This window comes from Lates calcarifer, linkage group LG16_LG22 (assembly GCF_001640805.2).
Source record: "Lates calcarifer isolate ASB-BC8 linkage group LG16_LG22, TLL_Latcal_v3, whole genome shotgun sequence".
Classification (NCBI taxonomy): domain Eukaryota; kingdom Metazoa; phylum Chordata; class Actinopteri; family Centropomidae; genus Lates; species Lates calcarifer.
In genome coordinates, this window is record NC_066848.1 from 11,620,022 (window position 1) to 11,692,110 (window position 72,089).

At 40.6% G+C, this 72,089-nt stretch overlaps 2 protein-coding genes, 1 long non-coding RNA gene and 1 pseudogene across 6 annotated transcripts in view; 3 read left to right on the plus strand and 1 right to left on the minus strand.

The window, feature by feature from the left end:
- The first annotated feature begins 422 nt into the window (after positions 1 to 422).
- On the plus strand, positions 423 to 8,083 carry nkx1.2la (NK1 transcription factor related 2-like,a). 2 transcript variants are annotated; one of them, XM_018696824.2, is made up of 2 exons: positions 423 to 811; positions 6,588 to 8,083. In XM_018696824.2, the coding sequence occupies exons 1-2, from the start codon at positions 634 to 636 to the stop codon at positions 7,193 to 7,195; spliced, it is 786 nt and encodes a 261-aa protein (XP_018552340.1). In that variant the 5' UTR covers positions 423 to 633; the 3' UTR covers positions 7,196 to 8,083. The 2 variants fall into 2 exon arrangements, with proteins under 2 accessions (XP_018552340.1, XP_018552337.1); XM_018696821.2 differs by lacking the exon at positions 423 to 811 and adding an exon at positions 4,735 to 5,430.
- A 9,343-nt stretch (positions 8,084 to 17,426) lies between these two features.
- On the plus strand, positions 17,427 to 33,332 carry LOC108897338 (carbohydrate sulfotransferase 15-like; annotated as a pseudogene).
- Positions 33,333 to 46,276: 12,944 nt separating this feature from the next.
- Positions 46,277 to 52,149, minus strand: LOC108897272 (G-protein coupled receptor 26). 2 transcript variants are annotated; one of them, XM_051076902.1, is made up of 4 exons: positions 51,943 to 52,149; positions 50,519 to 51,571; positions 49,420 to 49,533; positions 46,277 to 48,343 (listed from the first exon to the last, which is right to left on the minus strand). In XM_051076902.1, the coding sequence occupies exons 2-4, from the start codon at positions 51,190 to 51,192 to the stop codon at positions 48,064 to 48,066; spliced, it is 1,068 nt and encodes a 355-aa protein (XP_050932859.1). In that variant the 5' UTR covers positions 51,193 to 51,571; positions 51,943 to 52,149; the 3' UTR covers positions 46,277 to 48,063. The 2 variants fall into 2 exon arrangements, with proteins under 2 accessions (XP_050932859.1, XP_018552329.1); XM_018696813.2 differs by lacking the exon at positions 51,943 to 52,149 and having other exon boundaries at positions 50,519 to 51,925.
- A 3,226-nt stretch (positions 52,150 to 55,375) lies between these two features.
- LOC108897353 (uncharacterized) overlaps positions 55,376 to 72,089 on the plus strand; it is a 65,914-nt gene continuing 49,200 nt past the window's right edge. For both annotated transcript variants that reach the window (XR_001963278.2, XR_001963277.2), the window contains exons 1-3: positions 55,376 to 55,446; positions 59,359 to 59,493; positions 68,398 to 68,477. This is a non-coding gene — a long non-coding RNA (uncharacterized LOC108897353). The remainder of the gene's footprint in view (positions 55,447 to 59,358; positions 59,494 to 68,397; positions 68,478 to 72,089) is intronic.

A 72,089-nucleotide genomic window follows, 5' to 3' on the forward strand; every position in this document is an offset into this window, starting at 1 on the left:
TATCTCATAACTGAGGATCATTTTCATTGGTTTCTGAATCCATGTACACCTGCAAAGCAATGTGAATGTATGAGGAAAGCAGTATATGTTGTGTGTCTCATTAATGAGACAGGATTCGGGACCAATTACTGTTTTCCTTCTGCACAAACTGCACAAAAATGACGAGGAAACAGAAAATGACTAAAGCTTTGCCTTCTGCTTCTCCTTTCGTTACTTGTTTGCATTAGTAGAGACTGGTTTTGTGGAAGAAAAAAAAAAAAAAAAAACAAAGGTTGTCAATATTAATAACGCGATAACGCTCGCGATAAATAATAGCGTGTTTTTTTATTTTTATTTATTTATTTATTTATTTTTTTAACGAACATTAACCATACTACCCACTTCCTCCCATAATCCCAACGCGAGCGTTTACCGCTCGGGGTGAAAGGTTAAAGGCTAACGGAGCTACCGCGACGAGTGAAGAGACATCTACCAGTGTGCTTAACGGAAAATATTCGTTTTAAAAAGTGTCCAGATGGAAGTTCAGATAAAACCAAAGTTGTGTGTACACGGTGCAGCGATGAACTGACTTTCCACCGAAGCACAACGAGTCTGAAGGACCGCACTGAGCAAACTTTGCTGTTATTAGCAAAGATGCTAGCACCGAGACTGGATGTACCCGCGCTCGTCAAACTACACTGGGAGAGTTGTGTCAACAAAACCACAACAACTAAACTAACTAATGCTGCTACAAAATGGACCGCCACAGACTGCAGACACATCAACATTGTTGAGGACCAAGGGCTTCGGGGTGTTATCCTTATCGCATCAGGTGAGCCATCATACTGCTATCTAATCAGTGTATCATTTACTTCCTATTCCAACTCCATGCATGTTTTATATCCACACAAAGTACAAGTAAATACTAGTATCTTAAATTAATCACGATTAATCACAGCTTATTATTGTGATAAACTCGGTGTGAATGTTTAATCAATTAGCTCTAACAAAAAACAACAGAACAAGCACAGATGGAATAAGATTTATTACACGTGCAGCTACAAGGAGGTTTTTCACACGAGAACTAATTTAAACAAGACTTAAAGACATGCAATAAGCTTTTATCTAAACACCTCCAGTCTGTAAAGTTTGCCAACATCAGCGCACTGTGCTGGACTGTAAGTGGAGATCATCAACACTGGTTTGAACTGACCTTTACCTTGTTGTGACAGGGGTGCAGTATGACTGACAGTGTCCCTCAGCATGATTTACCCCCACCCCACAACGCCCTCCATCTCCTCTGTGATGCAGTTGACCCCTTTACAAATCACCCCCAACTTTACACATCTGCTGCCTGTCAGCATCTGCCAGGCGCACTCACCCGTCCCGCCCGTAATGAAAAACTCTCATTACTCGCCTCCACCCAACAGGTATACAGGCCGTTAGGACAATTACTGGGCAATGCCACTGACCTTGTTGTCAGAGAGAGTCAAACAAACACAGAGGTCTAACTGAAAAGAGGGCTGGCAGCAAAACCCACAGGCATGCAGTGAAGAGACTTGGCAAAATGAGGGAAGCTCTGTGCCCGTTAAGGAAGATTGTACTGTATTGATCTATACTGGCACACATCAATGCCAACAGCCTCTGAGAGCAGGTAAAGTAGGAACATCAGTAGCAGCAGAATTCAATACTCTGAGATAACTGCCACTAAATGGTCAGATTAAAAGACAAACACAGAAGTGGTGTTACATGTTAGACAAACTGGATGTTTTGCATGCCGTAGCCCATTAGCCACAAGTTGTACTGACAATTCTCTAGATAATACCATAAATTCTGAGGTTGCTTTAATGTTAACACAGTATGAAAATATGATCAGTTGCAGGTATTGTCTCCATGAACCTCAAATTTAATGCAGTTAAATGCACACTTCATGGTCACGTCAAAAGCACTTGCATGTAGCAAGAAGGAAGAGTATTCATAATAATTCCTGATAGCGAGCGCAGCTGTACTCCCAGACACAGCGGTGCATTGTGCAAAATGCTAATGTATGTATGTAATGCAAACGTGCTCACAGTAACAATGCTAACATTCTGATGTTTAGCAGGCATATTGTTTACTATGTTCACCTTCTTTGTTTGGCTTGTGTCATTAGTTTTGCAGGTGTTTGATCATAAACAAAAGTACTGGACAAATTACAATCCAATCTAAATATGGCACTAAATGAAAAGTTAATGGATCACCAAAGTTATTACAGTTCACCCTGAAGGGGATATGAATATCGGCACCAAATTTCATGGTAATCCATCCAGTAGTTGTCAAGACATTTTGCTTAAAGTCACAAATTTTGTAAACAAATCTTGTAGATGATGAGATAGTTAACTGGAAACATGATTAGTAGTGCTGGTTTTGCTTGAGAAAAAGTCAGGGGATCACCAAAGATAGGATTGATCAGATAACCACCCAGTACATATCTGTCAGGGTCCTTTGTTGCGAAACATTCCCCATCTCCTCTCCTTTCATTTCCTGTCATCTGTCTGCTGTTGGCTCATTAATAAAGGCATAAAATCCCCCCAAAACAAAAAAAACCTTTGAAACTGTTAAACAATAATGGAATCTATAGTTATGGGTCCAAATATGCTAAACTCTTCAGTGATGTTCCTGTATCTCAGAAACCACAATAACTACAAAGTTTAGGAATCTGACACAGAAGATCTAACAGCCTCCCTTTAGTGGTCCACCAGACACTTTCTGGTCCTTTATTTGAATCCTACTTTACAGGAGAGACAGTGGAGGGCTTTAGGGAAAACAATAGACACTACAGTCTGTGAGTAGCACTGTAGCTCATAATGCCACTCCTGCCATTAGACAAATTATCTGACGTTTAGCAGACTGGGTGCAGCCTCCCTGTGAAGTGATGACTTTATTGACCCTGGAGGGGGGTCCTGGATGGAAGTGTGTCTCTTTGGCTCCCTGTGGTGTCCAACAGGGAACACTCCTCCTCTCTGAAATCTTTGCTCTGGCCCGTACAGACTCAGAGCTGAGCCAGCTGCTGTTCCCGCTGTCTGAAGTCTACCTGAGGGCCCCTTTGTCCTCAGGGCTCGTCCCTTTGTCCCGCCAACCCACACAAACAGATGTCCGGCCACTGGGCTTTCTCGTAGGAAGTTGTAAACCTCCAGTGTGCAGCGGGCCCCATTCATATGGAGGGCCTAGAGTAATGGCCGTGCAAGTGCCATACACATGCAAATGCTGACACGCTGACACCCCGTAGGGCCGGCTTTAACAAATGTTTGACTATGTAACTACTGCAGACCATGCCAGTCCACCAGACTATGACTGGCAATGAAACCTCCATGAGTAATCACCCTGAACTGTGTAAGTAACACAGGAAATTGTGTAGGGAGGAATTTGAGAACCCTTTAACAGTGTGTAAACATGATCAGATCCCCCATGTCACTCACACTGGACAGAACTAAAAACAGAGAAATGCTCTGCTTCTGTCTGTTTCAAGCACACACGATGTGGACCTCACAGGCTTAGATGGTAAAATATGTTAATGCACAAACAAGTAAAACAAATCCGTAACACCAAGCTACAGCTGGCAGAGGAAATCGTACATTTTACCAGCCATTTGAGCTTGATTCAAATTCTACAAAAATACAAACGAGTAAACGGAAATAAATGAGAGGAAAAGCATGAAAGCAATTGAGTAAAAGGAAGCCTCAAACAAGCCCTCCTGTGCTGCTGCAGTTACTGGTTTGGCCTTCCAGTATCCAAAATGACTGTCTGTAGCCATCAGGTTTTATCTGTATTGGACACCTGCTGAGAATATTGATCCTGTGCTGGTTTCACCATTTTAGCCATCACCCGGCATCAAGCTTTAAACAACCCTATGTCACTTTATATTGAATACTAATAGCAAAGACGAGGGAGCCGATTGACTGTGAATATAAATCTATCACCCGAGGTGAGAAAACAATCAGCTGTATTCATTGTATGGCTGCAATTTAGCTTTGAATGCTTTAAAGATGCACCTAGAATAGTGATTAATCAAGGATCCCTGAAGTCTGTCCAAAACACACATCCTCATTTAGTTTTCTCTAATAAGCCAGTAGATTTAGCATAGACTGTTATCATACTAGTGGAAGCAAATGGGGTATAAACCATTCTCTTAAAATCAAAAAAGCAACAAACCTTGCCATCCCAGGCATGATTCTCTGTCATTTAACTGTGTGAAAGGTGCTGCAGTGTACTGCAATGCAGTGTAAATGATGCTGGCAAAACTTGGTATATTATTATTTAAAAAATTAATAACAAAAAAAGGAAATTCATATCAGAATAAAAACTGCTGTTATGAATCAGCAAAACAAAAGGGATGGAGTAATATAATCATTGGTACTTCAGACCTTGTACTGTGTACTTTAATGTAAGCTGCCACAGCATCACATGAGTTAATGAAACACAGTATCTTCATAGTACCTGGAAATAATAATCATATGTGTAAATTAACACCTAAATATCACCTGGACACATTATGTAGATATTAAGGTATTTAATTTTCTTTTTCTGTCACTGCCCATCTACTAACATCTGTGCTTACTGATTACTGACAGGTAAATTAAAGAGTGACGTTTTAATGCGTTTATAATTTTTACATTTTAATATGAAAAAAGATATTATTTTTACTGATAGGCAGCGAGGTGCTGCAACAATCCCATAAATAGTCTGCAGTTTATAAGCAGAACGCGTTTGGTTTCGATTTAGAGAAAGTTTTTTTCTGTTTCTCAGGGGACACGAAAATCCCCTCCCTGACAGTGACGCCTCTAAAAGTGTCCAATTTAGGTAGACAGGACGATCTCTGATATGGATCAAGTGCCATCTGTGCCCAATTTACTTTCAGGTCGTGGATTATTGAATTTAATGATATGGGTGATTATCGACGAATGCTTTGAGCCCATTAGGTGGTCGTGTGAAAACACTAATAGTGTTTGTGTCACGTGTCTGGCTGTGGGGGGACAGACGCTTTAAAGAGCGCGCTCCGGTCATCTCATGCACGCTACAAGACTGACAGAGGCAGAGGAGGAGACGTCCACATTTCGAGGGATCATCACAGCCATTCCGGTTTGATGAAGAGTAGAAGACGAGAAGTAGGCAAAACTATGACAAGTTCCTCTCCGCGCGCGTAATTACGCACGTCAGTCATTTTTCCCTCTTTAAAGGTTCTTTCTGTGTGAAGGATGCTGGACCCCAAGGACTGTGGAATGACAATGACGTCAAGTCATAAGATTTCCTTTTCTATAATTGATATATTGGATCCCAACAAATTCAACAGTAAAAGGGTAAACGAACTTTCCACCGGCAAGGAGAAGTTTCCTGCACCAGATGCAGAGGGAACAAGTTTGGAGTCGGACAGCACCGCAGGCGGAGACTCAAGAGTTGAGCGCACGAAAGCAGGTAAAGAAGATTTCAGAATTACTATTCAGCCTATCAATCAAACATTTAAGTGTAATATATTTTTTGTTATTATTTAAAAACATCCAGACTCATTAATAAACTCCTAGGTATATTTATAAATATCGTCAGTTTTAAACACTGTGAAATAAGAGCGCATGAATAAATCTATACAATAAAAACTTTTTGCTGGGTTCAGACTTAACATCGGCAAATGAGACGCTATTTTCTATCAGATTTATTGTCATCTCTGTATGACCTTCCCTTAATTTCCAAGGCTGCGTTTCCTTTCAAAGAAGCCACAAAGGCTTGCTCCCAGAGCCCCAGCGTGTGATTGGCACTGGGACAGGCAGGCCAGATAATTGTTTAAATCGTCCCATTGAGGATGCCTCCGCGCGCTTTGATCGATATCCCATTACTGCATCCTGCATATCTCCCTCCAGCACCTTGCAGGTACAAACTTCACACCCCATCCATGTCTGATCCTAAATATCGTTCGATTAAAACTTCCCTTTAAATAGATGACATTTATCGATCCCCCCCGCAAATATGAAACTCCATTAGCACGTCACGGCTGAGGTGGCGGAGCTGGATTTAGACGGGATTTCTTTCCGCAACATGACATTTGAGGCCGCCGTGCGGTTTATAAATTATTTAAGGATTAGTGACCAAGTCTCTCTTCCCCACCCCACCCCACCCCACCACCTCCTCCCCCTCTGAGTCCTCTGCTCCGTTCCGCTCGAACGACCTCAGGATCCCAATCAAACTCTTCACAGATGTCAACCGTAGGCCTTCAGTGTGCCTTCAAGATGGACAAAGAGGAACATCATTGCACGATGAGGATAAATTTCTCAGATCGGGTGTGGGCCTTCAGCTTTTTAGTTTTGACACCACACTTCCGCCTTCAGGAGCTATCCTCAGCACCGCGGCCAGTTTAGGACATTTGCTATTATAGGCTTTTTGGCTAATTACTTCAAAACAAAACACATAAAAAAGAACAAATGTCTGTCTCTATTTTACTTTATGGAAATGTATCAAAAATACGAATCGCCATTGCCTTTAAGTTGCTGATAACTCTTCTATCAACCCATGTTTTTTTTGTTTTGTTTTTTTAACCTGGAAATGAAATATCAACAGTATTGCCCTTTTTTTATTAACAGGGGATGAGGCAGGTGATGGACACTCTGCAGCCTCCAGTAATCACACAGTTGTCGCTGACCCCCTGCTGCTATCCCCGTCAGCTGATACAGAGCCATATCTCACCGGGGAACAGGACGACGGAGAGTCGACCGTCGCCCTCCAGGTGCCCTCCCCGCACAAGCGTCGGCGTCCGGATCAAGCCTGCGCCAAACCCCGGCGCGCCAGAACGGCGTTCACATACGAGCAACTGGTGGCTCTGGAAAACAAATTCCGCGCGACTCGGTACCTGTCCGTATGCGAGAGACTAAACCTGGCCTTGTCCCTGAGCCTGACCGAAACCCAGGTGAAAATCTGGTTCCAGAACAGGAGGACCAAGTGGAAAAAGCAGAACCCGGGGGCGGACAGCACCCTCCAACCCGGCTCCAACTCCCTCGTCAGCGTCAGTCCGAACCCGGCCACCTGTGGGTCGAGCTCAGCCAGCTTCCACCAAACTTTCCCCAACTTCAGCTCTGGGAACGTGATTTTCCACACTGCCGGTGCTGTTCCGCTTTCCTCCACTGGAGGCCTCCTGCATCCCTTCATGTCCAGTGGATTCGTCCAGCCGACTTATTTTACTCCTCATCTATGAAGGAAACCAAGACTGACATATTGCAGCTGGTTATACTTTTGCAAAAAACATTTTTCCTGGGACAAAATAATACCAGCTGAACTCTTACTGCCCAGAATCATTGTAGCTGTTGCATTAATGCCATATCAAGGGAGGGGGGAAACAGGCACTTGTTTGTACAAGGTGTCTTGTTCCATTAAGACACATTTGAAGGAAACTGAAGTTCGAATATTCTATTGACTCTCTTTCAACGTCATAACAAAAGAACCAAATGCCCAATAAAAGCATTTACAGTGTTCCTTCTGTCAAACGTGCACCACAATGCACTGATTGTCTGTCACTGTCTTTGCTCAAACACAACACAAACATTGTGTATTTAACAGCTCATACAGCATCATTTTCTACATCTGTGTGTTTCTTCCTCTCAGAGGTTTGCACAGCTCATGTCTGTTGCCATTAATACAACATTATCAGTGTAACTTAATAATAATAAAAAAAACATCAGTGTGTGACCCCTGTATGACAAAGTAAAAACATTTCAAATTAGGATACAAGACCTTTTTATATCCCTCTTAACATTAATCTGTCTAAAAGTGACATCAGTGATAGGTTGGTTAATGAAGGTAGATCATGTCCTTGTTAAACGGCCCCTTGGAAATGACTCATGCTGCCATCTCCGGGGCAACAAGACTGAGCTTTTACCAGAAGTAAATCTAGGAAGCTTAGTAATTACTGTGTGACCAGAGACAGATGCCTCTATGGGAGCAAGTCTAATGTTTAAATTCAAACTTTAAAGCAGTGCTATGTTACATTTATATACCAGATGGTAATAGCTAGTTACTTTGTAAAGATTTTGCATACAAAACATACATAACAGGAGTTTATGTAATATGCAGCATTGATGTGATATATGGGTAGCACTTTCTGTTTAAGGGTTAAAGACTGTAACTTTATCAATGGTAAATAAATCAATTACTAATGCTTTATAAATCGGTTATAAATAATTAATAAGCACAACTACATTTAATAAAACTAGTAATAAAACTGAAGCATGACACTTCCAACCACAGACTTGATAGACTATTGAATCCTTACCAAATTATTTCATAAAATGTATAATTGCAGGTAACTGATCAGCTAATATTTTTAACTGCAGTCACGTGACTTATTAGAAAGGAAAAAATCAAAGATTAATTTATTAAAGACCTAAGTGTCCTGCTGGAGGATGATTTCTCACAACCTGGTAACCTCAAATTTGTTCTTGTCCATGGCTTATAACAGATATATTTATAAGTAAAAAGCCATTAATTGCAGCGCACAAACCCTTTATAAAGGGTTCCAATATACTGTATGTATATTAAATAATTTCAGCTAATAAGTAAATTTTGCTACTAATCTATATTTAAACTTCACATTTGACTGCAGTACTTCTGCTTAACATTTTACTCTTCTACTCTTCACTGTACACTGAGTCTACACTCACTTACACACTACAACCACACAGTGTCACCATTTCATTTCTTTCAGCGTAATCTGAGTTTGCAGAATATGGAGACACTACTGTCATAATCACACACTAACTCAGCTTCTGAATTATTTATTGAAATTTAAGTCATTTTATGATCATCAGTCTCGTCTGTTGTCTTTCAAGAAATGACCACCTATGTGTTTATATATGACTTTCTATGGTATTTGTTGTTATTTTAATTTACCATACTGGTCTTATGTGTTTTTAAAATCTTGATTATTCTCTTTGTAATCGTTCATTTCCTGTTGAAATGAAGTTATATTTGAGATATTCATTCATTCCTGCTTTAGTAACAGTGTGTGAGTGAGTGTGTGAGTGAGAAAGGGGAGGGAATGTATGCACGTACAGTATAGATTATTTACAGAAAGAGAAATTAGAAAAACTCTCAGACCTTTATTTAATTCACTGCACCACAGGTGTAATTGACTCTGGGGAATACGCTCTTCTATTACACTTCATTTAGATACTTTTCTGCCTGAGGTGTGCATGACTGATGTAATATATCACACACTGATCTGAAAGAAGCCAGCCAACAGAACAGGACAGACAAAAGAAAGACTTGGTACTACAGCTGTAGCCGGGGTGATGAGTGCAGTCTTTAGAGCAGAGGACTGGTATGGGAGAGCTTCGAACCCGCTGTCAAGCCGGTGTCATTGGTTGACATCTTTCGAGGGAGTGTTGTGCTTTCACCACTTTGATCTACAATACGCCAGTTGAATAAGGGGGCTTCTGTCTATATCTGCAGACAGCGAGTGAGCCGCTGGAGGAAGAGACAGGAGGAGAGCAGGCTGAGAATGGTTGGTCTAGGGCAATTTTCTCCTGACATCAGTTTGACGGTTAGAGGGCTGACAAACATCCTTCAATTAGATAGAATTTTCTCACTGCTGTCAAAACCTGGCCAATGTCAACCTGTCGCTAAGGTTGGTGTTAGTGCAGCTGCAATTTTAGAGTTTTCTGTATTCTTAGTCCCCCCCCAACCCCTTTTCACATATGCACACCTTTGCACATGCTCTCTCTCTCTCTCACACACATGCATTAATAAAAATTTGGTATCCTTCCATTTAGGCTTGTTTGTTCTGACTGGTGCAAATGAATGCCCCCTCCTTTTGGTCCAGTGGTATTTTTCATCCCAACAAGGCCTGGCATGCAGCCGAAGAATTTGACAGTTTTGATCAATACTCTGGGAAATCCGGCGTAAGGAACCCATCCCATATTTTGGCTTGAGGCAACTGTTATACGACAATGTGATGAATAATTTTGTAAGGTATCTGAGGGAGGTCATTTAGGTCTGGGCGAAGAGGGCTCGTGTTTAAAATTCATGCTGGAGAATGCTGTGGGACAAGGTCAGATGTTAATAGTAACAGCGCTATCATGCATGTGTGTGAGTGTGTGTGTGCAGTGTTATGGGGAGAAAATTCCATCTACAGCCCCTGTTGGCTGTACTTATCTTTTGCAAAGAAACGAGTAGGAGGCTTGAATAAATAAAATGGAGCTGAGGATTTCCTGATGTGTGTGTGTGTGTGTGTGTGTGTGTGTGTACTATCTTCAGCCGTTGTGGTCCACAGGGACCGACATCGTTTCCACTGAGGTTCACAGGTCAGATGGGAAGAACGGGTAATGGGGTAGGTGGGTGAAAAGAGATCTAGGAAGAGAGAAAGACAGAGGGTTCAAGGTAGAACATTGTGAGAGTGTGTTATAAGGATACAGTCACACTTAATCTACACGCTGAAAATGGCCAGTTTCTGATTCCCTCTAATAATTTATTAAATAAACACGCATTATATTTGTATCTCTCTTGAAAATTTCCCCCACTCATACATTAATCAGCACATAATCCTTAACTCAGCTACAAGAAAATAGGCTTCCATGCTGATTTAATCCAAGAAAGGTCAAGTGCCTGATTGGTTGCTTATTTGAATTTAATATCTAAACCTTCTTAAACCTGCATTAACATTTACACCTCTTCACCTTATGAAATTGATATGGTGAACTTGTGAGCAAACAGTTGACTATTTACACATCCGGCAGGTACGGAGCAGTGTTGTCATTCATTAGGAATCATGTTTGTGTGAACATGATGAATGTAAAGTCCATTGGTCACTCCTCTTTTAGCTCTGTTTTGGTCTGCACCAGCTCCTGTGGAAATACCTGGCTCTTTAGCCTAACTTTGTTTGCTGTTTGGTGCTGGGTGGATAGTGGGCAGAGGGGTCATCTGAGGTCTTTTCACTGAAAGCAGCTGCCTGTTGAAAATGACACTGATGAGAGCGGTGAGACTGAACCAAAATAGTAGGGGGCATCTTGTTATAATACTCTGTGGGTTTGTAACTGTGAGCTTCCTCTCACATATGAGTCATCATTGCTGCTACTGATGCTAAAAACAAATATGCTAATTATGTAGCATTCTGTACAACATGCATTTTAAATCATAAAACAGGCAGGTACAGCAGGTGTGGAAGTTCATTCTTGGCTTTGGAAACAAGGTCCAAAAGCCAAAAACTGAATTCATTACTCTGTGTCCACTTACTTGCTTTATCCAGAGCTTTCAACTGCACTTCACAGTCTTCCTCCGCAGACAGATTCTTCTCATTAAAACAATAATAAAAACATATAATTTGTCATCGTGACCTTAACCAGTGATCCAACTGAGTAAACTCCATCTGTTGGGGAAGACTGCAGCATTTTCTTTTTTTAATTTCTATCCCTTTCATTTCATATTTAACATCACCCCAAAGTAGGCTTTTTATTATCCAACAATGCTAATCAAAATATAAAAAGACCTAACAAGTATTACAGTTGTGATTTCCCAGAATTGAAGAAGCAATGCAACATTTTAACCACATATCTCTCAGTATCCAGAGCAGCTTTGTAGTGAGGATTCACCAAGTTGGTTTATTTATAAGACACAGTGGCAACAGTTCAGATATTTGCACCTACACACACCACGCTGCTGCTGCATATTCACAACTCTGCCCCCCCCACCAACATCATGCAGTTTCATTTCATTCACAGTGGTGTTCCGAGTGAAGTGTGTGAGCTGTATTCTCCTATTTTGTGAAATTTAATGGTTTTTAGAAAGCACTGATTCTTCTATATGCTGCAGAATAAAGTGCAGCATGCAGTGTAGTGGGTAAGTACATTTAAAAGACACCAGACCTGCTATGGTTTAAAGATTAAAACCTCACTCTGAGCTCGTTATCTCTAATATCTCAACTGTGTATTTTGTTTGGCGAATAAACTTCCTCATTCCAAATCATTGTGGAAGCACACTCCTGAAGACAGTCCCAGTTTTGTTTTGTTTTTTACTCCTAATGTTCACCTGTAGCCAATTCTTTGTTAGCTCTGGCTTTTGTAAATTTCATTACATCTTTACAACTTTAGGAATGAATGGGTGTAAAACAGGAGAATCAAGTGATTTTTGAGGCATATACTGTATGCATATCTCTTAATCTGTTGGGAACATCACTGCCTTGAGCTTTAGGTAACATGCAGGCCAAGAAAAAGAGAGCCACATGAAAGCAAAAAGCCAATCCTTGAGACTTTGCAGATATCCCGCTTTTTTCTTGAATCGTTAGAGTTTTGCTTGACATCTCTCTTAGATGCTTTGTATTTCAACAGCATCCTCCAGCGCAGCAGGGACCCCGGCCTAGGCAGGAGGAGATAAAACTGATTTCTTCAGTGCAGAGCGGCAGTCAGTCGGCAGAAGGAGCCGACTTGTAATGGTCTTTTAATCAGCTGCAGAAAGCGAAAGTCAGGTTGCGATTTGAAAGGGTGGGGGTGGCTGGTTTTGGAGGCGGGGGTCCTCTGAGGTTCAGGGCTTTGACTGTTTGGGTATTTAGACATAAGGAGGTACTGTACCGCTTCATCTCTGGGTCAGCTCAATGACAGGAAGTGGAAGCCATAAAAACTTTAACAGCCCCATTACCAGGAACAAGACTTGCTGAACGTCTTTGCTCAACTGTTTCAATCTGCATGCAGAAGATCTACATTGTGACTGTGACACCGGCTGTTTCCTTTGGTTAAACCCTGTTTAAATCCTCGAAGCTAAAACACAAATTACCCGAATGTCAGGCAGCTACTGTGCTTGAGGAGGAAGAGGATGCCAAATGCTTGACAATCCAAACGCTCCCTTCTGTTTGCCTGCAGTGTGTCATCTATTCAGCTGTCTTCTCCAGCTGTTGTCAGCCATTAGGAAAAAAAATGTAAAGAAATGAAATCTTCAAGTGTAAGTAAGTCTCCTCTTTTCAGTATTCCTAATTAAATCAGAGCTTCTGTTTGCTGAGTCTATTTTGACTGTTTTTTGTCTTTGTGTTTGCCTGAGGGAGTACAGTGTGTTCAGATTTCCAGAGAAAGTCAATATTTTGTCTCAGTCAGACTGGGTTTGCCCTCCCTCATTGATTTGTTCCTTTCATGATGAACAATGTGGTTTTGATAAAAACTATTTCTGTACAGAAGTGCCTCACAAAATGAAAAAGTTCCCAGTGAGAGGCAGAAAATGTAAAGAGGCAAAACAATTAAAGTAGCCCAATGGAGCTACAGCAAGAGCAATTATGATTTAGAGTCAGACTTCAGGCCTAATCTCAATTCAGGGGAAGTATTTGGATATCTTCCCACCTCTGGTTTTTCTCAAGACAGTCCGGAAATGGCATGCCAGTGTATGAGCGATGTCTTGGATAAATCTCTGGCAGGCGATGCCGATTAAGTTTCGCCCCCCCCCTCCTCACAAATCTTTTGATTTTATGTATTTCTAATCCTTGCGCGCAGGCCAACGTAGACACGTTGATGTGATTACAAGACCATTGGCACAGGAGCGAGGCAGTGGATAAAAACTACTTTTCCAAGGAAAAGGATTTACGGTTTGGGAAATGAGAGTAGTGTGATTTAATCTGGAGTAAGATGAGGGGGGATTCCAGATTCCTGAATCAGCTTGCGCTCTGGGCCTGAACTGACAGGAGTGTGTTTCCCATCGACACTCCTAGAAGAGGCTGCTCGTAACTATAAAATCACCCTCCCGTCTGATCAGCTTGGGCGAGTGACAGAGATGTCATAAGTTAAATCTCCTGGTGAATCCACAGTAAGTTGTAGTTCTGTGATAAATTCTGTATGGTTTTCAGCCATGATAAATGTTGAAAATCCAAGTAGAGTCTGAGTATTGATGTACCCTCTGGTCAAAAACAATGCAGCAACAGATAAGAGTCCTGCAGTAATTGGCCAAACTTCCTCTCACTGACAATCTCTGTTCAGTATTCTCTTCAGCTCTCCTCTCCCCGAACGCAGCAGCTTTACCAGATGTGTTGTTTCGCTGATCTGATGCATTCAAAGGTCAGCTGCACTAATAACACAGAAAAGGACAGAGTGCCGTTAATTACAGCCTGTCTCAAAGTCAAAGACCACAGTGCTAGAAGAGAGCTCGTCCTCCCTCGCATACACACACACACATATGCACACACACATAATCATTAGAGGACATTATCTCGCAACGGCTGCTGAGTGAACTAATGGCAGTCTAATGAACTCTTTTGCTGCTGTTAGATTTGGAGAAGAGATGCAACAGTCTGTCTGCCTCTCACGCACAGATTCTGCCGAGCACCATTTCTCAGTCAGAAGTTAAAGAGACATAAGCCTCTCTGTACTGATGAAATCCTGATGTCTCTGTGCTGGCTGGTAAACACTCCAAGAAGAGTTGACATCTATATATTTGACTCAGAAACGTAATGACGGAAAGGTAGAATTGGAGGCAGCGTGCAGATTTTCAGCTTCTTTTTTTTTTTTTTTTTTTTAATGAGCCTTGCTTTCCCTGAAGGATCTCCGATAACAGTATAAAAAAAGACTTTTTTACTTTGTGGAGTTTTTTCTAGGCCTTTGAAGGAAGTGTCAACTTTCCACAGATGACAGAGGAAGCTTGCGTTGTGCGCCTGTGTTGTGAGCTTGTGGTGTAATTTGGTAGATTCCATAGTGCTGAGGAATAGTTTTCTTTAAGGGAGGCTGTTTGAACAACAATTCAAACAGCCACAAAGAGAATGAAATGCCATGATACCTAATTTAAAGTTAGTGAGCAACATTATCATTCATTAGTCATCATGTTTGGGTTCACTTTTTTGAATGAAATGTCTAACATTCCTCCTCTTTTAGCTCCATTTTTGGTCTCTACCAACCCCTGAGGGAAATGTCTGGCTCTTTTGCTGCCAAATGTTCCACTATGTTCACCAGCTAATTGTCAGTGTTGTCTGCTGTTTAATGCTGAGCAGGTACTGTGGGTTTTTAGGGCTGCCTGCTGTAGCTGAAAACAAGATGAAACTCAACATAAATGGCAAACCATTCAGTAGTTTCACTCTAATAATCCCTGGAGTGATAACATCATTGCATAGTGTGTATGAACAATCAACATAAACCACACACATCTGATACATTCAAGCCGATCAAAGCTTGATTCAGGTTACTCTGCAAGGAAATCTATCTGTAAGACTCCATTCATACACGCAGCTTGTGCATCTCTGTGAGATGTGAATAAATTGCAATCAGTTAAACAGGAATTAACAGCAATTAGACTCGGAGTCTCATGCATATGGATATGCTCTAAACGGGAGGCAGTTTATTCAAATGAGACTTTATCTTCATAGAGCAGCGTCAGTTTCCCAGGGCAGGCTCTTTCACTTGTCAGAAATGAACCATCTCACCTCTTTAAAGTTGCAACCATTGGGAGCACCAAAGATGAACATCATGGCAGCCCCCGACATTTCATTTCGCTTCCCTCATTCCTTGTCTGTTTATTCCCCCACGAGAAGCAGACGTCATGACGAATGGCGGGGAAGCTGGCTCTCGACAACAGAATTAATTTCCTTCCTGTAAAGAGGAGAAAACGCGTCAGTAATGTGAGAGGCCTCTATCTTGTGTGACGCACAGCAAACTGAAAGGATTTAATTTCATCATGATAGTTTTTTTCTTAAAAAAAACTGTTTATAGTCATAAAAACTGGAGTTGGCAATGCACTTTACATTTTTTTGGACATTTTTTTTTTGTTTGTTTGTTTTTTTTTGTCTTTTTTGGTTTCACAGACGGTTTCACCAAAGTGTGACGGTGAAGACACACTGAAACATTTCCAGTGCTGCTGGCAATGGAGTTGAATAATATAAATACATTTTCAGGTATATAAATATATAAATGTCATCTTTATGTAGAATCAAACAATAATGTCTTGGTAACAATCACTGTGTTCCAGAGCTGAAACAATCAAAACTGGTGACATCAAGTCCTTCACCACCAGCAGCCTCAGGAGACCAGAATACATATGCTATGTTATGTTTTTAGTAAAGGACACAACAGCGATTACAGATGCTACACTAGCTTTACATGACACCTGTTCTACACAGACTCATAAGATCAATTTTGTGCCTCTTGTGAAGAAAGTGAATTCCTGGGAAATGTGATACACCACCCACTGTAGATGAGGCAAGTTGTGGTACAATGACTACAAAACTAGGAAAAACCAACAGCAACCACAACTATTCTAAGTAGTTAAATTGGATAAATATGTAGTTTTGCTTTTTTATGAACAAAGTGATGAATACCAATGTCCCACATTATTATGGACTTGCAGTTTATTTCAGCCAAGCTTTTGGTTTCATTATTAGGCCTAATGTGTCATTGTGAAACATCCACACTGACTCCCACTTGCACAGAATGAGTCATGACAACTAATGAAGAAAAAAAAAAATCTCCATTAATTTAAGAGAACATCATGACCACATTTTAAAGTCCAGTGATAATCACCTGTCGTGCACATGACAGCTGTTCTGGTAAAGATATTACACAACTGAGAAATGTACCTGATTGCACAATATTGCTCTCAATAACACCAGCATTTCTGTCACCAGAGCAATTTGTCCTTAAGAATAAAATGCAAATCAGGACTTAGAAAAAGTTAGAAAACCATACAATGAATGCACCATGGCTTCAAAGGCACCTATTCTTCAAATGGCTTAAGGCCATACAGTGTTCTGTTTCAATAGCGTTTGATCCTTGTTTCAAAACGGACGAGTGGTGAGCATCCAAACAGAGATTAAATAATAATATGGGGGATTATTTCAAGGTTAGAGTGCTGCTATGTATTCATAGAGTCTGGCCTGTCCATGAAAGTGAAGCCACTGTGATGCAGCCAATTTAAATAAAACGGACCGTTTACAGCAAATGGGGTGCGTGTTATGTATCCTTCTGATTTCTGTGGAGCTTTCATGGGGACGCTGATGGCATTGTGCATCAGAATTTGTTCTTAAACACTGGGGATGACGCAGTAGCTTTAATATCAACACCTGAAATAACACATAACACAGAGATACGTTTGGTGCCTCCGATTTTGATCCAGGGAATCCAGATGTTTACTATTGTTGATTCTTGAATTCAATCAAATGTATTAACGTGATTAGGGTAACTTTTAATGAACTGAAATAGTGACTTTACCCCCCCCCCACACACACACAGCGAGCAATATGAGACGGTGAATCTTTTGGGGTTGCTGGCAGAAGTAACCTGCATCTATTGATTTGCTTTTAAAGTGATATCCCATTCATCATAACGGCACGTCAAACCTGATCAATAAAAGGATTTCGTGGTTGAAATGTAGATAAGATTGTTTTTTTTGTTGTTTTTTTGTTTTTGCTGCTCCACACGCGCACCTCCCCTCCCTCCCTGTTTCCCTCCCTCTCTCTCTCTCTCTCCTCTCTCTCTCTCTCTCTCTCTCTCTCTCCTTCTCTGTTGCGCGCGCGTGGGGAGCTCACTCAGTCAGATGGAGACTCCGGAAAAGTCTCGCATTTCCGCGACAACACCCTGCCGCCGGTTGTCAAAATAAAAATGAACAATGTTCACGCCGAGGATACGTTTTTGTCTGGTGACCGTTTTCTCGCGCTCCACGCTCCACGCAGACACCTGTCAGGTCTCTTTGATCACCTTGGTGACCATGGCTCGTGAGCGGCTGCATGGGAGGAACTGAAACGACTCAACTCCAGAGTGAGTATCTTTGCTTAAACAGATTATAATTAATGATAATAAAAAAAAAAGGAATGATTTTGAGACTATTCCTCAGCCGAATGCTGTTTGTGTTCAATTATTTAAAAGTTCATCATCCTGATCTTAAACATCATTGCGTGTTTTGTTAAAAATCCCCCTTCTTATCAGTCTTTCATCATTAATCTCACAGGAAAAGTTGTGGTATGCTGTCACACTTTTGAGTGTGTATGAATAGACAGTTTGTGTGTGCAGTGACACCCAACAGCAGCCTTAACTAAATGCAGACATTAGATACAAACACTGCATGCAAATTCTTCAGTAATTCTTCAGTAATTGTCTATAAAAGCTATAAAGTCCCCCAAAGTGATACTGTGTGTTTAAGACTTTGCTTAAAAGTTAACATCCTCCTGGTTACATTTTTCTCCCTCACTGAACAGCTGCAGAATATCTCAGTGTCGTGTCTCTGGGGGGTTAAAGACTCCACCAGAGACTGAATCCCAAACATGACTGAGTTATGAGGCAGAGATAAACCCGCTGTAAACATTTGTATACACGCTCCCAACGTCTTAGGCTAATAATTATTATTCTGTTTATTGTAACATAACAAACCAGAGCATCCTCTGTCAACATCTGACTATTCCAGAGATTCCCCTGGCTAATTCCTTTCATTATGCCTAAATGGTTTCTCTCATGCATCCCAGCAAACAAGCCATGAAGTGAATTGTGTATTCTTTTTTCTTCTTCTTCTTCCAGCTCATTGCAGAGGTTTGGGTTTGAAGTCTGGGGTTGGATTTGTTGATGTGTGAGGTGTTTGTGCACTCGCTGTTTCAGTTTGACATTTAGTTCATTTTCCTCCACTCCTGCTGCAGGGAGAGGGGGCTGCTGCCGTTGTAGCCACTGCTGCTGAGTGCAGAGCGGAGGTCCTGACAGGCAGCTGACCTTTGGACAAAACCTGCCTCTGCAGATGCTCAGCGGAGCTTCTAAATGACTAAAGTTGTATTTTATTGTTAATTAGAAGGAGGCGGTGTGTAAGTTGTAGCAGCCTTCACTTAAGGGCTGCTGCACCCCAGCCCTGGAGTCTGTCTGGTGTGGTCTGCTGGGGTAGGAAAGGTTTTAGGTTGCCCCCCGAGTTTGCGGAACAAATGTCTGGAGCTGCTGAGATGTCAAAGCCATGCTTCTTTTGGCAAGGGCCGGTGTTCGAAAAAAGGCTTAGGTAATGCTGAAAGTATGAGAGGGGAGAGGGAGAGCGAGAAGGCTGTACCATATCAGATTGTTTAGACTGGACTCTGGGGGTCCACCACAAATGGAAGAAAAAGATTCTGTAACAGAGAGCATTAGGAATGTGGGAGGATTGCATGATACTAAAGTGTTTTGGCAACAGCTCCGAGCTTCTATTTCAAGAGTTGGTAGTTTTTAACCTGAGATGACAACGAGGCTCAGTAACGCAAGATTGGCTCTGCATTATTTCAGACTGCTTTAGAGAGGACGGTTCAGTGTAGTCAAACTTGCATCTAGTCTGCATCTGTCAGTCTCTTGTTGTTGTGCTCGAGCTGCCCTGCTGCTGAGTAATTTTCCTGATGGATGGATGTTTTTCACTATTCTTTGTTTTTCTTTTCCATCCAGCGATGTGTTGTATTTAATACAGTTGTATCAGAGAATGTTCCTCTTCACTGCAGTTGATTTTAAAATGTATTTTGTCATATTTTTTTGCACATATCACAGCAAAAGGGACTGTGTCTGTAATGTGCAGTGAAAACTCAATTAAATGTATCCATTGGAACACACTTAATAAACTTGGCCATACGTATACTGTATAATGATATGTAAATTTAAACTGTAGAGTGAGTACTCGGGCCATTTTGATTCATATTGCGTTAGAAACCAAGGTCATTCTGAAGTGATGACAATTTTATAACACTTAACCGAATATTTCAACTTTACTGTTTAAACACTGAAAGTTTTTCTTTTTTTGCTTTAAGATTTCACCCAGGAATATCAGAAAACAAACAGTAAAGGTTCCCAAAATGCAACAAGTCAAAAATAACACTTTAATTAGCTGCATAGCCCTGAATGAAATCCAAGACGAATATTTTCTCTAATACATTAAAGCATTATGTGGGACCAGGCAGTGCTCCAAGTGAAACGTAGGCACAGAAATCACAAGTGACTCATAAGATGTATTTATTATGTTTATGACACATCATCATCATAATTACAGTCTAATCATGAAGGTTTAACAAAAATCAGAAAAAATGTTTTCACAAGTATGAACTTATTGCTTTTACCTTTTAAACCTTTTACGTGCGTGCTGAGTGTTTGAACAGCCCTTGACTCACAAGAGTTAATAAAGAAAACAGAGTCTGATCAAGCTGCTACATGTCATGCGTTTGACGTTTTGTGTGAGCGAACAGGATCTACAGTAGTAGGTCTCAGCACACAATCGAAAGCAGAGGCAGTTGAACAGCGCTGACAGGTTCTGTCTTTAAGTTTTTTTCATCAGTGCAATCAGCAGCCACAGGCACTCTCGGTCCCAAATCAAGAAGATACATGTGTCAGGTTCAAGAAGAACATCAAGCTTTGGTTTTTGACCAAACAGCTGAACTGAGCTGTTCTTCCCATTGATTTGGCTAATCAATGGGAAGAACATGATCAAGCAGTGAAGTTAGCCTGCTCAGATGAACTGGCTGGCTTTACTGGGATTCATCAGCTTTTAATAACTATAAAGAATATGTATGTGCTGTTTTACTGCATGTTAAGAACATTTGGTCCTGGCACTTCCACTGTTGTCCTTATTACTAGTTTGTAATCCTAACAAAATTAAATAAAATATTTATGCAATATTTAGAATCATGTTATCTGAAGGGCCCAGAATACATTAAAGGATGATTCTGGTTCATTTCAACTTTGGGTTTGGGTCTGTTGATAAAAACTGTACTCTCCAAGTGAATTGCTGACATCTGGAAACAAAGCGAGAGATGAGGCAAGAAACACGAGCCGTCAGACGATCACACAGGCTTTAAACAAATCTCCAGATTAGATTCTCTTACTCAGGAAGAGAAAACAGGTGAAGACTACAATTATGATCCAAACCCTCTGTTGTAAAAACCCATCACAATTTACAAAGCCCACTAAAATAGACAGAAATAGATACATTTTGACTTTAATACTCTGGTACCCCAAAACCTGGAAACCTGTGGTGTCAGCAGCTTTCAACAAAATGATCATCCTGGAACATGATATCCATTATCCACTTCTCTTAATACATCTTTGCAGTTGACAGATTGGCATCCTGGTTCACCTTTGCCCCACTGTACTGTAGTTTTCCTGTTCAGTATATATAGTCAGTATAATATCAGCAAAACCAATAGAAGCAGTGTCCAAAACCCAAGTTGTAAAAACCAGAATTACCCTTTAAGTGACAGATTCTACACTGCCCACCCAGGCTGACCTCAGATCCACCTTGTGTCTTCAGCCTAGCCTATTTCTTATCCCTCACAGGCATTAAACAGTAGGTCAGATGTTTCACATGTTTTCTGCTTCTTATTAACGTCACATCGCTTTGAAAGTGCTGCTAAAGCAAACGACCTGTTGCTATAAGAAAAACACATGCATGCAAATATATACACTGATATGCATTCGCAGATACATGGTTTAACTGAGGAGACCACATCTGCACTCCAGATGTCAAGGTGGACTGTGGTGACCTGTCTGATCAAGACAGACACTGTTAAACAAGAGGTTTAACATTTCTGGGGCTTTTCTTAGCAAACGTCTGTTTTGTTTAGACTGTGCTGTTGCTTCAACGGCCTGCTTATTTCACTGATTAAGAAATCAGATTCCTGCAAAGGCAAATATCAGTCTCCAATACAAGAAAATCAAACCCTCATCTTTTCTCTTAGTGTGAAGGGAGAAAGAAAGGGAGGAATAGTCCGGCATGATGTGATGGATGAAGCCCACTTCCTGAGATATTTGTGTTCTCAAGGAAATTTTACATTTCCTGCCAAGATCTCGTCTATAATCTGACCGTGAAAAGGGTCAGCGAGAGACAAAACAAACTGATCTCTGATCTGTCAGTGGGGAACAATTGTTGTTTTCTGTCCTTCATATTACTTCAACTGTTGATTTCTTTTTCATCCACACACAGAAAGTTTTACTGTTACTGCAGTTTTTGGTCCCATCCATCTTTGTTTGACTTCCCCATCAACAGGGAGGCCGTCTTATTTCCTTTTGTGGCATTGGTTTTTCTTGTGCCTCCCATTTCCCAGTGCTGGGATTCAGCCAAGTCCCAGTCACAGACTGTACTGTACAAGGTCAGGATGTGTTTACATAGTTATAAACATGAAGACACGATTAAAACATGTTTCAGGAGAGGCAAGAATATGTGTGTGTGCTGAGTGCTGGCTCTTGGAACTGATTGTCTCCTCTCTTTAACTGATTTTGTGGTCACAGTGAATCATCTCAAGGCGTCTTTTTTACATTTCTACAAGCTCTATTTCATGTTAAGATGTCATAATGTTGATGCTTAACTGAGCTGTACATCTGCATATGGCATGCTGCATTTTGTCTCTGGAAGAGCTCTGCAGGGATGCTGATTTTCATTTGCTGTTTAGTTGGTATCTTCGCAGCAGAGGCTGATTGGCATCATTTTGTCCACCAAGGGCAGATAGAGGGAGATAAATGAGAGGGTACAAGACAGGGAAGCAGTCTCTAATGAGCATGCCTTTGTATGTATGTAGTGTAGGGTTTTACACCCATGTAATGGCAGATCCTGCTCCTAATTTAACACTCCAAACTTAATTTTAGTGAACAAATCAAACAGATGCATAAAAGTCTAGTCTTCTGTCTGAAGGAGCCAGCACTAAGACCTGTAGTTTGACAGTAGCAATTGATAATATTTATCAGCAGAACAAAAAGTTGAATTCCAAATTTGACACACAGCTGTGGATTCTGTGCAGCTGGGGCTAATTAAAAATAATGAGCTCCATGGTCTGTTTATGTAACAGCCACAAGCTACTGATATGATGGACCTTTGTCACAGCTGAACATATTGTTATTACAATCAGTAAACAGTGTTTGTCACTACAGCCCTTGCAAGGTTCAGTGGCCTCCAGGCAGACTGTAAAGACTTCATCTCAAAGGTAAATAATCTAATTTCCTCATTTGCAGTTGTTAAAAGTTGCCTATTCTACAAATTACAGTTGTGTCATAGCACCTTTCATATAGAGATGGTTTAGACTCTGTCCTTTATAATATTATTTACAGAGACTCAGTTTTCCTTATTAGCAAGCACTTAGCAACAGTAGCTAGGATAGGCGTCCTTTAACAGGTAGAACCTTTGAGCAGAACTGGTTTTCAAAACACTGAATACAACCTAAGGCATGATTTTGAATTCGGTTTTGTTAGCAAAGAGGAAAGGAATGGGATTTACAGGTCTATTAATTAGATCTTCCATTCTTGACCTCATGGGTGGTGTCAGAAAAAACACCATGATTCAAAGGAATCAAATGGTTTTACCTAATCAACCTTAACAGATTCAGTGAAGTTCATGGACGTCTGCACATTAAGTCATGGAATATCTTGGGCAAGGTTGACATTTTGACCTGCGGATGGAGCAACAGGAACACTTAGTGTCCAAAATGGAAAGTAGTTCATCCTGTGGGACCATAGAGGTGCTCTTTAAACTCAGTGGCGATCTGCCCATCAATTTCTGACATTTCCTTTCTACAAATGGGAGATCTGGACTGATAGTGCTATTAACAGAAAGGTCAGGAGCTCACCGCAAATATTATTCATTATTCCTCTTGGGTTCGTGGATATCCAAGCCAGAAGGAAATCAAGCCAGCAAGTGTTGTAATATCTCGATTTGGTACAAAGTGTAAGAATGGAATAAACAACTGTCTGACCAACATCATTACTCTTAGGAGTTTGAAATTACTATGGAGGTGAGTGTAGGGTTTGTTTGTATGCAATTGATACATGTCTTATGTTATCAAAGAAATGTTTTACAGACGACACACTGGTTTCTTGCAAGAATAATTCTTACATTTACAGAAAAACATGGACTTTCCATTTTTTTCATCTTATCCATATTGCCAGTAAAGTAGCTGCATAGGAGAAAAAAAGAACACAACAATATGTAGCTTATATCTACTGCACTGTGTGAGGTACAGGGTGAACTTACATCCATGGCTTTACACTTCAGAAAACATCCTTGAGTCTGCAAGACTTCAGTTAATCTGACAAACAACAATAATAACCCAACACACTGCTACCAATGACCTGAGTAATATCCCTTTCTGGCTGTGAGATCATTCTTGACATTTTGTCCACTTAGGACAGCGAAGGAATCCAATGCGATGACAAATGCTGTTTTTTTATTCTGAGTCAGCAAGATTGTGATGGTGGGTTTTCACCTCAGTCAATCCCACCTGCGGTTTGCTTCCCACCACTGATCGATTTTTAGACCAAAGAGGTCTAAAGGCTGTCTCCTCTGCCCATTCTCACACAGTTTTCCTCATCTCTGCTGCTTCACTCCACGCTTTACCCTTGACTCTCACTGTCCTCTTTATGCTCTGTCACATTTACAAATCTCTCTCTTCTCTCACACTTTGAAATTTTGATCCAGCCAGACATTAATCTTTAATGGGAATAAGGGATTAATAGTTACAGAGAACAGAGAAGATAACAATTACCTGGATGTGTAGAAATAAAAAGATGCATGAATAAAAGAATAGGTAGAAAGACAGGCATGAATTAAATGAGACCAGTGGACATCTTTTTTTAATTTGATACTTTTAAAAACACAGACAGAAAGGGCTTTACACATCATTAAAAATCATCCAAACAACATCAAAATGCAGAAATACCAGACATAAACAGGAAAGGCAGGGATCTGGATTAGTATCAGAAGCGGCTCCATTCACTAATAACTTTAACTATCAACTACTGTAATGTCAGAGTTGCATTTAGCAAGTGGTATCATTGGCATATTAAAAAGCCCAACTACCTACTAATATTTAATCAAACGAGGCCCATAACATCTCAAGAAGGATCAAAATTAAGTTCTTTGCCCAATCCCAGTGTCTGCCCATGCAAGCTTGTAGATACTGCCATGAATTCCTGATAAATCTGCAAGTGCTCAGCTGCCCCATTATTAAATCTGCAAGTGTGTGAAGGCTTTCTTGTAGACTTTATAGCCCTTTGTGCATACTTTTAGCAAGTCCACACTGATGCAGACTTTTTGTGAGTAACCCACAATTCATAGCATGCTCGGAGCAAAACAGGGATGATAGGAAGGTTTTGAGTATCAAAATTTATTCATATGCAGGTCTCAAGCAAGCACTGTTTATTTCAGCATCCTGCCATGACATGATCATGATTTTTGAAAATTTCTTAAAGGGGGCACTGCAGTGATTTAGTATTGTACTTCCACAAAGCTTAGGGACTACGGCTAAAATCAAAGCAGCAGAGACAGAGATATTCTGACTTACTCTCTCTCTGCTTCAAGCTACAAAAACTCTACATCCTACTCTCTTCCCACAATGCAACTTGATAGTGTCTTTCATCAGATTTTCCCTGCCAACTGTGTCCCCAGTTTATAACGCAGGCTCTCTCTAAAAATTTGTAGTATCCAAGCCAAGGTTGAGATAACTGTCAGGACATCACCATGACATCATGGGGTTTATTTTTTCAGACTCCCTCCAGAGCTGCAGAAGACATGATTCAGCTATTTTTACAGGCTGGGTAGTAATCCACACAATGACAAAACTGAACTTGATGTGTAAAATCAGCAGATGGTCCCTCTAATCTGATTTGATCTGACAACATTACAGGAATTCTGCATATAAACAGAGTGTGAAGAACGAAATTGCATTTGCCCTGATGTCACAAGGTGCTGTCCCCTCCTCTTATTATTTAGTTTCTCATTGTGACTCATGCAATTACACGTCAGTAATGTCAAAATGCACGTGCAGTATCTAGCTCACAGCATGGTCGTCTAAGATGACTGAGGTGCTGAGCTTTCTTTATACTCTGAATTTGCACCTTAGTCATGTAAGTGTGAATATTTTGAGGCACATAATGTTTTTGTGACTGTACTTAAACAGGCCCCTGTTGTGCAATAAGGAAGAAAACACTACAAAATTAGAGAATGCTCCATGAAATTAGCTGGAACTGGTGCAGGATTTCATTTCCTGGTCCCACATTGTTAAATCTTACAAACTCTGCAACAAAAGAAAAATAACTCTGTTACTGTCTCAGGAAATGTTTTAAAAACATTTTACACTTCGATATCTGGAATATACTTGCCCTGGACCTTCTTATTATTCATGTGGCGGAGAAAGAAAACAACATGAGTGCACTTGCCACACTGTGTGCCCACCTGCATCAATACCTAACTCGGTTCTCAGTGTGAAAAACCTTGATCTTGAAAATTATATTTTCAGGTTAACAAAATAAAGCTCTCAGCTGGCTCGCAGCTCACAGAGAATAATCGTGTATTTTTAGTTTTGAATTACAGAGTAACTATTATTCTGACCTTGAAAGTCTCTTAGCAGAGCTTGTCTTTGCATGTGCTATACAGCCCTCATCATAAAGCAAGGGTTCTCCATCCAACAGACCACACACACACTCTGCAGCTGACCTCAAACATTAGAATTGACTCCTGCTATAGAAAGAAGTATAGTTTTGAATTCACATACTGATGCCCCAGAGGCGGAATAAAGCTCCCCCTCCAAATACCCTAATATTAAAAATGTTCCTACCAGCTTTCTTGGAATTATGGGAGATGACTGAAATACTTCAAAGGAAACTACTCCACTGCACTTTTTAGTGAAAAGAAAACTGAAGTCATATTAAAAAAAAAACATGTGCCATGTTTTAACAACTGTTTCTGATTTATAGGAGGCCCTCCTAAAGACTGGGGAGCGTGTAAGAAATGAAGACAAATGATGACCTGCAGATTAAAAACTGTGATGAATGGACACATAAGGATACACAACCTCCTGTAGGTGAAGCTTGAACTTTTTTTTTTGGAAAGAATAATTTCCTGGCCCCTATTTCTACATGCCTGCTCTGCCTCTATGCCAGTATGTCACTATCAGACTGCAAATATGGGAGCAACACCCAAAGGGACCACAATTGCAGCCTCCACAGTTTTCCCACATCTGAGGACTATGGGAAAAGGCCTGTCAGGACGTTTTTTGACTTTAGGCACACAAACGTGCCTGAAAATCAGGACATCAAGTGGGTCTCCCTGCTGTCCCTCACCAACCTGCGGAGCATCTCCAAAGTCAGACTGGTCAGTTTCCTCCTGGGTTTGACACTGACGTTCCTTATCATGGCTTCTTACATCCTGCAGTGGGACAAGAAAGGACTTCTGTTCACCCCCGCGCCCTATCAGCTCAGACCTGTGGTCATCCCGACGAGCACGGCAGCAGCAGCAGCAGCAGCAGCAGCTGAGGTTTCCTCTGAGAAGAATACAAATAGACATGAAACTGCTGGTGAAGATCATCGGCTCCAAACTGGAGTACACACCCAGAAAGGTGCCTGATGAAAAGGACGTCACTGAAACGGACTCTCCATGTAAGTCTGTGGAAAAAAAACAAAACAAAAAAAAAAAACCCTGTCTGACTCATTTTTGCTGTGCATCAGTAGACCAGCTATGATAAAGGCTGTTTTTGTTATAGTTCCAGGCTACAATGATGCAATGTTTTCACCCAACATGACAAACATATACTGGCAAATGATGATTTAGCCTCACACTGGAAAATGTTAATAAGTGAGCACTATGATCGCTTTATTTTTTTGTAGAAAAATGTGAGCTGTAGGAGACTGACAAATAACAAACACTTTACAATCAGTGCAGTAAATGCCTTGTTTGGTGAAGCTCATAATGACCAGTGTTTGTTGAGTCCGTCAGAGGTGTTGATTCAGCTTAATGTTTTCAGAGCCAAAGTTTGTGGAGCTGTTGTGTAAATATCAGGTTACATGTCTCGCTAAGTGTTGCTGAGGGCCTGCTGACTGCTGTTACAATGTGCTAATGGACTGTAATTCTCCTATGTTAGTGTATGTTCTCATCATACTTTTTCACGTTACCCTCCATAATTTTGCTGTGTTTATGGAAAAGGGCATTAGCAACTCTGGCAGCTACACTGTAAATCACAATTGCAGAGGTAGCAACACAAGTGAGTCACTAAGCTGAATACCAATGAGTGGTGTGTGTCAGTGTTAGAATATCTAACTGAGTTTTCATAGCAACACAATATTGCACAAAGAGGCCAGGTAGGTGATGGTGATGCATCATTTGTAAAGCTGTAAAATCATCAATTCTGGATTTTTTGATCATTTTATATCATGAGAACCTATAACCACTGACACACAGTGTAAATTACATGAATCACCAGCTGCTGTTTTCTATGAAAGTGGAACCTACCATCTTTTATCATAGGCCTACAGTGCTTTATACACTATTTCAGTATTTGCCCTGCTGCCCTGTTTTGCTAATCTTATTGCCTCCCTCTTTGCAGCTGTTCTCTATAATTCCTCGCCATTTCCTGCCTAGCATCAAGAGCCCCTGCTGGTATGAAGAGCTCTCGGGCGAGCTCAGCATGGATCCATACAGGAAGAACCTCTTCACTCTGCGCTCAAAGAGCTTCAAGACGGTGTGTGACCGCCTGAGGACCAACTTTCACCAGCACTTATACAACAGGGATGGCAAACCAGTTGCGCCTGCGCTGCTTGCCGTACTTCTACATCATCGGCCAACCCAAGTGCGGCACGACGGACTTGTTTCACAGACTGCTGCTGCACCCAGAGGTCAAGTTCAACACCATGAAGGAGCCGCACTGGTGGACCAGGAAACGCTTTGGTGAGTCATCAGGAGGTGGCTGGTATTTTCTAATCATTTTTGATGACTCTGTCCAAAGTTTGCAGAGGCCAGCTGATGATTAAGTGGTCATTCTGGGTGATAATTAAATCCAGAGAAAGAAAAGGACAAACAGATGGCCAGAAAATACACAGTTTTAAAGCTGACCAGGACTCTCTCTCTTAGGACCATAGATTTGATGTATCTTACAGAAACAGTTCAACACTTTTGGAAATGTACTTATTCACTTTCTTGGAAAAGAGTTAAATCAACACCATATGAAGCAAAAATCCAGGGGGCGGTTAGATTTTGAGGGGGCTGGAATATGTCTTGACCACAGGAAGTGACTTCCCACAGTCTTGTGGTCATTATGAGGTTGTTAGTTAACCAGTGGAGAATGCAGGAAATCATCGATTCTGGCCAAGAAGTAGTCTTGCAGCAACAACCATGACAAACCCCCAGTAAAACCACAATTTGTTGTTTTCACTCTTCTGTTTTTGTACTTTGAAATGAGATGTAGTATAATGGGCTTAAGACAGACAGACAGACAGATGTTCTCATCTGAATCTTGGCAAGAAAGTGAATATGTTAATTCCAAAAACAATGAACAACCAATATTATTGTTAGTGGGTAAACCCATGACTTCTTAACTTATGAGCTGTTTGAAAATTCTGATAGTTGGTCAGCTCCTAATTTACTTCAACAGGCCTCTCTTGACATATAACAGATGAAACAGCTGCTGCCTGACCTCATCACACTGTTTTCAAGTGATGACTCCCAACAGTGATGCAATGTGTTCCAGGTCAACCATTTCTCTGCTATCTCCCATTTAAACATGTAAACACAGTTGACTCACATTTTCATGTCAGCCTGATTTTATTTCTTATGTCTTTTTTCTTCCCACTGGTTCTGATTTCATGATTATTAGGGTGTTCTCTCAGTGTATTTTCTTACCCCTCACAGAATTTCTCATTTGTAACAATAAAGTCTAATTCAGCAGTACAAAATAAATGTCCAAATGTGAAAATAAACTGGTAAAATAAGGTTAAGCTGAGCTACTACCACTGACTATAACTGAGGACTTTCTGCAGCTGCTTTGTGATGGAAGGCTCCATTAATTCTTATCCCGTGAGGGCTTTTATTGTGAGCTGTCTGCAGGAAGTACTGTGTATTCACAGTATTTAATAACAACAACATATGCAAATTGTTTGTTTATGCATTGTTATTTAGCTGTATGCAATTGGTGTATGTTTATATGTTGTTTATGTTTATGAGTGTAAGTGCTTTTAAAAATGTATTCAAATTATTAGATTTTTTTTTTTTTTTTAATCAGCCTAATTCAAAGTTTATACAATCCATTAAATTACTTTTATGGTGAAAAAGTCTATAAATGAGATTTAATGAATGTCATTTTGGTGTACCTCGGGGTGCAGGTTATATCCGTTTCAAAGATGGCTTCCAGGAAAGTTTTCCTGTGGAAGATTACCTGGATCTGTTTGACTTGGCAGCCCACAACATCCAAGCGGGAATCAGTGGAAATTCATCTGGAGGCCGCAGTGCACTGCAGCTCATAACAGGTGAACACATGTCAAAGTGTTTGTGTGTGTGTGGGTGGGTGTGGGTATGATTTGGTATTGTTAGTGTCCATTGTGCATCAGATGGAAGAATCTCTTGCCTTTCTAGTTTTCATTTACTATTTTCTGAGGACCTTTGAACGTCCAGACAATTGGACCCTGACCATGATTCAAATTGCAGGTCTCCTTTGTCTCTTTCTCCTTTATTGTCAGGCCTCTCTCATTTTGCCTCTGACCTCAGGAGAACTACTGTGCTCATGTGAAGAGCCCGAGGGAAATACCATTCACATTATTCTAGATATTTCGTTGGGTGCTCTTGTGCCTCTGTGATTATAAATGTGGTTGGTTGAAATCTTTGCTCACCTTGCCCAAGCTCTGAAAGACAATAGAGAATAATCACAAATAAACATGGAAATAAAGAAACTGCATTCACAGAGTAAAGCGGTATTGATCTTTTGAAGAGCAATGTTTAATATTAGGTTGGTTTTCTGAAGTGATTTTTTTTTCTTTGATGTTTTGCCGTCAAGAATGCTCTGCTTAATTGGCTTTGCTTGCTGAAGTGGAAAAAATCTCCTTATTTGGATTTTGCATGGATACTGATAATAAATTATGTTTAGACTGTACTGCTGCAAAGCTGTTCAAGCATATATTTGTGAGGGATAATGTTCCCAGATAAGGAAAGTGTTTGCAACATCTTGAATATTTTTGGCCTGAAAATCTGCTCAACTTCGCCCCATTATGCCTGAGTCTCTGCGCTACTTGCTGCATTTTAAATGAACTGTTGTTACCCAAGGTGATGCTAAGACTGTCAATGTCTTGACAGGTGAAGCCAGTGCATCCACTATGTGGGACAACCAAGCCTGGAGCTACGTTCACGCAGACAGGGAGGACACAGAGCCTCCGTTCCTGGCCCAGGACTTCATTCCACACGGTCCAGCCTGGTGCAAAAATCATCATCATGCTCAGAGATCCAGTAGAGAGGTACTGCAGAGAAATCCACTCTCGCATCTGCCTTTATAGATTATTTTGGTTCCTTCTAAAGGGATTTTCCAGTAATTTATCATTGTTCAAAACATATTTGTTTCAAATCAGAGCTCCAATTTGTGCATCCAGCAAAATCTCATTTTGTTCCAACTGGCTTACAGCTCTGTTTCACCCTGTTCCCAGGCTTTATTCTGGACTACCTGTACTTTAAGATGGCCAACAAGTCGGCAGAGGACTTCCATCTGAAGGTCATAGAGTCTGTGCAATTGTTTAAATCTTGCCTGTCTGAGAGGTCACTTCGCTCTTGCGTCTACAACACCAGCCTCTCCAACACCATGCCGGTTAGCTGAAATTATGTTTTCACTTTTAACCGTCTGAATACCCATGAGAATAATTACAGTTTTTGTAAAAACTACATTTAATTATACCCAACAACAACAAACATTTTGTTCCTATGGAAAAAAAAATCTATCTGTCCTCCAAGTGGCTGTAAATGGATGCAACTTCACTTAATTCCTCCCCACTCTGTGCAGGGGGAAACATATCACCAGCTAGCCTCCCAGAGTCACTTCACACCCTTCGGCATATATCCTATCAGGCAGCGCTCCCTCTGGAATAAACTGAGTTATGAGCTCTGTCGGTTGGTCACCCCTAATCACAACATGTAGGTGACAGCACTGTTATCCTGGGAGATTTACTACAGTAAAAAGCAGCAATCGGCCTGGCCTGAAACCACTGGTGGAAAAACAGAATCAATCTGAGATCTAACATAAACATTCAGAAAAAAGATCCTGAGATTTTTTGTTTACATGCCTCCTCTGTTATGCACGTGATGAAGATGAGGGGTTTCAAAATTTTGAAAGCATGTGCCATTGTGCTTGTGAATCACAGCGCGGTCTCATACTTTCAGCCAGTGCTGTGGTGCTGTGGTGCCCTCTTGAGGACTCACAGTGACTGTGCACATTAAATCATATTTTTTATACAAGTCATGAGCCGTCAGTTTCGGTTTCTGTAGGAATCAGTTTTGAAGATCTGGCACCTGTGCACCACACTGATGAAAAGAGCTGAGTGTTGACTGAGATTTGCTATATTCTGTATTTTACTTACTGTCAACAAATCCATCATAGTGTGAGCTCAAAGCCCATTCTTTCTACTGAGGATGTAAATGAATCCGTTTTTCCGAAGTTAATCATAATGAAACAACGTGTTTTTTGTTGTTGGGCAATAGTGGAAGTGGTGGAAGGCTTTGGATACACAGAGAATACTTGTCTGTGGATCAGTTCATTGAAGTTTTTTGTGTTTTCAGTGAATTTGTTGACAATAAAAAAAGCTTTATCCTGATTAGCTGATTTCCATTAGTTGTTTACATCATTTTGTCTACCACCTGTACACCTGCTTTTGACTTTGACGTAGAAATCTCATTACAAGAGACTTATATGATGTTGACTTCTTTTCCCACAACAGGTGAGGCTAAACTTGGGGATGTATATCGTCTTCTTGCTGGACTGGTTGACAGTTTTCCACAGGGAGCAGATTCTTGTTCTACGACTAGAAGACTACGCAGCCAGCCTCAAAGTGACAATCAAGAAAGTTTTTGATTTTCTGAGCGTGGGTACGTGTCCAAAGAGCTGCAAAAACATCTGTTACAGTGACATGCTCTTTGTACGTTAAAATATAACCAAAGCATGCTCTATATTATATCTTTCTGGCTGTGTATTTATTTGGTTGTTTCTGTTTTGAGCTTCCACTTCTGTATCCTTTTCAAGGTTTAAGACGTCTTGTGTCCCACCTTCCCTGCAGGTCCTCTGTCCAAGCAGGCGGAGGCAGCACTGACCAAACGGCCCATGTCTAACACGCGGAGGGCAGCGGACAGGAACCTGGGTCCAATGCTTCCAGCCACCAGAGACCTCCTCAGGGAATTTCACCAGCCCTTTAACCATAAACTTGCCAGTGTGCTGGACAACAAGGCCTTTCTCTGGACTCACACCTGAAGTGGCATGAGCATGGACGAAATGCAGATGGACGTAAATGAACAACCAGAGCAAGAAGCTAAAGCAGGAAAACCTAATGAAAGAGATACACAGGTGTTTAGTTTTAGTTTTATGAAGTGTATGGGCTTTGTGTGTGATATTTATTTACTTTTGAAAGGATGTGAGCGACTCATCAAATCAAGATGATACAATAAAATAAACTGAATTTGTGTCTTCATTTATGGCTCAAAAGGCAGGATTGATTCTGGTCTTGATACCATGATATGATTTTACATAAACAAATGCCCTCAATTCCATTTTTACTGTCCAGCTCCCCTAAATATTAACCAGAAAGAATAGTTTATACATTAGATTTCAGAGAGTTGAAGAGAAAGTCAACAGTCCTCACATGATAGGGATACATATTATTATAGTGGTTTGTACGTGTTTGTGCAGAAAAATCAATGGACAGTTTTGAAAGTCAAGATGTTTCATTACTATTGTCCTAAGTCTAAAATGATGCATAAGTCATCTACAATACTTCCATTTGATTGAAGACAGCTGTGGAATAATAATAGTAACGATCTTAAAGCTACTGAAGCAGTAATGAAAGGGGCAAACTGAACGGTAAGGAGTTAAAACACACGGAAATGGCAGAGGAGTAGAGTAGGTGGAGTAGATTCAACTTCTGTTGTGTGTGACGGACAGTTTAGACATCATGTTCATGGATTAGTCACAAGAGGGCACTAAAACACAGAACATAACTCTCCAGTAGCTCAGCATCCAAAGGATCGGTTTGCTCCATAGATATGCTGTTACTGTGATATTTCAGAGTTACCTGCAGAATACTATCCAGGTTAAAATGTGACAACTGTTTAAGCATCCTCACACGGATTATAAGTGATGTTTTCTTAGTTATGGGGATTTCATTTGCAGGAAAGTGTGATTAAGGTCTGATGGTGACACATCTGCATGGTTTCTTGATCAATGTAATAATAAAGCATAAATTTGCTGTGGTGCATATTAAACAAATCAAATCCTGTGTGACCAAACCAAAAGAATGAAATCCAGGGGAGAGAGAGAGTTTAATAGCATACCACACAGTCCAACCAGATGAACTCAATCGCCCTGATGACCCAGCTCCGCCCTCCAGGTGTCAGACTGAACCTCACCATCAATTTTCTGCAGGAAATCATGGTAATTATGTGTATTTACAATCAGTCTCAAAAGTTTACACAGAAGCAGTTTTTCCCAAGGAACTCAACTGAAAAACACCCCTCTCAGGTGACACTCTACACTCTATATATCCATGTATATAAACACATACACAGCTGAAATGTTGTTGGAGAATTTTGTGAGCAGACCCTGAAACATTTTTCAAGGAAGAAATGATCATTTCTATCATTTCTGCTGAGAGCAAAACATATCAAAGGCATTTCTTGGAAACATTTCCATTACTTTTTACTTTACTTGTTTAATATGTCACTGCATGTTACTGTAAAGGACTGTTATATTGCCAAGAAATGCCGGTGCCACAGAAATTGGAGTTTCATTTAGAATTATTAAATATAGGACTCTTTATTTTAGCAGGAGAGTCGCAGAGAGTTGCAAAGCAGAGCTGTGATAAATGCAGAGGAAATAAAACTCTTTTAGCTTCATCCTTTTGCCTGTGATCACCACCACTCTTGTTTCTGTCATGGAAAAAACAACACTGTATCTAGTAAACTGTGAACTGTCTCCACATTTCTTGTCTTTGAGGACTAATTTGCATTCAGTTTGAATAAAATGACTGTTTCATTATAAGTGTTTGACATGCTGTCAGAGCCTTGCTTATTTAAACTGCTATGTTACATGGAAGAGTTACTTATGTAAACACTTTTCTACACTTGTGTCATTAGTCACTGTCATCTGAGAAAATTACCACTCTTATCTGCGCCTAAGTTGATGGGTTGACCACCCATTATTTGTAATGCCATTCAAATTACAGGTGACATTTTCCCTCTGTCACTGTGAACACACGCTCATTGAAGAGAAAAAAAAAATCAAAGATCAGAAGAGGAGATTGAGGATGGCCTGTCGAAAGTTTAGCTCTGTGATTATGTGCATTTACAATGTGATTGATCTCAGGGATGACAGCAGAGTCTCAGGAGCCGCATGGCTGAAGCACTAGTGCTTTGGTCAGAGAAAGGAGTCAGGCATGGCTGATTGCCCTCTTCATGTGATATTGATGGTAACCCTCTCCAGGATTTTCAAAGGCGGAAGAAACAGATAAGGTGTCTTTTGACATTCCTTCATTTTGTCAAGGACGTGAGGCGTTTGATTGTGTGCACATCAGACTGCGCACATAAGAGATTGTACTATTTTAGGAGCTAGGATGATGTGAGAGCCGACTGAGCACCCATGCTTTTTGCTTGCATCATCCTTTTTCACACCCAGTTTCACAGTTTCAACATTCACACCTGGGAACTGATGCGAAAAACCACCACCATCATCATCATCATCATCATTTACTGTCCGGCTGAGCAGCTTCACTACAGCAGTCTGATCTATCTAGGGCCATTACTGATGCCCAAAGGACTGTGGACAGCTTAAGTACTTCACTACCTGGACCAGGTGAGCTTTTAAAGCAATATACAAACATTATTTGTAATACATTCAGATATTTTCTATTTCAGATCTCCCATCTGTTTGCCCTACACAGCTATCACGTCACTCTTCATTCTCACTTCTAACAATTTTCTTTCTATTGAGTTTTACTTTATTGAGTTGTTTCTTGTGTGTCATATTTACCATATGGGACAATGAAGACCCAACTGAACTGAACTGACTGCTAGTTCATCTTACAAAGATAGGCTGCTTTGGTTGAGATCATGATATTTTCACTGATTATCATTTATCAACTGGCAGTTCAGTAATACAGAGGTATTTATTGAAATGTGTGTGCATTTTAATTTATTTTTAATCATTTAAACAATTTTCCAGCCAGTCCTCACTCACACATCTGATCTTCTGCTTAAAATTCATGCTGCTTGGTTTTGTTTGGCACTTCTATACAGCTCATCTGTGATGAACTGAGGAGAATTGGGCATTTGGGTGAGGAAAAGGATCTATTGAACCTTTGGAGCATCCTCAGCTCATTGATTAGTGAATCAGTGGTGAACACAATGAATAAAAATCATTAGCCTGGACCTAGAGCCCCAGAAGCTAAAAGTCGCTGAAGAAACACAGCGGGGGGAAGGAGGGAAAAAAGAAAAAACATCCTAAAAGATTAGAATAGCAATTTCACACTATTTTTCAGTCAAATTTTGAAAACTAATTTTTTCTTATATCACATTATATCACATTTTTTGGGAAACTTATTTTCTTTTTTGCCAAGAGTTAGCTGAGAAAAATCATACTACTGTCATGTTTGTCTGTTCAATATCAAGCTACATCCAGAAGCTTGTAGCTTAGCTAAGCATGAAGACTGGAGGTGGGATAATCAGTTTGCTCAGACTCTTGTGGTCCCTGTGAGATTGCCAGGTGACCAGTGGAGACTCCAACAAGTCACTGCTCCCAGCCAAGAAATAGTCCAGCACATAACCCCCGTAAATCCACAACTTCTTGTTTTTACACTTCGTTTTTTGTTCTGATTAAACAAATGATATGTCACTTAATTTGTTAGACTCAGAGGTGCTAGTTGGATTTATTACCTTTGGAGAGAACCAGACTAGCTGTTTTCCTGTATTCAGTGTTAATGCTAAGCTAAGCTAAAATCTGCTCCAATTTTTCCCAGTATGCCAAGTTTTGCTATTTCAAAGGATTCTTCTTAGTAGTTCACTGTGGAAACAGTCTTAATAAGAATGGAGTTTTCTGGCTGGCCCTTGGGTTTTAACAGAGCAATCTGTGATATCTTTGTAAAAAGCTTTATAATTGGTTGAAAGCTCATGTGCTTTTACCAGAAATCCAAACTTTACAGGGGTTATGGTCAGAGTTAACTTTGTAGACAATAATGATGACTGTGGAGCTACATAAGTACTGAGTAAAAAAAACAACACACTTTTTGTCCACTCCAACCACAAAAGTCAGTGCTTGAGTGGAAAATAAGTTTTGCTGCACAACAAAAAGTGGGAACAAATTATGCTGTTAACGTTTGCAGTTTAATTTTATTTATGTGTGTTCTTCTCTGAATGTTGTAAGTAACAAAGTTTTTAAAGTCCACCACTTGCTGACGACAACGATACAAAAATAGGAAGTGAGTAGAAAAAAATATAACAGCAATCATTTTGTGAAAAGATATCTGAGGCACACTAATGTCCTCTGTCATGCACCTATGATTTTGTTGTGACGTCAGCTGTACTGAGAACAGCAATTTACACACATCTGGCTCTATGATTCAGATGGTACTCAGGCCAATTAATCCAATTATATGATGGTTCATCTCTACTCTGATCAGAGAATCAGACCTGATTCTGAATCCATGGGATGTATATAGAGAATATTTTATTTTTGGAATAATGCAGCCGTAAAAACATGGAGTTTGAACATTGTAAAATATTACCCCCAATGTAAATATTACATCTAAAGGAATTTCGTTTGAATGCTGTGAATCAAGCTTGGATTTACAAATCAAAAAATGAAAGTGAATTATATTATATTTTCATCTTTGATTTGCACAGTGCAGACAACAAACATCTAACCCTCTTTTGAACCAACTATGTGCTGCAGTGCTGTGTGTGTGTCTCTCTCCTCATGACCACCCATCAGCAGCAACAACAGTCGGATACATCCAAAGGTGGCATGTCTCGTTTTACGCTTGCGGAGACAAACAGAGTAAAAGAATGATGGAGATAAATCTCTGTGTACTACTAGGCCTGAGCAGAGGCAATCAGTCATGGTTGAACTGTGCTATGACTTCAATTTCAGTGAGAGGAAACTCATCCTGCTATCTCATTTGATTGCACAATAGAGAGGCCCACTGCTGGGACTCTGTTTGTTCTGGTAAAATGAAGAACTGCTACTTTTTTGTGAATTATTTTTTTTCTATGTCAGTGTTGCAAAAAAAATTATATAAAAAAATAATAATAAAAATACACTACGCTACAAGCTACACTAAGCATGGCATTGTGTAAAAATTCCCAAATGTGTGTAGACATACAGGTTGTCTTACATGTGACAACAGATAAGCTTTTTTGTTTTCACTTATCGTTATTGAGTAAATGTTGATTGCATAAAGTAATGGCTGTAAAATAATGACACCATCAGTATTTAGTTTGGGTCCCTATAAGTTTCCCTTTCACTTTGCAATTCTGTCTGCCATTAGGAGTACATTTTCACAGAAAAATGAAGGCTCGACTTACGGCACCAAAGAAGTCTGCTGAAAACACTGCCAGTAATAGATTTATTAACAATAGATTATAGAACTGAACAGAGAGGATTTATAAATCAAGGATGTGGCTCGTGTTTCGGTGCCTGGACAACTCATCACTCAAAGACTGCAGATAGAAGACATTTGATCTCATCAGAGGGCTGAATCATACCAAGACAACTGAAAACAGTGTCACTTAGCCATAATTAGTCATATTAGCAACCTGTGACATAGTTCCAGTTTAAATCCACTGTTCCAAATCAGTGGATGCTGATATCAGATTAAGTTTAGCTTTAAGTAATATGAGTCTCAAGAATATTTCTGCATAATGTGCAGCATGATGATCGAGCCCTGAATTCTTTCCCTGCACTTGAAACAAAAATGACATGTCTATGTATAAAAAATCTACTCTTAATCTATTCTTTGTTTAGTCAAGGATTGTTTGCCATTTCTTAAGTCACCCCTCCACATACTGTTCTTTAGTATTTCTGCTAACTCTGACTTCCAACATCTCCCTCTAAACGCACACAACATATTTCAAAAAGTTACATTGTGTTTTATTGTTTGGTTTTATCACAGATCACACACATTGTGCATGTGTGTGTGCATCTGTCAATATCAATCTGCATCTGTCATCTGAGCTGAGCTGCTGTGTTGATTTACTTGTGACTCATTCATCAATAATAATGTCAAACTTAAAATGCAATGATAGTCTCTTTTGAAATGTGATAATGTGATTCAGATTTGTATGAAACATGAATCTCTTTGTTGCTGTTTGTGTTATATCACTTTTGCATTTAAATTTTGACATTGTATGACACTGTATTATATGTGAATGTATCACATTTTATGCCAAAGATAACAACTGAAGAACAGTAAAATCTCCCTGGGGAAGATTTATATAAAAGTCTTGCATTGTGTAAAGGACTTCTAGCATCCTGTTTGTAAGATCCTTATTAAAAACCTTACATGGACATGCATGCTGTGTGTTGTCTTTTTCTTTCCTTGTGGTTAACAAGTACATCAGATCGGGTTGAATCTCCCCCAAGCTCATGCCAGCATACATGTCCCCGTTTCTCTCTCTCCTTATTAGTGAGAAATGTGGCCAGTAGACCAGGGGAAATGAATGAGAAACCTCCGTAGTTCACAGCAGGTAATGATGTTTCCCTCCTGTCAGGTTTAATGTCATGCCAGCCCAGTTATTCCCTCTGCTTTGTAGCTCACTCTCTGTCCACACATCCACACAAACATTCACACATGCCTGCTAATGAATGTCCACTGCTGTCAGTGATAATGTTGCTTGTGAAGACTCACATTAATACTCCATAGCCTATTATTGTCCACTGCAATATTCACTATTCCCCAGCCATAGACTTGCACTGTGTTCCCTTTTCATAGCAAGTATGACGTTTACCATGTTCATTTTAGCGTAGCATGTTAGCATATTAACATTAGCTAATTAGCATTAAACACAAAGTGCAGCTGAGGTTGATGTCGGTAGATTTGCAGGTATTATGACATCGACCAAAATATTGGACAAACTGAAATTTTGACCTGATGGTGCTAGACGGAAAGTCAAGAGATCACCACAGTGATTTCTAAGTGCTACACAAAGGCTTTGCTTTGAGGTTGTTGAAATGTTACACCTCTCACTCGAAAGGCTTCTTGAGTTGAAAAAACTTTTAGAATGAAGATGTTTCATCTCTCATCTGAAAGACTTCAAGCAAGTCCAGTTGTCTTTGTATAGCACTTGGAAATACCAATATACGGAATACCGGATGGCTGAGCACCTTCACAGACACGACACAGTGATTAGAATTCATCAGAGAACCACAAATGTCAGTTCCAAAATGTTTTGGCAATTTATCCAATAGTTTCCAATAAAGGAAAGGTCAGGGGATCACCAGAGACGACTCACTGGGTGAGATGAAGTAAATTCTCTGGACAGGTTGGCAAGAAGAAAAAATACATTAGTTTCATGTATACTTCAAAAATTGAAGACAGTGTAGAGTATATAGTAAGGAACAGATCTCCTGTCCTTTTTCTTCGTTATATAATTCAAACATTTTTCTTGTTTGCACTTAGCCTTTTACGTCAGGGCAATTACAAGAAAGGCATCTGCAGTTCCAGCTCTCCCCTGGTCATTGTTATCGAGCATTTTCACTTGACAGTAATTCTCCTTTTCACAGGACATGAGCTTGCTTGTTCATTCGAACTCTGTGAGAGAGGCTTATTCACGTGTAACCACCGTTCTAGAGAAAGTGGATCCATTGTCTCCAGATCTTTTCACTGCAGAGGTCTCTCCTAATGAAATGACTTGATGGATTTTCCCTAAGCCACGGGGCTCTTAGCTGGCTGAAACAATGATTGCGTGGATCAGTTTTGTTCTCTGTCCTTCTGATAGATTCCCAATCCCTCCCAATGGGTTTTCTCTGCCCTTTATAATGGCAATCTCCTTACATTTCTCTTTTAGATTTCCTCTGTGGTTGAGAGTATTGACTGGAACAGGGCTGGAAAAAGACAAATATGGTCCCTGAGCTACAGTCACATCCTGTTGCATTTGAGCGTCACACTCTCCTCACCACATTGTGCCACTCAGCATTAGCGAATACTCTGTTTTTCCTCCCGGGGCATGAAACTGTGAAGACTATCTGTTGAAATATAACACAACCCTGAGTGGTGTCTTCACTTTTTCTTTACCTTTAACCTTCTCTGGGCTTTTACTCGTCCTAAAAAAAGGATATGTCCTCCCTGTGTCAGTTTAGATGTGCCCCTCTTTGGTCTCAATTATTGTCTGATGGGATTTCTAATGGTACCTCATGTCAGAGTGGGTCTTTTTGGCACATTTTTTATCACACACACACCCTTCACTGCAGCTGACAGCAGGGTAATGAAAAAGGTGGAATCACCTGTCAGATGCATTTCATAGCATCAGCTCATAGCCTGAGGTTTATCTGAGGGTTTTATAGCTAAATGACACAAGGCAAAGGTGCAATGGTGTGTTTATATGATAGTGGGGAAATAGTGGCAGAGAATGGATATGAATGGATTGAAAATAGAATAATTACATTATTGTAATTTAATTATTGCCCGTGACAAATAAAGTAAAAGATTTTAAAGCATGAATACTGGTCAAAAGAAATGGCTTTCATTCAAAGTGACACACTGTCGAGTCAAGTTAATGGATTTTAGCAAGTTGAGAGTCTGCGTGCTGCGCTCCATCAATGAAGTAGGGGGAGGCTGTCTGAATATGTGCCTTGTACACTGGGCAGCACTGGTAAACATGGGCAGCATGCTAACTGGAGACACAGCATTCGATACTCTTAGCTTGGTATCAGTTTGTCTAAACTGAGTCTGACTTGAACAAGGCATTCAAATGCAGCTGGGTTATAGCTGATGCATTGCACTTGGTTAGCCCACTTTATATTACACACACAAGCTGTTGCTTAAAGCACTTTCTGAGAAAGACTTTCTAAAAAACTAGGTTTTTTTCTAACAAAACTGGCCTCACCAAATTCTAATCTATAGTACATTATTCATCCTTCTGTATACTGCATGCTACAGCAGAATATTTATCTTTCTGCCACCCACACAAGCCCTGCAAATACTGAGTTAGATAAATGAAACAGTAAAGCTTTTTTTTTTTCTTGAGGAGACATATGCTTCATCAGGGAAAGGAATACTATATAACTAATGGAAAGTAAGTCATATTGTCTATTATTTACGTTATTATATTTGCCACTATTCCCTCTAGCTAGCCTACATTGTCAAAAGACAGATCACTTAATAAATAAATCAAAAAAGGTTCCTTCAAAATGCCACAACTGTGTATCACGGGGTTTTAATTATTTGATACTGATCAAAAGTTTCACTGGGAGCCATCTGTTTTACATCATGTATTCACCTAAACTTTCTCCAGTTATTGTATCTTGTGATCATTAAACAGATGGTTGGAAATGACTCACTCTAAAAACCTGAAGCCACATACGTCATCCTCTCATTAACTGTCAGCAGTGCAGCTCTCAGTGCAGCTGCCACATAAGTCACAAAAACATCACTGCGTCTACTCTAGGCCCAGTAAGGGTGGGCATGCAGAATATCATGAGTGCTCATGAGAATTCTTTTAAAAAGCATTGTAGCTGTAGTTTGAATGTAAATCGATTCCCTCTATATTCATGTGCAAATAAAAGCCTTGTGGTTACACTTTAACATGCCTGCTGTCTTGTTTTGAATTTTGATTAGGAAGAGAAAAAAAATATGGAGCGTCTTTTACCCTCTGATCTATTTTTGAGCACAAGGTGTAGAAGAATTCCCTCCTCTGGAGTTTGTGCTGTTGTTTGATTCAGGGCAGCATTACTCAGCTGTGGGTGTGACTCAGACTTGCTACACTTCTAGGAGCAGCCGGTGTCTGTGCTTCACCTGAAAGGCATGATGGAGCTGCAGGAGAAGGGACTGTGTTTTCACATTTGTTGTAAGACAAGTGCCTCTGTATAGCCTCATCCTTTCTTTACCTTACAACTGTGTCTCTTTTTCTTCTCACCTTTCTCTTCCCCTGTCTCCTGCAGCAAAATTCAGAAATATACAGAGACAACTACACTGAAGAAAATCTACATGTAAATAGCAAAGTGTTGTTTATGTTCATCATCAGCATCATTTTTAATCCCACATTTATTTTGCATCAAGTTGCTTGTTGCTGTGTGAGCAACAAGTTAGCCCTGCAAACTCCACGCCACAATGCATAGGTCTAAAACACCTTTATGTAAATAGAGCTGTTAGAAATCGTAATAAAAGTATGTAAGATAATCAAGATATTAAAGTTTAGAATCAGTTGTCTGTGGGTTCCCATCGCTCTGTTTTCTCCTGCTTGCTTCTAGCTCATTTCAGATCTCTTTCTGTCGTCTTTCAGGATCTTTGGGAATCCAATAAAATGCACCCCCTTTGCTTGTCCCCAACTATTCTGGCATCCCGGGGCACAACAGCTATCCACCATGTTCACATTTTGTAAATACAGCTGGCGAAAAGACAAGTTAGCTGCTAGCAGTAGTATGGCTGGCAGTAATTTAAACAGTGCGTTTTTCTGCCAATATGGCAGTGTTTTGATTTTGACTGTTGCATGCCAGGATTGCGTGATGTCAGCTACTGGAGCTCTATACAGTTGACAGCCATGAAATTTTGTACAGACATTCATGGTCCCCAGAAGATGAAGCCTTTTGTGCCATCATCAGGTCAGATTTTCAATTTGTAATAGCAGTGCTTTGCTCTCCCAGGATAGCTGTAGACTCTTAGCCTTGTTTTTAATTTTCTGACTGATACATTTTGGACAAAAAAGGTCATTGTACAGTAGCAGATATACACTCATGAGCAGAGCAAATGTTTACCAGCAGAACAGATGGCTGCAACATTACACAGTTTTAATGGTCTTCTCATAACATTTCCTTGACATTTTGTGGACATGTGGAGCAGACTTATGGTTGGATTACACACAATATAAAAACAAACAAACAGCTCCTGTTGTTGTTGCTTCATCATGTCCTTCTGTGGGAACCATCTAAATCAGGTTCTGTTGAATCTTATGACTCCAGTCAGACGGCATTATTTCCTCTTCGAATCAACATAATACTGTTCGTGAAACAACTTACAAATATGTTGGAATAAAATCAAAAGGCTGAAATCAAAGCTGTTTGTCTGAGGTCCTTGAGGGTCCCGAAAACTGTATATTAGAGTAAGAGGTTTTCACTTGAAGGCAATGTTACTCTTTAGATACTGCTGCTAAGGCCTTAGAGACAAAAAAATAAAAAAAATAAATAAATTCTACAGCCCACAGCAAAAACAAATACAGCATTCCTGGACAGAAATAGATGGTCCCTTTTTTTTTATTACTTCTGTGAGCAGGGCAGGCTGTTTGCTTAAGGGCATGGGGAATACCATGACATTTGAGCCCAACATTCCCATGATTTATATTATGCGTATATGCCAGTAGTCAATCAGTCCTGCATTGCCACTAGCAGCGTTATGGACGAGCATGTCAGGCTGGTTGAGGGCGAAGACAACAAGAGACTGAGAGTAAGTCATAATGGAAAGGCATATCTACGGTATTCATTATCACTTCATGTTTTGTTTGCTGTGATCAAGTGATTTGTGATGTTTGAACACCTACTGATGTGTAACACCTGCCACGTATTAGGATGATTAATGAGCAAACCTGAGGGAGCGTCCAGTGACACACATTGTTTGCTCTTTTGCTGGCATAAAGAAATTAAAAAGATCAGTCAGTTGAGTTTTCTCAGTGTGGCGGCGGAGGATTCATTACTTAAGCAGCTCAGCGTTGCTGCTGCTGATTAAAAGAAGTTGCTGTGCATGGTTGACTCTGGTTGCCCTGGATGTTTTTTTCCACACAATTTGACGGGCACTCTCTTTTATTAGGGTGAGTTTAAAAGACATAAATCATGTATATCTAGCTTTCCTGTTGCTCTTTGCTTCTTAAATCCCCATGACTCAAATAAGATATTGGGTACATGTTATTCCCAAATTTATCTTGGCTATGTGAGATTTTGGTTTATTTATTTAATGGTCTGGCCTGGATATTTTTGTGTGTTTATCAAGTTTAACAGGTCATCTGAATTTTAGTCAGCGACTTCCTGTAGGTCACATACTTAACTTTCCGTTTAGCTTAAAAATCTGTGTTTGACACAGTGAACTGTAATAGCTTGCACAAAGTCTGATGGCACTGCAAAGACAGAGGCTGCGCTGTGGGGCAGCATGCTGTGTAATTGAAGGGACATGGTGGAATCTCCTCAGTAAATGGTGAAGGACACAAGATGTGTTTTCACAAACCTCAGCATTTAAAGCTCATGAAACAAAGTAAACCTTTAACGCCTCAGTTCTTCAGTGAGAAAGTCTTTGATGATGTTTTATAGGGACAACTTTTACTTTGTGAGAGTGGGGGGCTCACTTGTGCCCTGACATCGTAGGGGGTTGTGTGAAGTCAGACAGTGCACTCATCTTCCCTGCTTTCCTCCTCTGGTGTCTTACACTTCCTACGCGCTATGGCTTAATCACAAGGTCGGTACAAAGCGTTTCGAGTATGGCAGGTCTGTGTCTGCCTCTCACCCACTCACTGAGTCTCCCAGGGAGATGAGGTATACGCACACCTACGGACCAGGGATCCTTCCAAACTTTCTGAATACTTTCCACTAATTGCCCTCGGCTGGTGTTCTCTGTGAATACAGTGTATGGTAAATGCAGCTATTGCCCCCATTTGATGAATAATAAAACCCAACTGTGGCAGCTTTGATGGGTGACAAGCCGTGATTGTTTCATGTCTTTGACAGAGGCAGAATAGATATTGTATCAGGCACTTGTTATCAAAGTGGATGAAGGGAAAGACGGAAGTTAGAAAATGTGATTCATGATAAAGGTGATGAGCAGGCAGGATGCAGATCTTTTACTGCTCTAACAACTGCCTGAACGTGGTGAGGTAGTGCCTACTTTCCTCTTTTTTTCTTAGTCCCTTTTCTTCTTTTCCCACTCCTTCCAGCAGCTCTGCAATTAAGAAAGCCTTAAACGCTCAGCCCTGATGCTTTTGTAAAAAGTCTTTGTTCTGCTGCCACATCAACAGCAGCATTGGTGGGTGGAACACATCTTAAATGATTTTTCAAATTAATTATTCCTTCTCCCTGACGTGGGTGAATAAAGGTGTTAAGATTTGGCAGACAATCTCTTAGTGGTAAAGCATTGCTTAAGTAAAAATTTGCTTTACTGTCTGTGCACCACCTCAAGTCAAACAATAGTAAATACAGAAATCAATAAATGTGTAAGAAGAAACTTGGTTTTAAAATGTCAAAATGCACAGCATTTATTTCAATATAATCACAAACGTATTTAGCAAAAATCAGACACAGTTTTGACAAAAATAAATAGGTTTTATGCCTTTTAAAGGCTTCATACTGTCACAGTAAAGTAAAAGTACAACATCCTGATTTGCCAGTGTTCTCAAAATGAATCATTTTTATAATCCAGACGTCACACCGTCGCTCATATGTCATGAGCTGGAATGTTAACTACACATCACTGAATAATGCCTACCACATTCAAATAATATTTCACCCTGTTTTGCCAGATGCAACAATACAATGCGGTGGTATTACAAAATAAACAATACTTAAAATTTTTCCCACAATGTGACCAAACTGCCTTAAACAGGCTCTATCATCACACCTAACCACGCCACAGAATACCAAGGAAATGACAAAATGCGAAAGGTCCTCACTGTTGTGTTCTGATTAAATAAGAGAGTTCATTGTCTAAAAGGCACTTTAGAACTCAGGCCTCACAGCTACAACATACAGTAATTTTGATTAAACCTTCGGTGCGGTGCACTGATCTGTTCTCTACATGACTGTACTGTTGGAGTCATCATCTTGTTTTAAATCACTCCTTGAATGCATACAGTACTAGAGAACCGGCATTGAGGTTAGAAGTTATGCTTGAATTTCAATCAAGAAATTCAGCCATTCAGTTCAGATTGGATGTAAAAGTTCTTTCACTGAAAGGCCAAATCTATGATTTTTTTTTGAGACATAGAGCTTATTTACAACTATACCTATTTGTGGTAATGAAAATATTCTTGGTTTTACTCTTCTGTTAATACATTACTGATTTGACCCAACTTTTAACAGCATGTATAAGACCATAGTTAGTCCATGTATAAGACCTGCTAATCAGTCCTGGGAGTGATAGCAGAAGTGGTTCTACTGTCTTGTTCACATTGGATTACAAATTTACATGTTTGCTACAAACTATCTCTTTAGGAATTCCCATTCTTTTCAGAAAAAGACGGTGTTACACTTGAATTGAAACACTTAATGCCATTACAACCTACACACACAACCTACAAAAGTGGTCGGTCTATTCTTTTAGAAAGGATGAGGCCAGTGCTATTCTGTATATTTCAGCATATTGCTCTTGCTGACAGTTATCCCCTCTGTGCCATAGAGCTCTATTGTTGTCCAAAAACTATTAAAAACGCATCTACGAGCCACATTCCATGCCATGTTCCTTCATTACCACGAACATGGACGCTGTGGTTAATTGTGAGTTAATCCCATGTACACAGTCCTGCTGCTGCAAATATTCACTAATGCACCAAATTTACTGCTACAAATAGTCCCTTATAAATGCATTTTTCACTCCCATTTGAGGAGTTATTTGCAAAAAGCTGCAGAGCCCAGCTATATGAGGAAATTACTTTGCTTTTTTTTTAAACGAAAGTATTTATTTGTGACCTATTTTTAAGACTTATGTCCTCAGTAGGAACACATGAGCTCAGGGCCGAGCGCCACAGACAGGCTGGGAAAGCAGAAAAGTATTGAAAGAGGGATTAACACTTTGTTAGTTGAGTCTTTTCACTGGATTCGTTGACAGTAAGAAAAATATTGAATTTCACCAGCCTCGTCCTTCAAAGCGTAATTAGGTGATAATCTTCTCATTCACTTTGATGTTACACCATCACAGAGAGGTCAATCTATGGTCATACCTCTCTTCTCATGAGTGTAAACCTCAGAGTAAAATAGCCACCTTTAGCTTGGTAAAGAACCCTAATTGTCTCTGAAACCGGCGACCCTCACTGGCCAAGCGGCTTGTCGGCAGGTGCCTGGATGTTGTTGGCCGTGCTGACGGTGTTGTCGCTCCTCCCTGTGCTGTTCTCCATCCTGCGTTGGGAGGAGGAGTTGAGCTGACTCCTCTTGAGGACTTTGTTAGCCAGGAGGCTGCAGGTCTTCCTGTACTGGTGGCGCAGTAGCGAGTAGACAAATGGGTCACTTGCCGCCTTGCTGTAGGCCAAACATTTGGACAGCACACCCCAGTGAGGGCTTATGGGCCCTGGGCAGAAGAGCTCTACAATTCTACCTCAAATAAAAGCAAGGAAAAAAAAAAGAGGGAGGGGAAAAAGTCACACACATTCAGTGAGCAAAATGCAGCAGTTGAGCCAGTTCTTAGATCAGTGTAACTGGAGTGGAACACATCCAAAGCAAATGAACCTCCCCTGGTGCTGTTACATTGTGAAAATGTCATCATTTCACTTGACTGAAATATCACCACCATGTTGGGCAATTTGAACTGATGGGTGTCAAGTCGTTTTTGCTGCTTCTGGAGTTCTCGCTGATTAAAATCAATTTTACAACAAATCCAGCGCCTAACACTTATTATGTCCTAAAAAATCAAATTAAATCCAAGATAAAGTTAAAAACACAACAGGAGTACTGTTTTGTTTTTAATCTGTCTCCTTAATTAGTGTGATCTCCTTAAGTCGAACGTGTCTCACCACCTCACAGCTCCTAATGTGCTTCCAATCTATTTCCATACCACAAATCTAACAGCTTCTGACAGGTTGCCACCACTAATACTGGGTATAATACTAATGAAAGCCAGTGCTACAATCACTGACTCATTTGCTATCTCTCCCTGTCTCTGTCTCTCTCCCTCTCATCTCCCCAAATAAGGGCTCAGTGACAAGGATTAGAAATGTGTGTAGAGCCAATAAGCTGTGACATTATGAAAAGGAAGGCAGTTGAAAATGTTTAATATGTTACCAGATAACAAGACAACACTGAAAATCATTATCACCGTCTGTATTCACACAATAAGCAAAGTATAACCACATCAGCTGCCACAGCAAGGTAAGTGAAAACTCAGTCTTTCTGTTAAATATATTGATTCTTGGGAGAGTTGCTCTACTTCTTAAATGAAATGAGGAAGATCATATGAAATATTTTTTAATGCTGAACAAAGATAACATGTGCAGACTTCAACTGTAGTTCCCCAGTCTGTCTCCTTGAAGCTGTATGCTAAGCATTTTCAATCTTGCGATTCAAAAGACAAGAAACCTTCACATCTTTTATTGTACACGGTGTTAAATACCTCTCTTTCTCTCTCTCTCTCTCTCTCTCTCACACACACAGTATTATAAATCTCTGCTCACCTTGTAATGACATAAGGTGTGAAGCACACCACAAATGTGCCGATGAATGTACTGATCTTCTTGGTGGCCCTCTGCCTCCTCCGCTTCTGCTCATCCAAGCATTTCTGCCGCACACTGCCAAAGCACACAGGTACCATTATCTACCCAGGAGGCATGATCAGAGACACGCCACACATAATGAAAACAGAGAAAACATGTGGGATGGGGATGTGAAGAAAGCACTGAACTGTGTGCTGTTATCTCTGGGGATTACACTGGGGAAATTTCACACTGCACAGACAACAATTATGTAAATGAACAGTAGTTGGACATTTAATTGAGTAGAAATCAGGGTGGACAGCAAATGATAGAAAGGAAGAACTGAGGATAGGTCTTACTGACCTTAATGAGGCATGATAATGTAAACACTGTCTAACAGCAGGCTTTACAGTCACATCATCATCAGTTGAGCACTTTTAATTCATGTGATGTCACCTATAAGGAATCTCTAGAAAGTTTGTGTATATGTATATTTTCAGTTACTTCAAAGTCTACTTTTGACAGCACAGGCCTGCTGCTGCAACTATTCATTTTCAATACTGCAATTATTTTTGCAAATGGCTGATTGACTGGTTGTTAAAATGCCAGAAAATAGTGAACAGTGTGTCACAAGTCAGAATCCAAGGGGATGTTTATAATTGCTCATTTTGTCCAACCAACTGCCCCAAATATTTCATTGATAATAATGTAAAACAGAGAAAAGCGGGAAATCCTGAAGCTGGAGCCAGAAAAAAAATGTTTTTTTCATTTTGGTAAATAGATTTATAATCACATTTTATTATTATTTTTATATATATTATTATCAATTCAGCACTGTTTGCAAGGCAAAAAAGAGAAAACACACCATCATCATCTCCTGTTCATGTTGTATATAAACACAGTAAGTGCAGAATGTCTTAACCCTCATTGGAGCAAGTACTGATTTTTTTTTTATTTTAAGATCAAAATGCTCCTTCTTAAATGATTGGCAAATTGGAAAATGAAATGGTAAGAAAGAAACAAAAAACGCTTTAAAGGAACAAATGGATTAGACTGGATGCATATCTACTGCGTGTTTTACCTGGGATGAATGTCCACGAGCAGCACCAACGTCTGCATAGTGATCACGTCGATGCGTTTACAGTGAAACCTCGCAACTTTCAGCACTTTCAGATACGTTACACACATCACGATCAGCGTGAGGAGGAAAGTGAGGGAGTGCAAAGCCACGGTGAAAACGACAAACTGCGTCCCGGATCCCTTCGCCCTGGCGTTGCAGAGAGTGCACGACGCGTAAAGGTGGTGGTACCCGACCCAGGAGCGACAGGTGGCGACCGTGGAGAAGCAGAGCGAGTGTATCCACGTGTATCCCAGCGCGATCACCGCGTCCCGGTGCCGTATCCTCGAATGGTAGCTCAGCGGGAAAACCACCGCCACCCACCTATCGATGCTGAGAGCTGCCATGCTTAACATGGAGTTCGTGGTGAGAAAAGTGTCGAGGAAACCCATGATTTGACAGTAGCCGCTGCCTCCTCCGGGGTGGCCCGTGGTGACGAGCCCGACAAGAGTTAGTGGCATGTTGGACACGCTCAGCAACAGGTTGCAGAACGTCAAGTTAAGGATGAAAAGACCGGGCACCTGTTTGCGGATCTCCGGGTTGTACAGAAAGCAGATCAGCACTACAACGTTGGACAGCAGCGACACGAAAATAATCCCCAAAACCAACACGGAAGCAACTATATCCGCTGCGTCCATGGTGCCTCCTCTCAAATATCCAGACTTTTGATGAGTGCATCCACAGTCCTGATGCAAACTGTCATCGCGAGTTGAAGTCGCGGCGGTTATGAGTCCAATACATTGTCATGCTTACCCTCCCGGGGCTCCAAATGTCTTCAATAAGCGAAGCGGTCCCTCCAGCTGCGTCCACGATTGAGTCGCGGGGGATTCATGGAGAGGATGCTCACCTGAACGACGTTGTTATGGAGAAATTTGGAAGTCTGTTTCGTGGGAATGGGGTCACAGCTGGAGGCTCGTTCTCGTGAGGCGCTGCGGTAGTTTTCAAGCACCCTTGTCATGCCACTGGTCTCCGGTCGGGTTTCCCGGCTGCGCAATTGCGCGTTGACACGATGGGTAGCTTTGAAAAAAGACATGAAAAGTACTTCAAGCTTTGGGTCTCGGGCGGCCACTTATATTATCTTCTCTTCCAGGGTCTAAAGCACGTCGCTGCACCCCTGTTCAAAAATAGCTTTTTAGTGTAAAAATAGAAGCACGACGCACGATTGCGTGGCTGGTGGTGAGGCTGATGTCATGAGCGTCACGTCGAACACAGCAGTTCTGATAATGAGATGTTTTGTGCAAATGCCTACACTAAGTTCGTGCATATTATTAAAAAAACATTTTTTATCATCATTATTAATGTTTATTTGCAAGTTAGTGTCTGACCAGAGTGAGTCACATCACCATCCTGACTTAATTTATACAAAATTCTCAGCAGCAAACACTTACTCTTCAATGCGCAGCTCAGATATCATTGCGATGGAAGAAGGAGACCCAGAGCCTCATCAGTGCAATGTTCAAAGCCTTATATGGCGCTTTAAATGGACGCAGTTATGAGGATTGCTCCATCCAGATTACACAGAGTCCACAGTGCAGCAGCACCACCGTTTCATACTGTGTGTACAGCCTCCAGTCTTGGTAGGGAGGGAATACTGTGTTTTCACTGGCTTTCACTGTCCCATGACCAGAAAAACATGCAAATGCTAGTGTGTGTGTGTGTGTGTGTGTGTGTGTGTTTAGTGTGAGCCAAGTGGGACTGGCTATAATGACTGACGTTGCTCTCATTTCTGCAGGAGCAGGAATGCACACAAGAGGAAAGGTCAGTAGGGGTCATAAGGTCATAAATAATAACCAGTGGTTGAAAAAGTATTCTGTAAAAAATTATGCAAAATGTGTTTAAATCAAAAGTAGAAGGCTACTCCTTTTGCAGAAAAATGACCCCTGTTAGTGTTATATTTATGTCTGAGCTGCATTCTAATGTTGTAGCTGATGGAGGCAGAGCTAATTTTAACTACTTTACAAACTACGGCACGGGTAAATCTATAGCAAATGCATTATATTTCACAAATCGACCTATGATCATATAGGTTGTATGTAAAATCTAAAAGTAAAGTGTCAAATAAATCTAGTGGAGTAAAAATCACAGTATTTACCTCTCTAAAGTACTTAAACTGTAAAGGTTTAAGTAAAGTCTGAGTATCTCAAAATAGGTTTTAAGTAAAGCCCTTGACTAGATATACTTAGCTACCATAGGAAGTGAGATTTGGTAAGCATTCTTCATAAAACTCTACTTTATTAACATCACATAATTCCTACTTTTGAATTAAATCCCCCATGTGCAATGGCAAGTAGAGCTTCAGTAATGCTCAGAAGAATTAAATATTCCAGTTTGGTTAAAGTGAAAGAAAACAACAAAACATTTCCAGTCTGTAATACTCTCTTCAGTAGTGCATGAAGTTGGTGGTTATAAAGATGTGGCTGTTTAATTTAGAGTTTCCTCATCTTGTTTCAGGAATTGTGAGAGTTACAGAGTTACCAGGAAGTTCAGACATTGTCAAGAAGGCAGTGGAGGTTAAATAAGAATGTCTTTCTGTGATTTGCCCTCAATCTGAATCCTCTCAGTGTGGGGAAAAAAACTCCACTGATCCAGATTGGATCAAACGATTATTTGATGCAGGTCTGGTAATATGTCTGAGGAAAGAGGGCGAGGCAGCATACAAGTCTGTTGATCGTCCTGCTGATGGGAGAGGACATAAATGATTCTCTGTCATCCTTTAGTCACTACAATGTATTGTGGTAGTGGGTCTACAGGCTGCAGTGTAAACAAAGCAGAATTCAGAGAATGAACTCACAGAATGAGCCTTTTCATGTGAGGACTGTGATGTACGACCATCATATTATATTAGTCATTTAGCAGCTTCTACTTTCACCTATTTGAATAGACTCATTTGCCACTGTCACAGACCACCATACATCTGAGCTCTCCGAAAATTTCAATTAACATGTTCAATTAGACTCCTCAGTAAGGATGAAAGTTAAAATTACTAACTTAAGAAAAAAAAAAATCATTTTCCTCAGATTAGTTCCAGGACCAAAATTAAAAGTGGATGTGATCTATAGTGTTTAATTGAAAGAGATTTCTCCACTGTCCAGCTACGAGGACAGGAGAAACCAGTCTATTTGTTATAACAGTGGTCACACGTGCAGCTGTCTAGCCATCCCATAAATTATCGGCAATGACAAATTGCCAATAGCAGCCTTGCAGATTTTCTAATTAATTCCTCTGAAAGAGAAGTTTTTCACTTCTGCCCTGTCCACACCGTGAAAGAACAGATGGTGAAACTACAATTGGATTTTTTTTTTTTTTTTTTTTACACAGTGTCAAGTCTCTGCAGTGCTCCCCTTACCAGGATAAAGTTCAACTTCATTTGCTTGCAGACTTTCAGTTAATGAAGTGAAAGGTTACAGCTAAACACAGCCATATATAATCCTCCAAAAGTCTCTGCAGACACCTGCAGTTTTTTATTTTACATTTATAGTAGATGTATTTTTATCTGTGACCCCAGATGTGGCTGTAAATGTATTCCAAAACTATTCTTATTGGTTAACTTTGGTGAATGATCTGTCATTGCTGGTCTATTTGGCATATAAAAGAATATCAGCTCTAAAGCAGGAGAACGTTAGATTAAATGAACTTTCTTTTAAAGCCACCATGTTTATGATTTGAAAATTTCTTTCTTTGGCGCCACCCAGTGGTGGGATCAAAAAAGCTGTTGGCCGTTTCGGAAATGATGGGCTAAAGCACTATGAAGACTGTATCAATTTTCAGAAGTACTGTGTTATTTCTACAAACAAAAGGTTGTGCTAGTAGAATAATTGGAAAGATATTGTAATTCAAAATTCGACACATAGAAGCTTTAAAGTAGCATTAATGAAGCACAGCGTTAGTTCAGGCAGAGCGCTCAAGTCGTGCTTGTATTAGCCAATTGGGATCAGCAGTTTGTAATATACTCTACAATGATTGCATCATTCATTCACAGCTATGTGGGTGTCCTATTCATGCAGGTGTATGGCATTATAACTCAACACTATAGGCATGATCATGTTACATTTCCACTCAAAAATGTGCCTGCACTCTGCTCTGAAAAAGAAAAAAAGCTCTGAATTTCCATTGTTGGGTTTCAATAGGAGTGAATGGGAAAGGAGCAGCAGAGATAAGTGGTTGGGGTTAGAGTGATGTTGAGGTCAGGTAAAGCATCTCAGAGGAAGGGATAAGGATCAGAGGAACAGTACGTACATGTGACATTATGTGCAAACACTGTTCATACCAGGTACACGACCAAAGCATTAAACAAATACATACAGTATAAATGGACAGTAAATCATTTTAAAAAAAGAACCAGTTAATTTGAACAATTCACTCTGTGTCCATATTTAACAAAAATACAGTGTGTTTTCAAAGCCTTCTTATTTTGAAAGTCTCTAATCTTGGTGCCATAAGGAGTTCTTGACAAAAGTGTATGATTTGGTTTGGAGTCAGTCCATTTCTTCCTCTGAATGTGGAATTTTCCCAAGAATTTTCCTTCAAAACCAATAAAACTGTCCTCATCTTGTAACTGGATTATTTACTCAGTGTTTGTCCCAATAAAACATTAAAAGCAAAACCATATTTGTTTTACTGGAAATTTCACATGCGAATGGAAGCCTCGTTAACTTTATTACTAAATCAAAAGTTATCAGCAGTTAAACATATATTACGCCAAAATCAGTTCCCCTTCTAATAGAGAGAGGTCACAAGGAGGTCTTCCTGGGGAGTACCAGAAATGGAGCCGTGTCTGTGTTTTTATAAAAGAGTTCAACAGGGGGCGCTCAGATGCGATGAACGTAGAGACGACGGTAGCCGGCGAGGTGAACCGCGTGGACGACTTTTATCATAAAATTTGTTTTGCACAGGTAAGAACGTTACACATGCACTGTAGAGACGCGAAAAAATACAGTTTAAACTCGTGCGAAGACTATAAAAATGCGCCTCGGTTGCAGGTAGTACTTGTTTAACATGCTACTGAATGTGAGTTTGCATGCAAGCGTTGGCTGTGTGTGTGTGTGCTGGAAGCGTTAGTGATTCGCATACGCAACCCACAGGCCAATTAAAGAGTTTGTAAATTTTGCAAAATGTTTATATAAGCTAAACCACCCCTGACGTTTAATGATGTGTTATTTTGCAGTTTTTACTGTGCGGTTAGATTGTTTTGCGTATCTGATCTGAGAAAGTCAAGAAAATTAAGAGGATAGCCTACACCCAGTTGGTGGTTTAGTAGGTACACCTAGCTAAAGCTAATGTAGCCTATACAACAGTCTTGTAATGAAAGCCTCGACTGAGGTTATAGTGTTCAGTCTTTATTGCAGTTGTTTCAGAGATGCGGTGGTTCAACTGAATGACAAATTCGTAGGATTTAGTTTGTGGTTATGTTTAACTTTATTACACTATACAGAAAGGTGTGGCTACTCTCATTGATACAAATGGGTAAGATTACAGAAACACCTGTACATATATGGCAATGCAAACCAACAGTACCACAATCACCAAAATGTCCTTAAAGCTGAATCAACACCTCCCTAAGCCAGTTTCAGCACAAACTTAACATGCATTAGTTTTAGCTAAGTGTACCTAATAATCTGCCAACTAAGTTTGGACAGTAAACCAACAGGATTAAACCTGTATACCTGCAGTGACTTAGGGTCAGGTGATAATGTGCTGTGCAGTTACTATAAGTAACACCTTCACATCACATGTTTGATCCCTCCAAAATATTCTTTAGTGCTGCTTAAACTTTAATTTCATTACTTGCTTTCCTTCTGAGACCCCATGATTCAAGTCTGTTCTAATGATCCAGTTGTAGTCAATTACAAGCAGTATCATCTGTCAGTACTGTCTGTTTTGTTTAGTTGTATGAATTACATAATTAAATCTGACCGTGCCATAGATTTGTCTGCTTAACTGGACATCTCCAGTTACTGCTTTGTCAACCTGCAGTAAAAGATTGTCTGTATGGTTAGAGAAGAAGATGGTGTGATGATTGTTGGCGCTGAAACAAAGCTTGTGGTTATTTCCCAGATAGGAATGTGAGTGTGGCTTTAAGTCTAGTCATTCAGTCATATCGGTTGTGGTTATGACTCACGACAACAGTGTGTATCTTTATCTGCGTTTTCCTTCCTCCAACAGTATCACTCTTCTACACCTATAAAACAGAGCTTACTGTTTACACTCAGTGTGCTCCTCTGGTTTGATGCAGAACCACTTCCAATGTTGATTTACTGTAGATCTGTGGCTGTGGTGTTTTCTGCTGGCGGAATATCAAATGGCTGGTTGTATCTTGGCTGTACATAAATTCTCCAGGCTCAGTTAATCATGCTCGCCCATCTGCTTTGATGTCCTTTCTCTGGTAATGAGTTTGACATCGCTAAACACAACCATGACAGTAAGCTGCTCCCACTAGTTTTTGGAGTGCTGAGTTGGAGTCCTAATGAGAGATCACGATGGTACACGTCAGGACCTTCCATACACTGGGAATAATGTGGTTTGTCTTTTAAATGTGTGTATGAGATGCATGTTCTTGAAGCAGACTGGCTCTATTGTCCTTTACCTTCTATTCTTGTGGGAATTAGAAGTTTCTACATGAACAGGAATTGTAAGAAAATCCTCCATGGAAGATATCTGTCACTTCTGGATTTAAAAAAAAAATTTGCATGGTAGTTAGCGAAACATCTTCCTGAGAATAGTGAAGCAAATACTCTACAGTAAGCATGATGCAGAGCAGAGCTTGCACTAGATGACTCGTGCCTGTGGCTGAATGAACACATGCCTGGCTGCAGCCCCAACTGGCTCATGCACAATTTCAGAGGCTGTCTTTTCATATTATTCTTTGTTTGTTTGTGCTTGGACAGCCGTCTCACTTCTGGAGAGTCAGCTTCACATGCACATACACGACTAATCTGCTTGTCCGTGCCATGATTCATACTTTCATACGTTGGATGGGTGACTCACAGGAGCAATAGCTAAATTATAAGCATGCGAGTATGTTTCTGCATTTTAATCTCTTGAGGGGATGTTTCTGTTGTAAATGCACAGTCCATGAAGGTCAAACACTAATGTTGTCACAATGTATTTGTAAAACATAGATGAATTAATTTTATTTTACTACCTAAGTACTAAGACTAACAATACAGCCAGGACCCCTTGGTGGCCCTTGTTAGTCATATATAGCATAACCATATCATACAAATACTATCACGCCATTCTTACTATGAGTAAATAGAGGGATGTGTTGCCTTTCCTTAATGACCAGATGTGTGTCTCAATAACCTGAAATATAATTGCAAGAACTGAATTTGAATTGTGAGAACTGAATGTAAAGGTGTAAAGACAGTTGAATTTTCAGTGAGGATTAAGTTCAGTTTTAAAGCCAATTATATTTCATAATATTCACTTTCAAGTTTATTGGAATTCAATTCCAAACTAAGAAATTCAAATTCAAATCATTAAAGATTTGAAAAACAGTTTATAGTGATACATATTTCTGGCGGTGAGAGCTCTGATTACAGGTGTCATGGTTATGCTCTACTCACTTTAGGTAACCACAAAAATGATTGGGCTATGAAGTGAAGTCTTGTAACAATTACCTTTCAACACCCATTTCATTTGTCGAACAGATGAAGCCGTACTCCTCCAGCCCTGAGATGAAACACTTTTTTCCACCTTATCTCAGCTAAGGCACAAACGCTCTTGTTAGAGGCGGCAAATATTCTGGTGTTCTCGTTGTACAATTTTAGAGAAAGAATAGTTTACACGATCCTCTTAGGATGTGGAATGATGCTTTCAAGTGTACACAGCAGCAGAAGTAATGGGTTTAAGTGGGAAAGAGAGGTCATTTTTTCCAGAAATCTAATGCAACATATCCATTTGTTGAAGAACAGCTGGTGTGTTTACAGGAAAAAAAACATGGAAAAACAGGGAATGAAAACTTGGCAGTGTTTCAGTGCAAACTATTCAGACAATAAAATGCATTTAGCTCTATCGTTATCTCCAACCGTAAAAGCTTTACCAAAGACAAGTGAGGGAAACGTGAGACTAACTTTAATTGAATGACTGAATATTGCTGGCTCATTGACTCATCTCAGTTTAGTGAAAAGCTCTGTTTAAGGCCTAAGTGTGGTGTGTGGAGAAAGTTACTGCGCCCCACTGTGGAGAATGAGGACAGTGGGGTGTGTTCTTTTTCTTTATCTACTGCTGTGATAAGAAGCCACTGTTGTCATGCAGCAGTGGCACACACAGCACACATCACACCCACCCTGACTGGGGCGTGGGTGGATGGATGTGCTGATCTGTCTTGTCCCCCTGCTCGTCTCCTGCTGCTGCTACTATTCATTACGCTCACATGCTGCTGTTTGAGCGCATGCTGATAGTAGGGGGAAAAGAGCTTAAATTATTTTGACACCTTTCCAAATCTCTTCAAGTAATGGCTCACAGAGTTCATAATTATGAAGAAAAAAAAAATACATAGGACACTAACATAAGTCAAAAAAATTGATAAACCTTTACGTAACATGTGCTCATATCTTTTTAACCCATATGAAGTGTTGTGTGGCGCCTATTTTAACACTTTTGATGCAGTGCTTCCCTCTAGTGGAAAGGACATTATGTGAAAGAAGTGACTGTGATTGCTTTAAATGGCAATTTTATAACAAATTATTATATTATTATATCACAAAAAATACAAAACGTTATTATTATTTTCATTTTAAATTACCAATGAGGAGGTTGCCCATTCACATGCAATATCACTGTATTTCACTGTTCCTTAACAGGTGACAGACAGGAAACAAGAGGGGGGAATCTATTTGCTGGAGCACCTCCAGGCCCTGCAGTGGTCATTTCCTGTTTTTACCAGAGGAGGGCACCCTCTTCTCTCCGGATGCTTCAGCTGCTTGAACCTGCTGGAGGTGAGGTGATGTGTGCTGTCTGAGCTGTCAGCACACATTAGTGCTGTCTCATTAAAGTGATGTCAGTGGCGCTCCATTAGCAGTAATGAACAGCTGCCCTGCCTCAAGGCCAAGTCAACAAGTGATCTTTGTTTGTCAGGGCGACCCGCAGGTTAACCTGCTATAACTAGGAACAGAGAACAAACTGATCGTGGTTTTGATTCTCTCAAAGGGTCTGCAAAGCTGTTCTGGGTCAAACTCTACACGATCGGGGGTTTAAGATCATCAATATGATGATGTTATGATGATGCATTTTAAGGTGACATTTAAGCAAGATTTGATAGGACATAAGCTGCAAACTGCTGTCTGTTCTTTTGCTGTTAATTCTCCATCTTTGCAATAATAAGTAAAACACCTTATGTGAAAGTTTTTTATGCAGGGTGACGTAGAGAGGGATGCATAGCATAGCATTTAAGGCTCTAAGCAAGATACAGGCAAAGTTTCCATGTAAACACATCTTATCAAGCTGAGTCAGCATAATGCTGTAACAGAGAAGAACATCCCATCCCTTCAATTGTGATGCTGTTGGTTTTATGTACATGCTAAAATACCGTAAGTGTATTTAGTGTATAACATAAAATATAGTGTAGCAAGAGCAAAATAGAAGCTTTCCTTTTAACACCATCATGGTGGTGGAACTTCAGCACAGAGAGAGATGGAGTTGCCAACATTTTCTATTTTTATATTAATCTCAGGTGACCCATTTGGTGCCATGTTTAGTTTACATGAATTCTGTATGTTGAAGTTAAGATTTTCCTAATAGTTACTCCTCTTTGCCATGAGGGGGCACCAGCGTGTGAAGTTGACCCATGTGCCTCTGACGTCTAGAATGTTACAATAAGCAAAAAAATCCAAAGTAAAATGGTTTTACAAAGAAAATACTAAAGGCCGGCCACATGTTAGCTCTTTTACCACCATTCCCTTCCTCTCCTTCAGCTTCTTGTGACCCAACTCATGCGAGACCTCAGACACCCACTCAGATAGACCTGGATCTGAGTAGTATTTTGGGTTAAAACCATGATATCCCCCATTTGCCTCCCTCCATTAATGGCCTATTTAGCGTACTGCCGATGGCAGTAAAGAGATAGCTTGGCTTTTATACTTTCTGACTGGGTATATTAGCAGGTAATGTTCTTAAAGAGGATTAGTGGATGGAAAGAGAGGGAAGGAGAAAGAGGAGAGTGGTTGAAAGTGCCGTAGGGATGGCATGGCAGTAAATAGGCAGGTGATAGCAGGGAGGACAGGAGAGCTTATGCTGCTTTGTGCTGCCTCTGGCTATGGACAGGGGATTAGCAGCCATTGTGGATTCTCTGGTATCCTGAAGCATGTTGAGTCATAGCTGTTTAATTGTTTGTATGTCAAAATATATGAAGGGAAATAAGTTGTTCTTTTACATATGAGCAGTGAAGAAGGTGTTTTTTTTCCCATAATGCTAAGCTGTCAAATTCCAGTTAATATATTTACAGGGAAATGCAAAGTAAATTGTCAAGGTCAGTAAGTGGTTTAAACAACACAGGTGGTTAACTATTCCTTCTGATCTCATGTAGCTAGTCAGTCAGGAATGTGCCGTGGGTCGAGGTCAAGAGTCCCAACAAACTAAACAAATCTTCCTGTTTACTGTTTTTAGACATTAACCTTCTTTCTTCTCAAAGACATTTGACCTTTAAGGAAGTGAATGCATGTTTGTGCACATGACACAGAAATTATGAATTAGAGAAAAAGCAGATATGTGAGCAATAAAAATAGAGCCATGGGTGCAACTAAACATGTCTTATACAAGGCCTTATATAGCAAGCAATATTGACATTCTTGTTTGGTGATAGTCTGACTTCCCTGACTTGATGATATATACACATATATATGTTGCTTATTGTAAGCTGATGAAAGATACTATAAAACAAAGCGTTGTTTTAAATAAAATGAGTTCAAGAGACCGTTTCTGGTTCCTCTTCCAGACCATACAGATAAAAAACACTGAATGTGCTTCTCAGTCTAATCTGCTCCTCCCCTCTCCCACTATTCTAACTGCCATATGACTAATGCTGTAGACCCGAGGCCTTGGCTCGGCGCAGCTAAGCTGTTTTGAGGGTGATTTGATCATGCATAGATGACATTGAGTTAGAATGGGTCACTGCAGAATCTCCTTTAGCCACAGTCTGTTGGAAAGGAGTCAAGTGGAGGGCAAGCACCTGGGCTAGCTGACCTTTACCTGGAGAGAGGAAACGGAGAGGGATCAGGAGTTTAGGCTGCAAAGATCTAGTTTGTTAGGAGTCGGTTTCAAAATTTCAGGGATGAGTAAGTGAGCCATTTAGCTTAGCATGAAATTCTGTCATCAGAACCGGAACGGTATCATCCCTAATCAGTCTCCATCCATTTCCTTATCCACTTTAACTTCTCTGTGTGCGTGTCACACATCAATACTTCCTCATGCTCACTCAAGTTTCCAAATCTTGAAAAAGTGTGAGATTGCACTCTCTCCAGGGGAGGTATGTACAAAATTTTGTTCATGCCAAGACATCCCTGTGACCATCTCAGCAGCACTGGGATATGAAAGGAGCATTGTGCGCTGCTTCATGCTCCATGGCCAATTGACTTCTTTTCCCATTAATCAAATGCACTGTTTACCTAATCTTTCATAGCTTTTCAAAACCATTAAAACCAAGAGGATTATCCTAGTATTTCTGACGGTGTTCCTTTACCTCAGCTACAGGTGCCCCGGTAACACTTTCTCTCTTTTCCTCCTCCTTTTTTCCCTCCCCTTCCTCTCTTTAGTTTTTCCCCCTTTATCACTTCCTTTTTCCTATTTTCGCTTTCTTTCCCTTTCTCAAATTTCCTTTCTCTCCAAGGATTACTGTCTGCATTATCTAAACTCTTAAAAGTGCAACCTCTCCATCCCACCAGTGGACAACTCTACCCCCCGCTCTGAATAAATAAAGTATTATTGTCCGATTAAAGCAGATTAAGCAGATGGAAAGAGAGTCAATCTGAAATTGGGTTTAATGCTGCACTTATCTGAATTCTTGACTGCTTTCATAGTGTACACTTTTGTGTCTTTGAGCAGGAAGTTGGTGTGGGTTAGAGGGGCTACATTTCGGAGAGTGTATCTTACTGTAGAGCTAAAAGAGGAAATTGTGAATTGAATTGCACTTAAAACCCCTCTTTGTAAAACTAGACGAAGCGCAGAGCAAACTCACATGCCTGAATAGTTGGCCAGGATCTACAGGTAGAGGTGTATAGGTTATAGCCAAGCTGCAGTGCAGCTTCTTACACCCTGAAGCTGTGGGAGTGTGCTTTTACTCGCATCAACCAGCAGGCTGCCAAGTAGGGCCAGATATTTTGAGGTCCAGAAACAGCAAATCCGGCTGATGAGACTTGATTAAAATAGTATTTTTGAAAATCTATATTTTTGCACAAACTAGATACGAAGGGGGAAAGCACTGCATGTGTGGGACTTAGCATACATCCATTTTATTGCAGTCTAGTAATGGACAAATTTGCAACTTGCAATTAACACAGCCAGTAGAGTGTTTTTTACACAGTGAGGCGGAAAATAATAGCGTGGAGGTTGGTGGAGGGGAATGAGAGTGTAGCACTTTGGTCTTTGACACAGGAGGCTAGAGTTTGTGTATTGTCACAGACCCACAATTAACTTTTGGGTTAAAATGATCATGTAACCATGATTTTTCCAAACCTTAATCATACCTTATTTGCCATACGCAGTAATTGCAGGAAACAAGAATTTTATAAACATTGTCACTGGCTGTAATCTGGGGTTTTTACAGAATTGTCCAATATCAACCTCCTTGTGTGATAATAACGTGGAGTTCATTGGCATCCTACATATTATCTGATCCCATAGGGCTATTAGTGCAAGTGAAATATACATTTACACTGAAAGTTAACTCTTAAAATGCAGAGTAATGTGGCTTTAAATTATTATGTATATATATTATGCTTTAGATAAGCTCCAGGTGGTCACTTTATACAAAAATTAAGGGCATATAGACATTTTTTGATAAATTTAACACTACTGAAGACTGTATAGTCTTGTGAGGTTGTGTGTGTATAAGTATGTTTGCACACACACACCCGCATGTGCATGAGTGAGCCAGTCATGTTGATTGAGTGGCTGCTGATGATGCTGAGGGTTAATCTGTATTTAGTTGGTCCATCCGGATGCCTTAGAGGCCATCTTATTAAAGGAAATGAGACGTTGTGAGGCCTTTTTCAACAGACAGTTACTGAGCTCTGCATGCATTCCTTCATGTCTCCCGCAGAGTGGATAGGAACAGTGCTGTCCACAGTGGGTCCCGACAGAATAAACCTGGACAAAAAGGCCCTTGTCCCAGTACACATGTTAGAGAGGACATGCCGGTGTGTCAATCCGATGCAATTTTGAAAGTTTATCTCTAAACAGAGCTGTGACCACCATAGACGGCTGAAGTTCTGAGCTATTTGGATCAAGATAGCTGAAGAATCTAGAACCATAATGCTTTAAAATATTGCCCAACCCCTCCAGTTACAGGGCGGAGGTTGAAAAAATGGGAACTTGTTGAAATAGACTAATAACGTCTTATTTGGATCATTTTTTGGCTTGCCAAGGAGTTGACTGTACGTTTAGATGAAAGGGTTTAATTGGAAATGATAACCTGCTGACAGAAGGGATCTGTCAGCCCACAAGCCCTGGCTGTCTGTCTGCCAGTACTGCAACAATATCCACAGGGAGATTGGCAGATAGAAGCTGCTGTCAACGCCCTCAAGCTCCGGGTTGTTCCAGCATAAGCCCTGCACTTGTGTTTGTTTCAGCCAGGGTACGTGGCACTATTGCCGGCTGTGTGCGGGTAGCTCTACACTTTGCACTAACAAACAAGCAAAAAGTGCACGGACACACAAACATACTCTAATAATTTACATGCTAAAGACAAAAGGATACAGACTTAAGGGAGCTGAGAATCAAGGAAAGCAGGACTCAAATGCTTTCAGACCATCATAGCAGTTCAACAAGATCCGGGACATCAAAGCCACTTAAATATTTTTCATTCTTGGGGCCACAAAATGCAGGATGATATGACAGACACACAATAGGTCCACAGTTTCCTCTTGGCCCCTGCAGTAGTGTTGACATGAGTAGAAATTAAGTTATCACCCCTTTTTAAAGTCCAGACGGCTGTCAGACAAGGCCCAGTGGCACGGGGGCAGATTCAGTGGTTCCAGTAGCGGGCTACTTTATGTGGAAACCTCTGTCTCACATCTCCTTTTTCACTGGTGCTGCACTGCACCTCATACCTGCTACCTGCGTGTAGTCAGGAATGTTTTGTATTTGACTACTGTTTTGAATAAACCTAGTGGTGGGACATATGTTTCCATTTTTGGACAAGAAGAATATTTAGTTTCTGTATGAGTTGATAATACTGCATACATGACTACCCTTTATTCACTGTTTCCTAATACATTTTATATAACAAATATTTATCTAGGTTTATTGTCATGGTAATGCTTTACACATCCTCCCTCTTCAGCTTGTTTTTCCTATAGCCCGAGTGTGCTTTAGAGTTTTCCAGACTGCCCTATCTTTCCGTCAAGTTTTCCTCCTTTAGTCATCACCTAATTGACTCACCAGTCTGTGTGAGTGCATTAGAGTCATATGTTTTATTTTTGATTACAGTGAAGTAACAAAATAGACTGCAGACTGTATTTGATTATATGTATGAGTTGTCAGTTAGTTGTGTATGTGGTGCTGGACTTATCATCCTCTAAATCCTAATTTGCTCAGTTTCTCCCTGGGCTGGCAAAAATTCCTTTTTGGCCATGCCAAATCTAACTTAAGGTTCTGTGACTTCTACTCTCTGAGCTATAATTTCTTATGAAACAGGAACAGAGAGTGGTAACACCCTCCTAGACCAGCCCAGGGTCGAGCCTCTGGTAGAGGTGAAGTGTATCTTATTTACCCTGGGAGTCTTCACTCCTGTTCCCTGTTGTCTAAAAATCCCAGTCTCTCAGCCACCAGACCTCCACCATTGGAGAGCCACCCCAGCTTGTCATCTTCTTGGGTTCAAGCTGACGCTGAACCCTTCAGATCCAAGCTTGTCACGTGACTGGGGGCAAGTCTGATTCATCAGTGTGCATATTTTGTTTGTTTTCTGTTGCCCAAGGGGCAAGTATTTCTCAGTCACTCTCCATGGTGTTTCTGCCTGTCTCCAGCACCTGGGCATCTCCTCAGATCTGTGTCACCAGTCTCAGTTGCCTCCTTAGGTCCCTCTATAGTGGTTCCCTCTGGTTCTCCAGTTCCTTGCAAGCCCCCTGAAGCAGTCCATCCAGCCTCCTCAGTGTGCAGGACCCCCTACTGACTATATTCACTAGACTGTGCTCTCACTTTACCCCCTTTGGCAGTGTGTTTGGTTGTTGTCCAGTGATGTACTTCTTATTCAACTTTCATTTTTGAGGAGGTTGTTCGCAGCCTACAAAATTGCAGGCAGGCTTTTCAAAGCAGGCACTTTTGTATATTTCGTTTTTTTTTTTAAATGATGCAGATGTTATTTTAAAGGTGGTAAATTAGTGTAGTATAGGTGGAGTTTGCTGCTCACAGAATATCCTGTTAATGTTGGACCTCAGAAGTGTTTCGGTATTGTTTGTGTGTGAGTGTGTTTGGCATTCCTGGTGAGGGCGTATGGTGAAACTTCTAATGAATATCAGGAAATACTACTATTGCATTACAGCTTGTTAATGCTCAGTCATGTCCAACTGGCAAACAAACGTCTCCTTTTGTATTAAGAGAACTACCAGCCAACCAAGCTACTGTAGTTCTTTGAAATCACCAAGAACGCTTTCTTAAACTGTGTTTTAGGGGTTCGGTTACACACATAAAACACTCACCATGGGTGTGCCCTATCCAAACTCATCCCCACAGAAACAAACATCAAGGGGTTCCTGCGTTAAGAGTCAGTTGCTCGCCATCAGAGAGCCACCATTTAATTATAACACACAGGAAATTATCCCTAGAATGGGCCCAGTGCTGATAAGAAGTCCAGGCCCTCTGGATGACAGCTCTAGAAACCTGAGAGAACTTATCACCAAAGTAGGGTGGGTGGGGGCCCACAACTGGGCGCCTGACAATCTGATTGGACTGTCATCCCCAGGTCATAATTAATATATTTATCAAATTAATAACTGAAAAGAAAATCTCTGCATCATTGGCGCTATTGTAAAAAGAGGCTTGCCCTGGCCCCATAGGTGAACAGTGGCCAAATTCATGTGGCGGCCGGTTTCCCTTATGGCTAATAAGGCTGCTGTCAGTATAATGGGGCAAGAGGGAGGGGGCAAAGTGAGCTGTCTCTTTTAGAAGCCATGACAGATAAATTGCCTCCCCCTCTGCACAGAATGAAACAGAATTTAGAGAAAGAAAAGAAATATGTTACTGTTTGCTGACAACCACAACCATAGTCTTTGCATATGAATACTTGCTATTGTGTACAGAGTAACAGTAAACATGTACCAGCCATCACAACATACCAAGTGATTTGTTTTTGTTTTCCCCACATTTGCGTAGAAAGCTGCTAACAGAAGTCAACATGCCTGTGTTTAATCCAGTTATTTTATCCATTTGTATTGTGGGACAAAACTTTTAGACTGCTTGATTCTCTCCTCAGTGATGTTCTGTTGCCAGTGGATTGTAAAATATCAGCACCACCAGGTCACAAAAGGAAACATACCTGTAGCCACAGTGAGCACAGTTCACTTTAATCACTGCGAGATTGGATAATTACAGCAGTAACATTTTTTGTCTACAGCGTCTCAAAATATGTTTTTTTTCATCTTTCAAACTACACTTATGCCTTGAGTATTCTTATTATTTTTAATTGGAGCTATTTTAATAATAATAATACTTTCTTGATCCTTGACAGGAAATTGCTTTGTTACAGCAGCAGCACACCAACCGTCACCAAATATAAATTAAGATAAAATTAAAAGGGAGTGTAATCACGAAGAAAGAAAAACAAAGAAAACAAGAGCAAAACAAGAGCCATACAAAATATACAGAATATTACACTATTAACATTGTATTGCAGTATCTAGCAATACACACGATTGCACGTATACCGATATTTGTCAAGAAATATTGCACCATTAATATTGCGAATGTGTGGGGATTATTGGTCATTAAAAACTCTGTGGGCTGCTTTCTACCAAATTAATAGTCTAAAGTAGTCTAGTCTGAAAACGGTAGATGTTCAGTTTTCTGAATTATCCAGCCTAAGAGAGTTAGTGTTTCTGGGAAGGGATGTTGCCATTCGGTTTTGTAGTGTGGAGAATACTACATGTGAAGCCTCTGTTGTACTGGGGTAGAGACAGAGATCTCAAAATCTGGGCAAATGCAACCAAAACTAATCTGCATGGCTAAAGCAGATATCCATTTCTGGTTGACTCCACTGTGTTCACCAGCTACTCACTTCACTGATAACACCTGCCTGGTGTAGCTGATAATGATGTTGTGAGTGGCGAGAATGAATTTACAGGCCACAAAACCAAAACAGTTGGCTACAAGTCACTACTGCTCCATTTAGGGGAACAGAGCTGGGTGATAATTCTCTGTGGGTTTGTCAGTATGAGTGATGCCTTTCATATACAAATAGTCATGTGATTAATTGTTGTAAAAAATATTGGTCGTAGCTGCCTTTAAAGGTTTGACAGTTGATATGGTAATAATATCTCATGTTTGAAGCTGTGTTCATACTTTTTAAAATGTTTTTTAAATTTCATTAGTATTACCTCCTTACCTTTTGTTGCAGAATCTACTCCAAGTAGATTCCCCATGGGACTGCATATTAATTCTGACCCCGGACCACTGCCATATCCTCTCTTGTGCAGGTGGAAAGCCACAGTGGGGATACTTTTATCGGGCATTCCAAGGGTACAAAACAGGAAGGAGGGGAAGCCGAATTGTAAAGGTAACACAATCAGCCGCTAAAGTAGTCACAGGAGTATCAGTTTCTTTAAGCTGCGCTGAGCACGGCACAAGATTAAGATGTGGATTACTGAACATTTACTTCATGTCACACAGACGGAGGCATGTGGGTTGTTCTATAAAGTGATACAGCACCCTGACCCTCCTGCAATCCTGTCAAGTGATAGAATTATCCAAAGGGTTGCACTCATTTTATTTTGGTTCAGAAACTAGAATATAACTTGAGATTTAGCAGACCTTTGGAATGACAAAAGTACTCTATTCCTGCCCATGCACATTCACTACAATTTTTTTTTTAAGTATTTCCCCACAGACAGGAATCTAATCCTGTGGGGCAGACTTCACCTTTGACTCTTGTACTTGACCCCGTGCCTTGGCAATGAGTTTGTGTAAGTCAGACATGCTCTGACTCTGTCATGCATCTTCGCTTGACCAATCTCAGGTTGATTTGGCTGACCTGGCTGGAGAGAGATAGTAACAGAAGTATGCATGTGATAGAGTGACAGAGATTTTAATAATTGACTGATGACAGACCTGTAAATATGATGCACTTAAATGTCAACAGTAGATTTGCTTCTGCTCTTAAAAGTTAAACATTAATCACCGACAGAATTAACAGGAATCAAACACACAATCGCTAATCAATAATTTGTGTATCTAAATTAACCATCCATGTGTCTGATGCCAATCACCTATTGCTCTGCATCCTCGGGGGTTTTACCCACTCGTCTCCAGAATCTGCATCCACTTCAGCTCTGTGTAAGTGAGTGGGTAGCACAGGTGCACACTGGCGCACAGTTACATAGATCCCCCACCCCATGTCCTGTGTGCATTGTGTCCATTTTCTTTAAGCCCATGTTCCACAGGGGCAACAGTATGTGTGTTTCCAGCTTTCAAAAAGGCTTTTGAGATCCTGCCCACTACTCACCTGCCCCTAGTCCAACTCTACAGCTTTCCACTAACCTGGGGAAAATGTGGGTGAAGATATAGAGTGAGCAATGGAGTGAGGGTAAGGAGCCCCCCCCCCACCACGAACCCACCCTACAGACTTTCTTTGAGATTCTTGGTGTAGAGAGAGGCTGGCCGGCTGTCCCAAAGCGTTTCGCCTCTGTGAGCACGCACAAGATGTCCATTCATGGCCCATGGCCCTACAACTTTGCCGCTCCCTCTCCGCCTCCCTCCCTCCTCTCCCTTCAACTCCAGCTGAGGCAATTCAACTCAGGCCAGAATCAGGGACCTTTAATCTAACAGAATGTAGCAGGCACCTGAACTACTTAACCGCTGTGCTTGTTCAAGGGGGTGGGCACGGAGGCTAAGGTAACTGGCGTGTAACAAAAAGCCCCGAACTTTATCCCTGGCCAGGATGAGTACATTTCCTTTCTGTTGTTCCCAACAAAGGCCAGCAGGCACAAATGGTCTGCTATCTGTGTCACCGGGAAGTGGAGAGCAATTTGTTTCTATTAAACAGGACGGTCCTCATCTTCCCCAACCGCCCCCCCACCCCCTCCCTCCCCAACCAAATTGATTCAGATGGCTTTTGTGCTGCAGGTAAAACGCTGCCAGTCAGTGAGTTTCATTTGAGCTTACCTTGACCAGGTGGAGATCTTGTAGTCTTTACTAGGGGGCCCCTTGAAAAGAGCAAAAGAGGACCCCTTCATTCTGTGTACAGGTTAATGTGAGTATTTATGGGGGGCACATCGAGCCTCAGGTAAAATGAACAGCAAGGATTGGGGGGAGGGGTGGGGAGCGAAAACTTGACTGCAGCATTCAGGGAAATGTTGCACCGGTGCACCTGCTGTTGATCTGTCCTTTCCAGTTCATGGCTGCAGGTCTCAGTGACACACAGCAATTCAACCCTTGTGCACACACACACACACACACACAAAGCACACACACACATACCTTCCACAGCATAACCCATCCCTGTGCTTCCTTACTACATCATATCAGTGGCAGCTTGACCTATTTGATTTATCCAGATTCCAGTAGAGGGCAGAAATATAACAGTGAGCCACTGTATTTCACCCGCATTGGTTCCAATACCACACAGACCCATTCCCCCACTTTGACAGAGGGAAGATGGCTGCTTTCAGAAGAAGGTGTTTCTCTTTTTTATTTAAAACCCATTCTCAGCCCATTCGTTTAGTCCGTGCCACAGATATGAAACCTTTTGAGTATAATTGTATATCAGTCATGATACCACAAATCAAGCCACTGGAAACTTTGCTATTATTTTTGTGCAGTCTAAATGTATATACTGCTTATGAAACAAAATGACGTAGTTATAGGTGGATGCCTAAAGGAAATCACTCCATTGTCATTGTTTCTCTTTGGATTTCTTGTGTATTTCTCCAGTTAACACAGTCATTACTGTATAAATATTATTAACTAGCACTTATAGAGATCAAAATAACCAATAGTTGTGTCTAAAAAGTGTTGTTATATTAAAATAGTCATGTTAAAAAAAGTAATGGATAAAAATGTGTCCTGTATGCTTCCTCTTCTTTTCTCCTTTCCTTTCCTTTCCTTTCCTTTCCTTTCCTTTCTTCAAGTTAATTAGGAATTGGACACATATGGTTCAATTCATTTAGCTAATGAGCACCTCTAAATGGTTAAGGCGAGACACTATCCCTCCTCTCTTTCTCTTCATCTGTCTTTTCGTTTCTTTGCATTTTCCTCCCTTATCCTTGTTTTTTTCCTGCCCCCCTCCCTCCCTTTGTATTGACGCCCTGGGACCCCATCTGGGCCCTTTGGAGGCGTGAAATGCACAGTAATTATTAGTAATCATCACACACCATCAGAAACGGATCCTAGTGCTGTAATTACATGATAAATGTCTGCCTAACACATGCCCTCTATTTAGCAGCCCCCTGGAGACCGCGGATAATAGACAGCTAACAGGGATCCGCAGAATGGGCCTTTCAGCGCTGGCCAGGGCTCATTGTCTACACGCCAGTACACCCTCACCCCCCGTTTGGCAACAACGCAGACCCCGATCAATCCCCTGCACTGCACCCCCACCAGCCTACTGACCCCTCCCCATACACACACACATCCCTCGTCAACGCTAAGTAGACAGCAACGTCAATCATTGGCATTACACTGCATTGCTAATGGCTGCCAAACAATTTCACAGGAGAGAAAAGAGTTTTGTTCAGCCATTTATCAGGTAATGGTGACTTGGTTTAATGCTGTTGCCTCTGACCCCTGAGCAAAATATGATAATTGGCATTATCATCATCTACGTGTCTTTTGTTGCTTTTTCATGTATCGCTCTGATCAAAATGCAGCCAACATCTGACTGTTGTTGATTGTGTTTTGTTGTCACCTACCTAAGTGTTTTTACTCTGCAGACTCAGCCAAAAGGAGTGTGACATGCTTTGACTGCATACTTTGCTAGCATGCCAGGGGCAGCATAACTATCTACGATCTTGAAACATCTGTCCTAGTTATTTCAAAGTATGCTCACAATGCTTACAGTCATTATTTACAAGCAGATTTGCATTGACTGCTTTGCGTGCACTGAAAAACAGAACACGGTGGGACTTGATTTTAGCTCACATAATCACTCCAGTAGTCTACTCAAGTAGACTTA

What these genes read in the sequence shown, in the direction of transcription:
- nkx1.2la (XM_018696821.2), top strand. Translation starts at nt 5,214, where the DNA reads ATGCTGGACCCCAAGGACTGTGGAATGACAATGACGTCAAGTCATAAG. An exon ending in AGTTGAGCGCACGAAAGCAG is followed by an intron (nt 5,431 to 6,587) that starts GTAAAGAAGATT and finishes TTTTATTAACAG; the next exon opens with GGGATGAGGCAGGTGATGGA.
- LOC108897272 (XM_051076902.1), bottom strand. Translation starts at nt 51,192, where the DNA reads ATGGACGCAGCGGATATAGTTGCTTCCGTGTTGGTTTTGGGGATTATT. An exon ending in CTCGTGGACATTCATCCCAG is followed by an intron (nt 49,534 to 50,518) that starts GTAAAACACGCA and finishes GTGCTTTGGCAG; the next exon opens with TGTGCGGCAGAAATGCTTGG. An exon ending in ACACCTTATGTCATTACAAG is followed by an intron (nt 48,344 to 49,419) that starts GTGAGCAGAGAT and finishes TATTTGAGGTAG; the next exon opens with AATTGTAGAGCTCTTCTGCC.